Source organism: Ziziphus jujuba, chromosome 9 (assembly GCF_031755915.1).
Source record: "Ziziphus jujuba cultivar Dongzao chromosome 9, ASM3175591v1".
Lineage (NCBI taxonomy): Eukaryota > Viridiplantae > Streptophyta > Magnoliopsida > Rosales > Rhamnaceae > Ziziphus > Ziziphus jujuba.
Genome location: NC_083387.1, coordinates 25,122,318 through 25,194,406, shown reverse-complemented (window position 1 = coordinate 25,194,406; position 72,089 = coordinate 25,122,318). Strand labels below are relative to the sequence as shown.

Sequence of the window (72,089 nt, the reverse complement as noted above, 5' to 3'; positions counted from 1 at the left end):
ATGCCCTAGAGAGGGATAGGTATGACTATAATGTTCAACGAAAAAAAAAAAAAAAAAAAGAAGAAGGTGGCATGATTTTTTTGACTAGCTGTTAGCCTGTTGCAGAGAAAACGCGTGTCAGTTTGTCCCATTTATTAATAATAATGATGATAGTTATTATTATTATTATTATTATTCTTTTTGCATTTTAGGGGTTTCTTTAAGTGGGTGGCAGTTTAATGGAATTTAAGGCATTTGGTCTTATGATTGTAAGAGGTTGCAAATTTCCTTACGAGAGATACTGAATTCTGGAAGGTCATTTCATGTCATACGAAATCTTGTCATTAAACAAGATTCAAACAATAACCAAAAATTAAAAAAGAAAAAGAAAAAAAAGATTCGAACAAGCCACAGCAACTAAAGATTGCATTTTTATTCAAAAAAAATAAAAATAAAAAAAAGCAGAAGAAGATTGTATCGCAGGACAATTTGGTTCTGAGCTTGATCATTCTTTTCCTTTTTTTTTTTTTAGTTTAATTTTATCACGTGTAAAAAAATTTGTGAAAGAATAATGTAAAAACAAACGATTCAAGACTAAACCGCACTACTTTTCTATACTTTCTAGCTCACTTGGCAGAACAACATATGCGCAAACTGAATAAAGCGAAAAGTTCAGGGCGATTGGTCTTATTCACTAGTACAGAACTAGGGAATAGATTTTGACCATTCGTTGTGTTGCATGGTTTCCCCCACTAGTCCAGTGCTCGTGTATGGATTTTGACCATTGGTTGTTTTGCATGGTTTCCCAAGCACGTTTGTGTCTCTAAGCTGAGAGCTTGTCTCTGAGGATATTTTATTTATCAAAATCCTATATTGTTGCTTCTTTTAGATAACAGTTTTAGATGGCCATTGTTATTATGTTTTTCAAACCACATCCCAAGTTTCAGTCAAATCTCATGTTTAGTATCTTCATTTGTAATAATATCCATTAAACTAAACGTAAGCTTCAAGTCCACTAAGTTTAACTCAATATAAACATGCAAAACATATATTATATTAGTCATCTAATCTAATCGAATCCAATGTTATGATCAAAGATCTATAACCAAATACATAATCCCATTATGGTATCAAATTTTTATTTTATTAAAATAAAACTTCCATTTGCCATTCATGTGAGATTCAGACATGACCTGCATAACGAGCAGTTAGGAACGGCACTAAAAAAGTACTTTGTTTTCTTTGTTAAACTATTTTTTTCCATTATCCAAATTACATTAGCACTCAAAAACATCAGAATAATTACCTGCTTAAAACACATAATAAATATATTGATTTCAATTTGTTCTTCAGTGTTGCACAAAGTGAAGGTGCTCAAGTACAAGCAACTTGAATCAATGCTAAAAAGAGTGCAGGATTAATTACGGACCCCTATCCTATAAGCTACAACTAATAGTTGGAAAAATGTAATTCAAATCATCTAATTTTTCCACCAATATCATTTTTTTTTCTAATTGCATTTATGGAGCATGGACTTTCACCTCTTTAACACTCCGGAAAAACTGCACGTATAGGCCACGTTTAACATCCTAGCCAAAGTTGTGGGTATTCTCAGTATCTAGAAGCAAAAATGTCAACTTTATCAGCCACTAAAGAAAAAAGCAGGGATTGCCGTATACCAAACACAGATTAGGGAGCAACACAAAATACAAGCTAGAAAACTTTTCAGCGCAAAGAATTCAAAGCTTCCCCCATGAGAAAACCAGAAAGATATCACAAATGAATGGAGCTATTGTCCTCTGCAATATACCTTTCACTCAGGCTCCTGTACATGTGCCACCTTAGGCAATGCCTTCCCAGCCTGTGTCAAAATCTTGTATATTGTTTCGTACATTCAGTAATTTTAGCAAAATATGCATAGAAGCATATTAGTTAGAGAATGTTTCACAACTTTAGACACAAATGAGACATGAAATTTTACTTAGAATATGACAATGACAGGAGCTATAAATGAATGAACCCCATCTTACTTCAAAAATGTAATGCAGAAGTGCTATTACACAAAAACAATACATATACAGTCAAAAGAGTTGAATATTGTCAGGACCCGTCCAGAATTCCTCCCCGGAACCCTAGACAAGCCCTGATCCCAGGGAAATACCACCGAACCTTCCAACGGAAAATCCGGCAGCACCTCCCCTAAGGGTAGGACTAACAAAAAATTTTCTTGCACTGAAAACACACTTCTATAAACGTCCCCTTATTCCTCCCACAATACTACAAATTAATTCCACAAATTTCAGCACTTCAAATAATAACAGTAACTCAGTGCATAAATCACAACTACACGTCCAATACAGTATACAGAGCATTATATAGATAATGTGGAATTTATACAATGACAGATAAGAAGAAATACAAGATAGAGAGGAAAAAGGGAAGAAATACTTTTTGGACTTCGGCAACGAACTAAGACGTCGGGCTCGCCCCGGACAATCAACGTCTCCAACCTGGACCTAGGGGAATGGAATTTAAGAGTGTGAGATGCTAATCATCTCAGTGAGTGACCCTATCTACTGAACACCTTTAATATTAATAATATAAAAATAAAGGAATTTAATTAAGCAATACCGAACAATTAAATAAATAAATAAATAAACAATTGAGGTAACAATTTCTCTCAAAACCCTCACTATTCACTCCGTTGGAAATGTTCCCCTTTTAAAACATTTTCACAAAACCCGATATTCGTACCTCCTGAAAACCAAGGGACCAAATAATTTAATAAACAACAAATAAATAAGTAAATACCCCAAATATAAATAAACTGCAATAAATTATAATAAATAATTTGTACTCTTTGGGGTTTGAAATTTCATTTGAAAATTACACCTGACGCACCACACCATATACCAGTGATGCTCTCCGATACCCAGCGTTCCGAGCACCGACTGGCGGGGAGATTAAAGAGAGAAACTTGCAAACAGCACTTCGGCGTCCCGATAGTACCGCTGCTGAAACCATCATCCCGGCCAAGGGAGGGGCGGCTGTGGCCAATATCAAACTTGCCTGCCCAGTCCAATGGCAACCACGGGAGAAATAATACTTGCGCGCTACCACGTGTCCATACACCAGAACACCAATACTGTATGAGTGCGTCTAAAACAATTATTATTAACCAACCGTACCGTTTTCCAAAATTACCGTGGGAAATATATCAAAATTTCACACTTACCATCCCACATATTTTTATTTAACAAACCGGTACGAAAACATCGATAACAAATAAACCACAATTTTCTAGAAGTACGAGGTTCAACAATAAAAATACCGCGGGCATAATTTATAAAATTTAACCAAATATTTTCGTAAAATATTTAATCCAATTATGCCCGAAAATAACACTTAAAACCACGTACGATTATTAACGAAATATACTTTGCTCATGCATAATAAATAAATTAAACCACAATAAAACCATAACCAAATTGTACCACATGAGCATAATTTAAATACCAATTAAACATAATTAATCGCTCAAAAATGATATAAAAATCCAAACACAATTAATTACTGAAAATACTTGCTCATGTGTAACAAATACCATTTAATCACAATAAAATAATAATCGGGAATTTCTTAATGACCCCAAAATTTCATTTAGCACCAATGGGTAAATATATATAAAATAATATTTTTCCCGATTATATTTAAAATACGCTATATGAGCACAAATTACAGATATCAAATAAATATAATAAATTGCCCAAAATATTTTTAAAGGTTGGTCACTCACCTGGAGCACGCAATTAAACCATGATCCACCATGGGATCAATTTCATGACTCACCGGTGCTCCTAGAACAAAATTCACAGACAGTCAATTAAATTAATATTTTAATCGGGTAAATAATACCCGGTACTCGGGGGGTCAAACACAAACGTTATCCAAAGTAGGCTAATAATATACCAAATCGAAGCTTGAGCGACGAGGATTATATATCCGGTCTCCATTGACCCCAATTCCGCCTGAGGTGGCCGGAAAGCTTCGGCCAGTTTTGATCTCCTCGCATCTCGCAAACCACTTTGAATATTTGAGATTGGAGGCCATATTTGGACTCAGAGGGGTCGAAAATGGTGGGATAGAGGTATGGGTCGGGCTGGGTTGGTCGAAAACGGCAAGAATCGCCGAAAAAACGTAACCGGCCGCCGCCGGATTCACCGGCCAGATTTGGGCGCGTCCGGCGGCTACTGGCCGGGAAATTTGAGGGCTGAGATCGCGAGGAGATGGGCTACACCGGTGGCCGGTGCGTGTGGCATTCCGGCTCTGAAATTCGACCAAACAGTCGGTCAAACAGGGAGAGGGAGAGAGTAAAAGGAGAGAGAGAGAGAGAGAAAATAACTGCTGGTGTTTTGATGGCTTGGGGAAGAAGAAGGGAAGAAAAAAAAAAGAAAAGAAAAGAAAAAGAAGGTGTTTTCCCACGTGGGGAAAAAGAAAAGAAAAAGAAAAAGAAAAAGAAAAAGAAAAAGGAAAATAAAAAGAAATAAATTCAAATTAATTAAATAATCAAATAATAATATTATTATTTAAAATAATAATAAAAATAATTTGATATTACACATGGTTGACATGTGGCTTCTCAACATGGTGACACATGGTCACCTTCATTAAGTCACACGTGGCACATCGTTACGCGTTTTAAAAAAATAATATTAAAATAATACGGTATTTGAAAAACTCTACAGGTCCATAACTTTCAAACCACATGTCCAAATCGGACATGCCACTAGTCTACGGACTCATATCGACGAACACTTCACAACCATGCATAAGTCAAAGCTCAACTTTGCATGAATAAAAAGTCAACTCCGGCACCCCTTGGACAGTTTGGACCTCAACTTGTTTTGCTCATAACTTTCAAACCGTAGCTCCGTTTTCAATGTGCTACTAGTCTACGAACTCGTGCCAACGTGTACTTTGTAACAGTACCTCAGTCAACCTAGAATTCCAACTGGATCAAAAAGTCAACTTTTGACCCATTCGGTCAACGGTCAACAGTCAACCTCGGTCAACGTGCAAAAATTCCGACATGGTTCGGGACGGGGTGTTACAAATACTCTATACTAAATTAAGGACGCTTATAGAATATATATTGCTTTCTCCCCTAATGCTGTAAATACTTGCATCTAGGGTTTAAGGAATGACTTAACGTCAAAGAGAAAACTACACTTAAATAATCCTTGGTCCAACATTGCATTATTATCAATTTATAAATGTTGTGTTGTTTCATATTACAAACATGGATGAATGAAAAACCATCATTTTACAACATTTAGTCTTGCTGCAACTTTTGAGCTTTCTAAAGATTTCTCTGTGGTGCACCCTATGCTAGAATCAATAGGACGGTATTGATTTTTACGTTCTTTAGAATATCATGGTATAAAATATGGTCTTGTGACAATTGCCTTTGAGAAGGGGGAAAAATACAGGGTTTAATGAAAGAAGGCGTTCTAACAATTAAACATTAATATTGTTTTGACTCTACCTACCTGTTTCTGAAAAAAACCCAAATTTCAAAATCACTATAGATCAACAAAATCCTAACCAATAAAGTTTGAACAGTGGAGCTTATTGTAAGATGTATCTTTTTTCTTTTTTGGGCACACTATTTTAAGATGTATATTTGACAAGCAAAGACAATAGAAACTTCAGAAAAACAAAGGTAAGAGAATAAAGCAATAAAGACTTTGAGTGAAAAAATAGTCTCACAACTGCAGACATGTCACATGTGAGACCACAATAACAATATATCAGACAAATCTAGATATTATTCACCAAAAAAGATAAAATTTAGATATTCCAATTCATGACCAAAAGGGGGAAAAAAAATGAATCCATTTGTCCTCGCTGAATTTGCATGACTGTTAAAAGGCATGCATATCTCTAGAAACCTAACTATTTTTAACCCCAATACATCAATCCTCTAAGTTTCTAGTTTTGATTCATTTAATTCACAACATTAAATAAAAGAATTTCTGTTCATACCTGAAAGAAACTGCATTAAGTGAATTATCACAGTAATAATTATACAATTTGCTGATGCCAATTAATGCAGTTAATAGTTCCTCAAGTGAGACCAAGATCTAAATAATGACAATAATATCTTGACGATGAGAACAAGTATAAACAATTTAGGCAAAACTATATAAATGATGACATGACTATTTGCATTAATTCTGTGATTGCATACAGAAAAGAAAGCAGTAAAGAAGCAAAGTATCAAAAGCAATATTGAAAATAAACAATAACGTGAAACAGAACAGTCAAGGATACAGAAGGAGGATACTGGTGTAAATAAACTTGCTGAAGCATGATGACTTCGTACTGCAAAGTAGTGGCAATAAACAAGTCACAAACAAAAGCTCACTCCCAAATTTGTAAATGAAACCATGATAAAAAAAATTAAGAAAAATGCAAAATAACTTACTCCATAAGGTAAAACTACTCTGATTGCTCATGATAATCAGGAAACTGCCCCGCTGAAGTATGGTTACTTGGTAGCCCTTGGTAATTTTTGACATACAATTTATCTGGCTTGCTATAGTTGCTGTTAGTTGAGACATCATCTTCACTTATGCCATGATATTTTGAAGGAACATATCTATCCTCGAATGTAGTTTGCGACCCATGATTCTCATAGGTGTCTCTATCCTTAACTTTTAAGCTGTGGTGAGAATTCCCCACAGATGAAGTTGATCTATGACGCTTGGACATGCTAGAAGATTGCCGTTTAATATCATGATGCTTGGTTCCAATCACCTCCAAATCATTTCCCCCCCTTTGATGATGAGTCTGCCCATGTGACTGGCCATGACTCTTGCATTTTTCAGGGCTCCTAGAATAATACTCTTTATCACTTTTATGCCTACTGACACTTCTCTGATCTTCTTGAAATCCATGGTTATCCTGAAAACCACTACTTGGTTCTTCATAATCACCTGTAGATTGGATACTATAATTAGATTGCAATTGTTTTTTGAAATGATTTGAGCCACTTCCTGCTGCAGATGAGCCATAATTGATTTTTGTTGGCTTGTCAACATCCACGGTGACATCAGAAGCATAACGTGATTCTCATGGAAAGGCTCCTCCTTCAGTTTCCTTCTCAAAGCACCCAATTCCTCCTGCTTGCTTGATTTCATCCATATAATCCTCTATAAGATCCCTAATAACCTTTCAAAATATAAAGATAAACAGAAGGAGAAAATAGAAGGGGAAAGAACAAGTCTTCTGTGCTTAAAACATACGGTAAGATGAACATCTTTTCGATGAAATGTAGCAGACAAAAGTTAAACCTCAAGCAACCAGATAATGAACTAAAGCCAGAATGCAAGTGGGAATAAAACCATCTCCAATTAATAGCCATACCTGGGTTCAGAACGACTAATATGTAGATAATAGTTTGGTAACATGTATGTTACATAACATGCTAATCTGAATACCTAAACTTGCAGAACAGAGGTTGAGGATGATATGCACTATAAATTTAATATGAAAAACAGATGCTTACCTCTAGAGTTGTCCGCTTCCCCTTTTTACCACGATATGACACTCTTCACTGCTTGTAATCCCTTTCTTCTGCCAATAACTCCTCTCTAGTCTTAGTCTTGCTTGTATCCTTGTGTAGACACCCAAAAAATTGATCTTATAAGATTATGAGCTGAAACATTCTACATTGCCAAAAAAACCAATTTTGAGAAGTAAAACACAAGATAACTGCAGAACCAGCTGTTTAATGCTTCATGTGTTGTATGGCTAGTGATAAAACATCATTCACTCGGAGAGACATGAAATTACCAATTTAAGACAAAAACTAAAATTAAATTGATAAAACTTCTCCGACTTTCTTTCAAAAAAGAAAAGTGAAAAAAAACATTGCCTCTCTCACTTCTTTCTACTCTCTTTCTTTATGTCTATAGTCCAGTTGCTCTTTTTTTGTTTTCTCTATACATGTGACTGGAACCACCTTGGCACACTCTCATAATGTTTTATCAATTTATACAAAACAAAAGCTCTAGAAAAGAGAGAGAAATCAACACTAAGCTAAAAATATATAAAGTTTCCTAAAACATACTAACATGATCTACTAGATTTTTCAATAGAAACCAAAAAGTACAACCTGGATATTACCTAGTTAAGAGGCATAAATTCCAGCTACAAATATGGTTAGAAGATGATTTCTAGAAATTGAAACAAATTATTATTATTATTATTTTTGTGTATGGTACATGAATTGAGATTTACCTATATCTACCAAGTCCCTGCTGATTAATGTTAAACAGTATTAGTAATGTTATCAGTCATTACCTGGCTATATGACTGCCGTCGAGGAAGTCCATCATGGTCGATTATAGGTCTATACTGAGGATTATTTTTCCGCTTTTCATTTGCTCTGTTTGACACATAATCATGCTCGGCTATCCTATAACAGAAAACTATAAGTAAGCATTTATATGCACCTTAGAAAGTGAAATATGTCAAGGAAATGAAACTGAGACAAGATTATATAAAGGGGTAAAAAATATACATGAAATTCAGTAGGAAGATTTGAAATACACAGGGCGGGTTGCCGCAAATCAAATAGCACAAGGAACAAGATATCACAAACTACAAACGAAAGGTATTAGTAGGTCTACCATGTAACCACATACTCAAACAGATATCCAAAATAAATTATCATTTAAAGAAAGCACATAATACTAGAAACATAATCAGTCAGCTAGTTAGGAAATCAAATAGTTCGATTATTAATTAAACTAGAAAAAGCTAAGGCCCCAGAAGCCCCCTGTTGAAAAGTAAAGGGAATTTTCATTTGCGTGATGTCAAGCTTAACATGAAGGAAAATTGAAGTGCATGCCCCATTTGCTCCATATGGTTTCAAATTGAAGCTAGCTGAATGTAGGCTTGACTGTCAAGTAAAAAGTACTCTGTTGATATGAAGTCGATCAACAATCTGAATGTGGCCACCGGAAAAGATGCGGTAGAAACACAAAAAATAAACATCATATTGCAAATTGCGAAGGTTATTTTGATTTACCACTTTCTTTTCCCATTTATAGGCCGTAAATTTTAATTAAATTTTCAGCACATTATGCTTGAAAGTCCAAGGATTCTTTGAGGTTTTTTCAAAAATAACTTAAAAGTTTGCAGAAGGTTAAAAAAAAAAAAAACAGAAAAAAAGTGAGTACAGTCAATACCGTTGAGATAAAGCAAGCGGTTGAGAAATGTGTGGTCCCTCCATCTTTTCTTCAAGCAAGGATCTTTCATGGAGTGCTGCAATCGCTGTTGCCACCTGGGACACAAAAACAACCCTGCCCATCACACTTTCATTTGCTATCCTATTCTGTTCCCCATTTGAGCTTTCTTCAAGCGGTTCTCTAGGTTTGGCATCCAATCCCTTTTGAACCTCTTTTAAACCATGATCCTCTGTCTCCTTCTGCTCCTATGGGAAAATCAACAAACCAGATGCGGCATCCAACATACACCACTTGAGAATGTTAATGGAAAATAACTTCCCATTCATCTCTCCATACAGAATAGAAAGCTGAGATGCCAACCACATCAAAGCTTGAACCAAGATGGGACAGTTGAAACTTTTACTATCTGAAGCCACCTCTGTCGCATGCTTGTTCACCAAAGTCAAAGCTCTCCATACAGAATAGAATGCTGAGATGCCAACTACATCAAAGCTTGAACAAGGATGGGACAGTTGAAACTTTTACTATTTGAAACCATCTCTGTCACATGCTTGTTCACCAAAGTCAAAGCTTTCATCCTAATTGCCTTCAAGCACAATCTAAAAAGCAAAACTATATGATCCCTCGTAGCCACATCGATCACAACTCCATATCAAGGAGAATTCGAAATCACCCATCTTGCGAATTTACATTCTGTAAGACTATCCAACCCCAATACGCCATATAGAGTACGTTAAGAGTAAACACAAGGATTTACAATGATTTCTACAGCAACCGGAAAAACTATTATTTAACCTTAAATCTTTTTATATACACATGGGTCATCAGAATTTTTTTCAAAATAGAACATTTGTATGATCCGATTAAATCTGAATACTTATTTATGTCCATAAATTTATCTATACAATTTGTATATCATGTGTTTTTGGCTTTTGCTATAAACAATTTTGATTTCTACATATAGATATCCTCTTCCAGCTCACCATTTTAAAAAATTATCTTAATATTCATTTGCTAAATCTTATAATCGAGAGCTATTGATACAGCTAAAAGAATCTGAACAGAATTAAGTATGGCTATTGATAAAAAAGTATCATAATCTATATCTTCTTTCTAGGTATAATATTTTGCCACCAATCTAACTTTGAAGGTTTCTACCTTCTCATCAGATCCTCTCTTTCTCTTGTAGATCCACTTGTATCTAATGGGTTTTATACCTCTAAGTCAGAATCCATAGATTTTGTCTCACGGTCCATAGCTTTTTTTCATTCTTGTACATCAATATCTTTCAGTGCTCTCTTGTAAATGGTTGGGTCATTATCTGGATTATTCATAATGACCTAATAGACCTCACCTAACAAGGCATAACTTGCAAGTTTATATATCACTCTTCCATTACGAGTGTGCAGCACTGTCTGTTATGCATATATAGAAGAATTCAGGTTATGTGGTTGCAGTGGTGGATCACCAAACTCTTCATTATCCTCTTTTCGTTTTTAAGTTTGGTCTGAAATTGATTCTTTTGCTTATTCACCTTCGCGTATTTCTTATACATGTTCCCCTCTTTGAACATGTATCACCTTACTCTTAGGTTTAAAATTCATCATATAATCAACTTCTAAAAAAGTAGCGTGAGTACTCACAATCACTTTCTTTTTCTTTGGATTATAAAAAATTCCATATCTCGTTCCCTTAGGATAGCCTATAAACATACATGCTTCTATACAAAATTTCATTTTTTAAGATTTATGTTTTAAAACTGAGGACGACTTAGGCAAAGATTAATAACTAAACATCAACTTTATTTTTATATTTTTGGAAAAATATTTTAAGATATAAAAACCGAATAGGGGCATTCCGATAATTAAACTCGGGACCTCTCACATTCTAAAAGAAGAATCATACCACTACACCAAATGCCTTGTTTGTATTTAATTGAATAGAAAAATTATAATATCAATTTTTAGTTAGAAGTGTTAGGCGGTACTTTTTGAAAAAATGTCGCCTTTTATCTTACAATTAGTGACGCTTTGGAAAAGCATCCCCTATTCTAGTATTTAGTGATGCTCTTTTGAAAAATGGTCACTTTTTTATATATTTAGTGGCGCTTTTATTAAAAAAGTGTCGTCTTTTGTTTTTTTTTTTTTTTATTTGAAAGTTATTTTAGTTTTGTCAAATTAGAATTGTTTAATATCTAGATTCATACAAAATAATTAATATACAACAAAATTAAAATAAATATTTACATAACAAATTGATATTTCAAATAAATTAAATATTAACTTATATAATAATTTTATTATTTTAAAATTAATAAGTTTATAGATAGGTAATATATAGTAAATAAAAATATGATAAATTTAATTATTTTGAAAATTTTAATAGATAGTTAATAAAAATATTAGTTAAATATATTAATTAGCAATATGAAGCAAAATAATTAATCTATTCATTTAATTTATTTGTATTTAAATTTTAAATTAATAAAAATTTGGCAAGGTTAATTATTTTATAATTTAAAAGCATTAGGCAAGGTTTTTAATATTCAAAGAATCACCTATTATTTTAATATTTATAATTTTAATTAATTTTATATTTTATTTATAAGTATATAAATATTAAATATATTAATTAACAATATGAAGTAAAATAATTAATATATTCATTTAATTTATTTGTGATTCAATTTAAAATTAATTATATTTTAAATTATTAAAAGTTTGAAAAAATTAATTTTTTATAATTTAAAAGGATTAAACGATGCTTTTAATATAAAAAGAATTGCCTATTATTTTAATTTTTAGTATTTTAATTAATTTTATATTTTATCCAAATGTTTGTAAATGTTAATAGATGGTTAATAAAAATATGATAAATTTAATTATTTTGAAAATGTTTGAAGCGATGCTTTTCATGGTAAAAATGTCACCTATTTGTTTAGATTTTTAAAAATTTTTTTACTCATTAAATGTACCATTTAGAATATGAATCAAATATACTAAAATATTATAAATAAGTATTAATATACACAAAAATAAATAAAATATTAAGCAAATTAATTTTTCTTTCAAATTTTAAAATCATTGTATTTGCTTTCAATTTTTTCAGCCTTCATCATTTGATATTTTAAAATCATCATTAATATTAAAAAAAAAATTAAGTGTGTTTTTCAATCCCCATCTTTTCACCAAGTACAAGCCCTAAAATATCTAAGCTTTGTCGTACTATAAGAAGAGTTGAATAGTCGAATTAGCTGGGTTTTGTGGGTTTCTTCTGTCTTTTTCCTCTGTCACCATCGGTGAATACAAACTCACTCATTTTTCTTCCATTTTGAACAGCGACCGTGCTGGGTTCATTGGTGGGTTTGCTTTTTGGTCATTTTTGGTCTTTTTTTTTTTTTTCTCTTGCTGAGTTGCTGTCAATGCTGGATTTCTTGGCAAGTTTTTTGCTTGGTTGCTGGGTTGTTGTGTAGTGTAGGTTGCAAGTGGAAAAAACTTGGGTCGTGGGTTTTTCTTCAAATTTAATCGGTAGGTTTTTTTCAAATTTAATCGGTGGGTTTTCTTAATCTTGCTTGGGTTGATATTTTATTTGCAATTTTGCTTGGGATTGGGGTTTTTATTACAATTTTGCTTTGGATTGGGATTTTGTTCTTGATTTTGCATCAGGTTAGGGTTTTCATTTTGATTTTGGTCACTTGTTGTGCTGTGAAGTCCCACATCCGTTGGAAAAGGGAACGAAACACTCCTTATAAGTGGGTGTGGATATCTTTCCCTTAAGAGGCCTTCCCCAAAGGAGCCTAGAGAGGCATTCCTGTGAGGAAACAAAACCGTGAGAGGTAGGATTGGGCTCACCACCTAGCTTCCAAAGCAGACAATATCTCGGTTGGGCTTGGGAGGCCGGGGCCAATGGGACTAGTAGTTGAAGGGGTGGGACCCCTAACCACTGAGAGGCCTTTAAAACCTTGAGGGCTGGGTTGTAAGAGAATTCTCTAGGCCCAAAGAAGACAATATCTCATGCAGGTGGTCTGGGCTGTTACAGTTGGTATCAGAGCCAGTATCCGAATCAGTGTGCCAGCGAGGACGCTGGGCCCCAAGGTTGGTGGATTGTGAAGTCCCACATCGGTTGGAAAAAGGGAACGAAACACTCCTTATAAGTGAGTGTGGATACCTTTTCCTTGAGAGGCCTTTCCTAAAGGAGCCTAGAGAGGCCTTCCTGTGAGGAAATAAAATAGTATCTCAACTTGTAAGAGGATTCCCCAGGCCCAAAGAGGACAATATCTCATGCAGGTGGTCTGGGCTGTTAGATGTGCAGTGGATTGGGTTAGCATAATGATTGAAGTTTGCTCCATTGGGTGATCAACTTGGCCTCAAGTTGTGTTTGGGTTCGACTATGGGATTTTTTTGGATTTTGCATTGTTGGAAAAGGTACGCTTCATTTTATTTTTTGTTGATAATATGAAATTGAATTATTATATTAGTTAAATTTCATATTTAAAGTGAGCATTATTAGTTGTTAATTTACATGCTTGTTATTTTACACATGTATATCTTATCTAATATTACATTTAAATTAATATTTGCAAATTTAGACTTCTAAGCAGCCTGTGTGTCAGGACCCGTCCAAAATTCCTCACCGGAACCCTAGACAAGCCCTGATCCCAGGGAAACCCTACCGAACCCTCCAATGGAAAATCAGGCAGAACCTCCCCTAAGGGTTGGACTTACCACAAATTTCCTGCACTGAAAACACACTTCTATATACATCCCCTTATTCCTCCCACATTACTACAATTTAATTCCACAAATTTCCAGCACTTCAAATGAATAACAGTAAATCAGTGCATAATTAACAACTAAATATCCAATACAGTATACAGAGCATTATACAAATAAATGTGGAATTAATACAATGTCAGATAAAGAAGCAATACAAGATAAAAAGGAAAAAGGAAAAGAATGCTTCTAGGACTTTCGGCATTGAACTGAGACGTCGGGCTCGCCCCGGACGATCAACGTCTCCCAACCTGGACCTAGGGGAACGGAATTTAAAAATATGAGATGCTAATCATCTCAATGAGTGACCCTATCTACTGTACACTTTTAATATTAATAATATAACAATAAAAGGAATTTAATTAATCAATACCAAACAATTAAAGAAATAAATAAATAATAAACATTTGAAAGTAATATTTTCTCTCAAAACCCTCACTATTCACTCCGTTGGAAATGTTCCCCTTTTAAAACATTTTCGCAAAACCCGATTATTCTTATGCCCAAAATCAAGGAATCGTTAATTTAGTAAATAATAATTAAATAATCCAAGTATAAATAAAATGTAATAAAATATAATAAATAATTTTAGAACACTTTAGGGTTTGAAATTTCTATCTGAAAATTTGTACTTGACGCACCACACTATATACCAGTGATGCCCTCCGATACCCAATGTCCCAAGCACCGACTGGCGGAGGGGTTAAAGTGAGAAACTTGCATACGGTCGCTTCGGCGTCCCGACAACGCTGCTGCTGAAACTGTAACACCCCGTCCCGAACCATGTCGGAATTTTCGCACGTTGACCGAGGTTGACTGTTGACCGTTGACCGAAGGGGTCAAAAGTTGACTTTTTGATCCGATTGGAATTCTAGGTTGACTGAGATACCATTACGAAGTACACTTTGGCACAAGTTCGTAGACTAGTAGCACGTTCAAAATGGAGCTACGGTTTGAAAGTTATGAGCAAAACAAGTTGAGGTCCAAACTGTCCAAGGGGTGCCGGAGTTGACTTTTTATTCATGCAAAGTTGAGCGTTGACTCATGCATGGTTGTGAAGTGCTCGTCGATACTAGTCCGTAGACTAGCGGCACGTCCGATTTGGACATGTGGTTTGAGAGTTATGGACCTATAGAGTTTTTCAAATACTGTATTATTTTAATACTATTTTTAAACGCGTAACGATGTGCCACGTGTGACTTAATGAAGGTGACCATGTGTCACCATGTTGAGAAGCCAGATGTCAACCATGTGTAATATCATATTATTTTATTATTATTTTAAATAATAATATTATCATTAATATTATTTAATTATTTTTAATTTATTCTTTTTATTTTCCTTTTTCTTTTTCTTTTCTTTTCCCCCACGTGGGAAAAAAGGGGGCCCAGCCCCGTTCCTGTTCTTCTTCCTCTTCTTCTTCTTCTTTCTTTTCTTCTTCCTTTCCTTTCCTCTCTCTCTCTCTCTCTCTCTCTCCCCCGCTCGCTCTGCTTTCAATTTTGCATCTGATCTAGAACTTGGTAGAGATACATAGCGGTAAATTATAAAGGATGGGCGTGGAGAATTATCATGTAATTGAGCTTGTAGGTGAAGGTTCCTTCGGGAAAGTATACAAGGGAAGGCGAAAGTTCACGGGCCAGACTGTTGCAATGAAATTCATCATGAAGCATGGGAAAACTGACAAGGATATACATAATCTGAGACAAGAAATTGAGATTTTGAGAAAGCTGAAGCATGAAAATATCATTGAAATGCTTGATTCCTTTGAAAGCCCATCGGTTCCCCCAAACCCATTTTTCAAATTTTCTCCCACCGGCCGTCTCTCTCTCTCTCCCGTGTTTAACTTTTCCGGCCACCCATAAGCTACACGCGCCGGCCACCGTCCAAGCCCACATGCCAGCGAGCTCACCAGCCAAATTTGGTGACCGGCCGGCCGGCGACGCGCCCAGATCGGGCCGGCGAAGTCGCGGCGGCGGGTTGAAATTTTTCCGGCGATTTCGCCGTATTCCGGCCAGCCCAGTCCGAATTGCCACCCCTCTCCCCCTATTTTGGGTCCTCTGAGTCCAAATATGGCCTCCAATCTCAAAAATTCGAAGCGGTTTGCGAGATACGAGGAATTGAAAACCGACCGAAACTTTCCGGCCAAATTCCGGCCACCTCCGGCGGAATTGGGGTCGATGGAGACCGGATTTGTAATCCTCGTCGCTCAAGCTTCTATTCGGTATATTATTCAACTATTTTGGATAACGTTTGTGTTTGACCCCCCGGGTACCGGGTATTATTTACCCGATTAAAATATTAATTTATTTGACTGTGTGTGGATTTTGTTCTAGGAGCACGGGTGAGTCATGGAATTGATCCCGAGGTGGATCTTAGGTTAATTGCGTGTTCCAGGTGAGTGACCCACCTTTAATAAATATTTTGGGATAATTTATTATATTTATGTCGTGTTAATTTGATATCTGCAGTTATGCTCATGTAGTGTACTTTAAATATAATCAGGAAAAATATTATTTTATATATATTTACCCATTGGTGCTAAATGGAATTTTTGGGTCATTAAGAAATTCCCGATTCTTATTTTATGGTGATTAAATGGTATTTATTACACATGAGCAAGTATTTTCAGTAATTCATTGTGTTTGGATTTCATATTATTTTTCGGGCATAATTGGGTTAAATATTTTATGAAAATATTTGTTTAAGTTGGTGGTTTAATTTTATAAATTATGCCCGCGGTATTTCAATTGTTGAATCTCGTATTACGAGAAAAGGTATGGTTTTTATTTGTTATCGATGTTTTCGTACCGGTTTGTTAAATAAAAATATGTGGGATGGTAAGTGTGAGAATTTAATATATTTCCCACGGTAATTTTGGAAAACGGTACGGTTGGTTAATAATAATTATTTTAGACGCACTCATACAGTATTAGTGTTCTGGTGTATGGACACGTGGTAGCGCGCAAGTATTATGTGGTTTAGCGCGCAGGTATTATTTCTCCCGTAGTTGCCATTGGACCGTGGGCAGGCAAGTTTGTTATTGGCCACAGCCGCCCCCCTCCTTGGCCAGGATGATGGTTTCAGCAACGGTACTGTCGGGACGCCGAAGTGCCATTTGCAAGTTTCTCTCTTTAATCTCCCCGCCAGTCGGTGCTCAGGACGCTGGGTATCGGAGGGCATCACTGGTATATGGTGTGGTGCGTCAAGTACAAATTTTTTCGGATAGAAATTTCAAACCCCAAAGAGTACAAAATTATTTATTATAATTTATTGCAGTTTATTTATATTTGGGGTATTTATTTATTTATTTGTTGTTTATTAAATTAATTGGTCCCTTGGTTTTCGGGAAGTACGAATATCGGGTTTTGTGAAATTGTTTTAAAAGGGGAACATTTCCAACGGAGTGAATAGTGAGGGTTTTGAGAGAAAGTATTACTTCAAATGTTTATTTATTTATTTATTTATTTGTTCGGTATTGATTTATTAAATCCCTTTATTTGGTATACTATTAATATTAAAGGTGTACAGTAGATAGGGTCACTCACTGAGATGATTAGCATCTCACACTCTTAAATTCCGTTCCCCTAGGTCCAGGTTGGAGACGTTGATTGTCCGGGGCGAGCCCGACGTCTCAGTTCATTGCCGAAAGTTCAAGAAGTATTTATTCCCTTTTTCCTCTTCATCTTGTATTGTTTCCGTATCTGTCATTGTATAAATTCCACATTTATTTGTATAATGCTCTGTATACTGTATTGGACATGTAGTTGTTCGTTATGCACTGAGTTGCTGTTATATTTTGAAGTGCTGTAAATTTGTGGAATCAAATTGTAGTAATGTGGGAGGAATAAGGGGATGAATTTTTGAAGTGTGTTTTCAGTGCAGGTAATTTTTGGTAAGTCCTACCCTTAGGGGAGGTGCTACCGGATTTTCCGTTGGAAAGTTCGGTGGTATTTTCCTAGAATCAGGGTTTGTCTAGGGTTCCGGGGAAGGAATTCTGGACGGGTCCTGACAGAAACCGTCATCCCAGCCACGGAGGGGGGCGGCTGATGGGCATTATATAAAACTTGTCTGCCCTCGGTCCAATGGCAACTCACGAGAGACATTATAACTTGCGCGTTAATCCACATATACAGTACAGAACACCAGTACTGTATAAGTGCGTCTAAAAACAATAACCAAATTTTTCAAAAATTTACCGTGGGAATTATACCATTTTTCGAACTCATCCTCCCATATTTTTCTTTAACATTTCCGGTACAAATCCACTGATAACAATATACAATTAATTTTTCTTGTATCACAAAGTCCATTAAATAATGTTCCACTGGCATAATTATAAAATTTGAAACCACCAATTTAAACCAATATTTTCCTTAAAATATTTAAGATCAAATCATGCCCAAAAATAATGTTAAAATCCAAATATAATTAATTAAATGAAACCACCTTGCTCATGCGTGATAAATACAATTAAATCACAATTTCTTTTAATTCCCAAATATATTCTTTTGGCACCAAAACATATATTAAAAACATTATAAATTAGCAATACAATTTATATGAAAATTCTCTTAATATCAAATACATAAAACATATTTATCAAATATTTAATTATGAAATATTCCAACAAAGAAATTTGATAATAATTAACAAAATCTCAAATTCCTTAAAACTAAAATATTTTTTTAATGCACAAATATTTAATTTCATTCAATTTTGGCACCAAAATTCCAAATATATATTTACTAAATATTCAACACATTAAACATATTTTTCAAACAATCAATTTACACCAAATATATATCTTAACATCCCAAAATAATTTTTAAGGTGAGTCACTCACCTGGAGCACGCAATTAAATCGAGATCCTCCATGGGATCAATTCCACGACGCATCCGCGCTCCTAAAACAACAATATTATACAACTCAAATAAATTAATATTTTATTCGAGTAAATAATACCCGGTACCCAGGGGGGTTAAACACAAACGTTAACCAAAATTGATGAGTAATATATTGAATCGAAACTTGAGTGACGAGGATTACGAATCCGGTCTTACTTCCCGGAGATCGGACCCAAGGTGGCCGGAATTTCACCAGAAAGCTTTCAGGATTCAACTCTTCGATTCTCTCAAACTGTCGCGAATTGGAGGAAAAGGACCCCGGAACTGAGTTCAGGGGGTCGGAATTAGTGGGGAGGGACCGACGGTGCAACTGGGTACTCACCGGAATAGTGATTTCTTCGGCGAGCCGTCGCGGTCACAGGTAACCGTCGCCGCCGAAGGTGCGTGCGGTGGCTGGTGGCCAAGATTTTTGTTTCTTTTGTAGATTGAACGGAGAGGGTCTCAACGGGATCGGTGGTGACAAGAATGGAGGCCGGAATGAGGAGATCTCGGCGGTTGAAGAAATCGGCGTCGCCGCTGGAAAAAGCCTTGATCCGGGTTTCGTCGCCGGTCGGTTGGCCGTGAAATTTTGGGGGTTGGCCAGGAATGGAGAGGCGCTCCTGCCTGGCCGGTGCGTGTGGCAAGATTCGGCCGGAAAAGTTTGCAACTCCAGCGGCCGGTGGTTTTCTCTCTCTCTCTCTCTCTCTCTCCTCTCTCTCTTTCTCTCTCCTCCCCCCCGTTTTGCCAAAATAAAAGCCAACATGGGTGACACTGTTCACCCATGCAGATCTCTCAGATGTCGACACGTGGTGTCACTGTTCACTTAAGCCAGATATATTAAAATATTACGGTATTCGAAAAACTTCACATGTCCATAACTTTTTAACCAGATGTCCAATTTAAGCGTGCCGCTAGTTTATGAACTCGTATCGATGAGCACTTTACAACTATACAAAAGTCAAAGCAAAATTCTGCAACCATAAAAAGTCAACTCCCGGTACCTTTTTGGACAATTTGAATCTCGACTTGTTTTGCCCATAACTTTCAAACCGTAGCTCCATTTTCGACGTGCTACTAGTCTATAAACTCATGCCAATGTGTACTTCGTAACGGTACCTCAGTCAACCTAGAATTCCATCCGAGTCAAAAAGTCAACTTTTAACCCCTTCGATCAACGGTCAACGGTCAAAGTCAACGGTCAACGGTCAACCTCGGTCAAAGTTGGAAAATTTCCGTTGTACTTTGGGAAGGAATGTTACACTGTAAATATCGAATGTGATTATTATATCATGATGATAATGAGGGATATCATTAGGAGAAATGTACTATGGCAAAACTTACGAACAATAGTAATTTTAACATTTTCATATACTTAGTTACTTTATAATAATTAAAATTTATTTATTTTGTATATGTGTTAATAATTTTTTAACATAATTTTTTCATATTCAGTACGAGGGTATAACTTGCTCACAAGATGATGTCAACCAGTTTAGAGCTGAATGGGCATCAATTATGATTTCAAATCTTTTTATCTCAATGAATATGGTAGTTTAGTTGCTTTTGTTTGTATATAATATATAAAATAGTTAATCAAATTGTAAAAATATTGCATGAGTTAATATTTAATTTATCCGAATTAATATTATTTTGTTATACAAATATTTATTTTAATTTTGTTATCTTTTAATTATTTTGCATGAAGCTTAGCTATTAAACAATTCAAATTTGACAAATTAAAGCACCATTCAAAAAAAAAAAAAAAAAAGGAAGAGAAAAGTCGATGCTTTTTTAAAAAAGCATCAGCTATTGCATTAATTTTTAGTGACAATTTTGTGAAAAGCTTTGCTAAAAATTGAAGCAATAGCCGACTTTTTTTTAAGAAAAACCGTCGGCTATTACTATACATTTAGCGATGCATTTTCAAAAATTTGTTGTTATTACTATATATATAGTGATGCTTTTTCATAAAATCGTCGATTTTTTGAATATATTTAGCGACGTTTTTATTAATAAAAAGTGTCAATTTTTCTTGAGTATTAGGTGATACTTTTTAAAGCGTCGGCTTTTGTATGGTAATTTAACCAACACCATATCAGATGACACTTTATGAAATGTTGATTTTTATTTTGCACGATGCATTAATTGCATCTCCTATTATTGCGATTCTTGTAGTGGTAGATGAAAAGAAAAGTAACAAAATTCCACGTATATCCAAATTTAGGAAGAAAACTTAAAGTTGGTGCCTAGTCTACTCTAATATACATTGCAAATGTAACTCGACTTTGAAAGTCAAGATCAGAGGGCACCATCCCATCTCACTCCAATTATAATGAACAAAACACTTCACTTTCTCTGGTGCTCTAATAATACACATCTTGTATTATTATTTTAAATGTAGCACAATATTATTTTATATATATGGTCTAAAGTTGGTGATTGTTTATCTGATCTCCATTCATTGGGGCAGATTCTCTATAACTTCTATGGTTTGCTTAGGAGACATTGCCAAGAACTTTCCCAGCTTCTCACTGGTCTTGATGATCACCAAGAACAAGATCCTATAGAAAGCTATCATTCCTAGCAAAATACAAAGATCAACCCACTTGGAGTGACCCATATCAACTTGCCATTTATTCCTCAAAATTTCTTCTCCCCTTATTGTAGGTCGCTCTCCAACTTCATTGTTAGGGAAAGTTAAACCTTCAAACTCATTTTTGAACATTCCTTGGTATGCAAACCTATGGAATGCAATGTAATGCAATGGGTATCTCCAAAATTCCTTTGGGAGATCTCCTGGCAACCGGAAAAATCCGCCCCCTAAAATCATAAGACCTTGAACTCCAGCACCGGCTATGATCCCCATAAGATAATTGGGCACAAGGCTTGCAATAGTCATCATTAGGCTTTCAACCAACATCATGCAAGCAAATAGCACAGAGACAAAGTAGAAAAAGTGTTCATTTCCTTCTTGAAGTCCAGGGAGATAGTAAGCTGGTGATCCAGGAATCACTGAAATGATTAGCAAGTATGGTACGGCAGAAAGTGTGTTTCCCATCATAAATGCAGCTGCTCCATAGTGCCCATTTAATCTTTCTCGTTCAAATACCTAATGATAAAGAAGTTAAGATTTCATAACAAGATATGTGCCATACAAATAATTAGTCTCTTATCATGTTGATTTCTAAAAACTAAAAACTTTTACGGCCCTGGAATTTGCACATGCATATGTATGAATATTTCTATTAACACAACATGTGGAGTACATTTGTGGATGGAAAACATGATTGAAGGAGAAAATCAAATCAAACATGACAAGATGTGCTATATTTAGCCAGTCTCATATTAGATCGATTTTATCTTTTTTAGAAATAAGAACTTCTATGGCCCTTTGGATTTTCTTTTCCCTTTTTTTATTTTATTTTATTTTATTTTTTTGACGAAATGGCTTCTTGGATTTCAATATACATATACTATGAACTTGAAAACCAAATCTTATACCTTCATATCTTCGACAAAGGAAGGGAAGCCACCAATGGCCATGAAAGTTAGGAACGAAGCAATAGACATGAGTAGTGAACCTCTTGCCTGAAATATCATAAAGAGTTTATGAACTTTGTATATTATAATCTGGAAAAATTTTGCTAATCATATAATTAATTTGCAACAATCTCTTTCTCTCTCCCTCCCTCTCTCACCTGAATCGATTCATTAGTAAAGCCAAGATCAAAGTAGAGGGTTCCCAATCCTAAACACAAGGCTACATAGATTGCAAGGCACAACCAATAGTAGCCAAGATCACGAAACATGTTTATGAAAGATCTCCTTGTAAGAACAACAGACCGTGTAAGAAAGCTAGCGTGGTTTCTCTCCTTCTCCACAGCTCCATAATCCTGATCATTTTTACATGCAAATATATGGGTAATAATGTTAGCAATTAAATTTTCTGTTTGAACCTTGAGCTAGTGGTTGAATCTGTGTGTTGGATACTTGCTTAATTGATTACCTTTTTAGATATTTCAGATATTTCTCTTCGAACTTGCTGGTAACTTTCAGATGCTTTATAAGATTTTATCAAGGTATTGATTACTTCTTCTGTGGATATTGCCCCACCTGATCCTTGTTCAATATCCTGCAAAAATTGACAAGGCATGTACTTTTTAGTTTTTCTGTAAAGCCTATAGAACTTGGTCAAAAAAAAAAAAAAAAAAACACTTGAAAACAATTGTGCAAATTAAATTCATATTTAAGACTTAAGCAATCTTCATTTTCAAAGGAAAACATGTACATATCCTACTTCACAACAGGCTAGTTATACATGAGAAAATAGGAATTAATACCTTTTCAAAATCCTTGTTTATGGTTTTGAGGAAGTGATCTGATGGATTCTGAAGAGTAGGGCAAGGAAACCCACATAAAGTGAAAAACTACAAAAAACAATAAAACACAAAATGGGGGGAAAAAAATATAAAAAGGGTTAGTCAATTATTCTAGTGTACAATTAGATAAATAAAATATAAGCTCAATATATAAAACCCTTATATGCATTACCTCATTTGCTCTAGCAGCAGGACCAAAATACACTGTTTTACCAGAAGACAAAAGACAAAGGCTGCTGAAGAGTTGAAAGACTTCACTGCTTGGTTGATGTATAGAAGCAATTATAGTTCTTCTACTTCCATCTCTTTGATCCAAGCTTGCAATTCCACTCATAACGTGGTAAGAAGCTGCACTGTCAAGCCCACTTGTTGGTTCATCAAGGAAGAGAAGCTTTGGATGTGTTAGGATTTCAATGCAAATGCTCACTCTCCTCTTTTGCCCACCACTAAGTCCTTTACATCCCCAACCTCCAATCCTTGTGTTCATGGCGTCTTGAAGACCCATTTCTCTTATTGTCATTTCTGCTCTCTCTTTCTTCTCGGATTTGGACATTGAATCCGGCAATTGGAGTTGTGCTGAGTAGTACACGGCTTCGCTAACCGTTAGAGTTGTAATTAGAGTATCATCTTGTGTTACATATGCCTAAGTAATTCATAAAATTATTTAAATTAGTATCCAAAGAGTTATAAATTAGTGTCAAATCTAATAATTAATCACTGTCGATATTGTACATACCGATGTACCATAAGCCAGTGTTTTTTTGCGTCCATTTATTAAAATATCCCCACTTTGCCTTGTCTTTGAGATTAATCTCCCTGCAAAAACGTAATCAAATTAGAGTTTTGTTCAATTAATTAAAAGTATTAATTAGTTAATGACCATGAAATTAATTTTTTCCTTAATACAGTAATATTATAAATTTCCTCAGCTATATGGATAAAAGAAGGCTTTCACAATTCTTTGTCTTGGAAAAAATTAAAATGTCACATAAAAAAATGAAATGAAATAAAGTAAGTGGCACTAGGAGGGTCTCCTAGGCTACTATTTATGGCCTCCACTTACATGTTATGTCAATGTAGTGATAATCTAATGACTTTTTATCTTTAATATAGATAAAAAAATAAAAAAATGCTAAAACTATTAATTAATAGTCTATTTTTCAGTTACCTTGAATGTATTAGTTTTCTTAATTGTACCTAACTAATTATCACTCAAAAAATTTTACCTAAATAATTTATAATTTTAAAAAAAAAACCTGTGTAATCTGTCTGATAAACTAATCTAAATTGGTTGATACTTGCACTTGGAATTCGTTTGAAAATTAATTAGAAAATTTCCATCAATGACACTCAGGAGTAGTAGCTAAAGTACAAAGATTAAAAAAAAAAATTCAGGAATAGTAGCTAAAAGCACAAAAAATAATAATAAATAAGGAATAGTTGGTGGCAGACGTACAAACTATAAACTTGTGGCAGACAATTAGTTCGCAAGGAATAAACCCCAGGTAGAAAAATTCTTCAGGACACATGATTTTGCGGTGGAAGTTGTCAGTGCATTAATCAGAGGGTTATATATTTTGGAAACATTAGATTTGTTCGCTAGTAACTATTACTAGTGGAGTACATGATGCTTATATGTTAGTGTGTAATTAGTTTGATATGATATTACTATCCCATATAGGTTTTAAAAAATCAAAAACAGTGTAAATTTAACAAATTAATAATTGATATACTTATGAAAAATAGTTTAATGATTATACCCACATGTTGCTTCATGTGTATATGGAGTTAATTTGGATTTAAATCACTCAATCATGAAAAGGTAAAAAATAAAATAAAATAAAATAAACAATTGACATATAAACATGCATCCCATTAATGGAGAAAAACTTATATATGAATTTTATATAGATAATATGATATAATCAACTATTTAATAATTATTTTGTAGACTCTATGTAGTAAACTATGCTGTTACACGTGGTAATGTATAAGGATAAATGATTTTTTATTTTTTTTGGTTTTTAGTAATAGCCGCCAGTGAATTGTCATTATCCAAAAAAGTTGGAAGAATTGTCAAGTAATCGACATCATAGACCTGAGTCCGTGATACGTCTTTTTTTTTTTTTAATTATTATTTTAATTTTTAAATAAATACCAAAGTTAAGCATTTCCTTTTTAATTATTATTATTATTGTTGTTGTTATTCTCGTTGTAATTGTTATTAAAAAAAAAAAAAAACAATATCAACCATAAACTTACATATGCATAGACGTAATGATTTAAAAATTAACTTGTTTGCAAATGCTACTAAAAAAAAATTGTAACAAAATTTTAGTTCACTTGGTAAAATACCTATATGGAACATAATGATTTAAAAATTCACTTGTTTGCAAATGCTACTAAAAAAAATTGGAACAAAATTTTAGTTCACTCGGTAAAATACCTATATGGAACAATATGAGATTATCACAGGAAAGCATAATCGCTACCTCTTTATCAAAGGGAAAAAAAAAAGAAAAAGAAAAAAAGAAAAATAAAACAGACAGCACTAAACTAAAAACTATATATAAATTAATATAGCTAACAAAATGAAAAAGAAAAAAAAAAAAAAAAACCTTGTAATTAATGAAGTGCACTAGTTAAAATGTTACCATTGATAATTATCACCATCTTATATAGTAATTTTTAAATTTATTTTTTATTTTAAAATTTTAAAAATAATTTTTTAAATGATAACCATTTAAATTGTACGTCTAATTGATTATTATTTATGAATGATGACAAATAGTATATTTTAAAAATATAAATAAATAATAATTTATTACCTAAATATATTTATTATGATATTGCTTATAACTCTAAATATATACGAAAATGTTTTTGTAATATATATATATATATATGGAAATATATTTATTATCATTTCTATGTTGAGAAACAAAGATAACATATGGACATTTTATTGGTTGCAGTTAGGAGATTATAATATAATCTCCTACTTAATTAGCTACTTAATAGAACAAAAAATAAATTAGGGGAAAAGAAACACACAAGAACGTCCAAGAAAAGAATAAATCAACAAAATAGGAGATGATATATCATTGTTTTAAGAAATTATGTAAAGGGTGCAAATGATATTAAAAAGGAAAAAAATCCCAAAATCATTGATCAAAAACTTGATTAACATGGAAGGGGGAATTTTGTTGAATTATTTATTAAATTTGAAGATTATTGAGTAAGACATACAAAAACAAAGACGTTTAAAAGTATTTGCAGAGAAATAGAGATGGTGTGTCAGTATACGCAGTTTTCTTTTTATACTTTCAATCCTCACTTCCAGATTGAAAATATAGAATAAAAAAAGAAAGAAAAGAAAAAGCAAAATATAAAATAAATACTTGATGGAAACAATAAATTCACCTGCTAAAGCATCAAGAAGTGTGGATTTGCCACAGCCGGAAGGACCCATTATAGCCATGAGCTCTCCTGGTTTGGCATGGCCAGTAAGACCTTGGAGGATTGCTTTGCTGCTATTCCTTCCTTTTGAAACTGTCACCCAAAGGTCCTCCCATGTCAAATAAACTCCTTCTTCCACTACCTTATCATGATTATTATTGTTGTTGTTGTTGTTGTTGTAGTTCACTCTTTCCATCTCCAATGCTGCTCTAATCTCTCAATTATCAGCCATGTTTGTACTCCGAAAAAATATGAAAGAAAAACTAACAGAAGCAAGTACCTTCTTGTCTTTTTATTTAAGCAGTATTAAAGACATCCGATTACTCAATATATTTATATAAAACAAAGATAGAACACGTTTCATATGTGGAGTACGTATGTGTGAAAGAGGTAATAGGTTACTTCCAATCAAAATTTGACAAGAATTTTCTTCTTTTTTTTTTTTCTTTTTTGAGGGAACATGGTCATACGCAGGCATGCAATTGATTGTCAAGCTTCAAGAGCAAACGTTTTTCTCACGGTAACTAAGGTTTTGGAAACTGTTAGGACCAACTTCTATACGGACAGGTATACTGTTCATTAATCGCACGGCCTTCACATATTGTAGTAGGAAAATCTATTGATTAAATTATATCCGTACACATGTCGTTAAGTAGTTTTTTTTATTTTCTAGTTTATGGTTAATTAATCACCCTATCTTTGAAATTTATGCAGACTGAGCAGAGGAAGGGAGGGAGTGTAACATCCCACATCGGTTGGAAAGGGAAACGAAGCATGCCATATAAGTGGGTGTAGATACCTTTCCCTTGCGAGGCCTTTTATGGACCCACCGTTGTAATGGGGTCGCAAAGCAAAACCGTGTGGGCCCGACCCAAAGCGGACAATATCGCATGCGGGTGGTCTGGGCTGTTACAGTGGTATTAGAGCCGGACCCGGATCGATGTGCCAGCGAGGACGCTGGGCCCTAAGGAGGGGAGGATTGTAACATCACACATCGGTTGGAAAGGGGAACGAAGCATGCCATATAAGTGAGTGTGGGTACTTTTCCCTTACGAGTCCTTTTGTGGACCCACCATTGTAATGGGGTCGCAAAGCAAAACCGTGCGGGCCCGGCCCAAAGCGGATAATATCGCATGTGGGTGGTCTGGGCTGTTACAGGGAGTTTGTAAGATCTCACATCGGTTGAAAAGGAGAATGAAATATGCCTTATAAGGGGATGTGGATACCTTTCCCTTGAGATACATTTTAAACCCGTGCGGACGGGACCCCAAGCGGACAATATCTCATGCAGGTGGTGTAACACCCCGTCCCGAACCATGTCGGAATTTTTGCACGTTGATCGACGAAGGGGTCAAAGTCGACTTTTTGTTCCGGTTGGAATTCTAGGTTGACTGAGGTACCGTTACGAAGTACACGCTGGCACGAGTTCGTAAACTGGTAGCACGTTGAAAACGGAGCTACGGTTTGAAAGTTATGAGCAAAACAAGTTGAGGTCCAAACTGTCCAAGGGGTGCCAGAGTTGACTTTTTATTCATGCAAGGTTGAGCTTTGACTCATGCATGGTTTTGAAGTGCTCGTCAATACGAGTCCGTAGACTAGTGGCACATCCGATTTGGACATGTGGTTTGAAAGTTATGGACCTGTAGAGTTTTTCAAATACTGTATTATTTTAATATTATTTTTTAAAACGCGTAACGATGTGCCACGTATGACTTAATGAAGGTGACCATGTGTCACCATGTTGAGAAGCCACATGTCAACCATGTGTAAAAATCAAATTATTTTTTTATTATTTTAAATAATAATATTATTATTAATATTATTTAATTAATTTTAAATCATTTCTTTTTATTTTCCTTTTTCTTTTTCTTTTCTTTTTTCTTTTTTTTTTCTTTCCCCCACGTGGGAAAAAAGGGGACCCAACCCCGTCCTGTTCTTCTTCTTCCTCTTCTTCTTTCTTTCTTTCTTTCTTTCTTTCTTTCTCTCCCGACCGTCCCTCTCTCTCACCGTGTTTTCTTTTTCCGGCCACCAAAACCACTCACGCGCTGGCCAGTGACGAGCGGAGGGAGGAGGCGAGCTCAGCCGCCAATTTTCACGGTCACCGGCCGCCGGACGCGCCCCGATCGGGCCGAAGAAGCCGCCGGCCGGAAAAATTTCTCTCTCCTCTTTTCTTGTGTTTTCCGGCCAGCCCAGTCCGAATTAAACCTCCTCTCCCCCTATTTTGGGTCCTTGAGTTCAAAAATGGCCTCCAATCTCAAAAATTGAAGCGGTTTGCGAAATACGAGGAATTGAAAACCGGCCGAAACTTTCCGGCCACCTCCGGCGGAATTGGGGTCGATGGAGACCGAATTTGTAATCCTCGTCGCTCAAGCTTCTATTCTGTATATTATTCGCCTATTTTGGATAATGTTTGTGTTTTGACCCCCCGGGTACTGGGTATTATTTATCCGATTAAAATATTAATTTATTTGACTGTGTGTGAATTTTGTTCTAGGAGCACCGGTGAGTCGTGAAATTGATCCCATGGTGGATCATGGTTTAATTGCGTGCTCCTGGTGAGTGACCCACCTTTGAAATGTTTTTGGGATAATTAATTGTATTTATGTGGTATTAAATTGATATCTGTAAATTGTGCTCATGTGGCGTATTTTAAATACAATCGGGAAAAATATTATTTTATATATATATTTACCCATTGGTGCTGAATGAAATTTTGGGGTCATTAGAAATTCCCGATTATTATTTTATTGTGATTAAATGGTATTTATTACACATGAGCAAGTAGTTTTAGTAATTGATTGTGTCTGGATTTTATATCATTTTTGGGCAATTAATTATGTTTAATTGGTATTTAAATTGGTATTTAAATTATACTCATATGGTATGATTTAATTATGGTTTTATTGTGGTTTAATTTATTTATTATGCATGAGCAAAATATGTTTCGGTATTAATTGTACGTGGTTTTAAGTAATATTTTTCGGGCATAATTGGGTTAAATATTTTGCGAAAATATTTGTTTAAATTTTATAAATTATGCCCGCAGTATTTTTATGGTTGCATCTCGTACTTCGAGAAAATTGTGGTTTGTTAGTTATCAATGTTTCGTACCGGTTTATTAAATAAAAATATGTGGGATGGTAAGTGTGAGAATTTAATGTATTTCCCACGGTAATTTTGGAAAACGGTACGGTTGGTTAATAATGTTTATTTTTAGACGCACTCATACAGTATTGGTGTTCTAGTGTATGGACACGTGGTAGCGCGCAGGTATTATGTGGTTTAGCGCGCGGTTATTATTTCTCCCGTTGTTGCCATTGGACCGTGGGCAGGCAAGTTTGTTATTGGCCACAGCCGCCCCTCTCCTTGGCCGGGAGATGGTTTCAGCAGCGGTACTGTCGGGACGCCGAAGTGCCGTTTGCAGGTTTCTCTCTTTAACCCCCCGCCAGTCGGTGCTCGGGACGCTGGGTATCGGAGGGCATCACCGGTATATGGTGTGGTGCGTCAGGTGTAAATTGCAAATAATGTTTTAAACCCCAAAGGTGTTCAAAAATTATTTACTATAATTTATTATAGTTTATTTATATTTGGGGTATTTATTTATTATTTATTGTTTATCAAATGGTTTAATCCCTTGGTTTTCGGGGAGTACGTACATCAGGTTTTGTGAAAATATTTTAAAAAGGGGAACATTTCCAACGGAGTGAATAGTGAGGGTTTTGAGAGAAATTATTATTTCAATTGTTTATTTATTTATTTATGTAATTGTTCGGTATGGATTGATTAAATTCCTTTATTTTTATATTATTAATATTAAAGGTGTTCGGTAGTTAGGGTCACTCACTGAGATGATTAGCATCTCACACTCTTAAATTCCGTTCCCCTAGGTCGAGGTTGGAGACGTTGATTGTCCGGGCGAGCCTAACGTCTCAGTTCGTTGCCGAAGGTTCAAGAAGTTTTTCTTACCTTTTTCCTCTCGAACTTATATTGCTTCTTTATCTGTCATTTTATAAATTCCACATTTATTGTATAATGCTCTGTATACTGTATTGGACGTGTGGTTGTTATTTATGCACTGGACTGTTGTTGTTTTTGAGAAGTGCTGAAATTTGTGGAACAACTTGTAGTTTGTGGGAGGAATAAGGGGATGAATTTTAGAAGTGTGTTTTCAGTGCAGGTAATTTGTGGTAAGTCCATCCCTTAGGGGAGGCTCTGCCGGATTTTCCATTGGAGGGTCCGGTAGGGTTTCCCTGGGATCAGGGCTTGTCTAGGGTTCCGGGGAGAAATTCTGGACGGGTCCTGACAGGTGGCCTGAGCTGTTACAGTTCGTGTCAGAGCCAGACCCGAATCGATATGTTAGCTAGGACGCTGGGTCCCAAGGGGGGTGGATTGTGAGATCCCACCAAGGACGCTGGGCCCCAAAAGAGATGGATTGTGAGATCCTACGTCGATTGGAAAGAGGAACGAAGCATGATGCACATTTTAAATCCGGACGGGGCCCAAAACGTACAATATGTCATACGGATGGCCTGGACTGTTACAGTTCGTATCAGAGTCAGTACTCGGATCGGTGGGGCCCAGCATCTGGGAGTGGATTGTGAGATTTCATATCGGTTGGAAAGGGGAACGAAACAGGCCTTATAAGGGGATGTGGATGCATGATGCATTTTAAATCCGGGCGGGATCCAAAACGTACAATATCTCATGCGGGGGTGTGGATGCATGATGCATTTTAAATCCGGACGGGGCCCAAAATGATAATATCTCATGCGGATGGCCTGAACTATTACAATTGGTATCAGAGCCAGTACTCAGATCGGTGGTGCCCAGCATCCGGAAGTAGATTGTGAGATTCCATATTGGTTGGAAAGGGGAACAAAGCAGGCCTTATAAAGGGGTGTGGATATATTTCCCTTAACACGCATTTTAAACCCATGCGGACGGGACCCAAAGCAGACAATATCTCATGCGGATGACTTGGCTACTACAGAGTTGATCACCACATTTTAATGATTTTTACTTTTATCCATTTTTCTTTTTAAAAAAAGCTTATTAAAATGTAGTTCATAGTCAAGTTCCTATTTTAAAACATGTATTGCATATATTTATCTTCTCAGTGTAGTATGATTATATTGTTCAAAGAAAAAACAAATAAAAAGGTAGCATTATTTTTTTGACTAGTAGCTGAAAAAAAGGTCTTAGTTGTCCCCTTTATATTAATAATGACAGTTATTTTTAAATTTTTTTTTGAATTTTAGGCGTTTCTAGAAATAGGTGGTAGTTTAAGGGAATTTATGCATTTGGTCTTCTAATGTTTTATAATTGTAAGAGGTTGCCAATTTCCTTACGAGAAATTTAAATTCTAGAAGGTCATTTCATGTCATACGCATTCTTTTCGTTGGACAGGATTCAAACAGTAATCATTAAAGGGAAAAAAAAGATTCGAACAAGCCACAGCAGCTAAAGATTGCATTTTTATTTAAAAAAAAAAGAAAAAGAAAAGATTGCTCCACGACAATTTAGTTGTGAGCATGATATTTTTCCTTTATTCTATTTTTGTCACATATCAAAATAGTTTGTTAAAAAACAATATAAAAATAAATTATATAAAGATCACCTAATTCTAACAATATAAAAATAAATGACTTAAAAACCACCTAATTTTATCTCCCATTAGAAAATGATCTAACAAGAAACCTCTCTTAAATATTACACAAAAAAAAAAAAAAAAAATCTCTTAAAGAAGGGGTATCAAGAGAAAAGAATACACATATAGTCTCCTAAAAATAAAGATAAATAAACCACACTTCTCTTCTATACTTTCTAGCTCACTTGGCTGAACAACATATGCGCAAACTGCATAAAGCGAAAAGTTGGACGTTTGGTCCAGTTCACTAGTCCAGAATCAGATAATAGATTTTGACCATTCGTTGTTTTGCATGGTTTCCTCCACTAGTCCAGTGCTCCTGTATAGATTTTGACCATTGGTTGTTTTGCATGGTTTCCCATGTACGTTTGTGAAAATTTTCTCCTCCCTGACCATGAAAATGAGGTGCTGAGAGGTTATCTCAAGGATATTTTCTCAAGGATATCTTCTTTATCAAAATCCTATATTGTTGCTTCTTTTAGATAACAGTTTTAGGTGGCCATTGTTATTATGTTTTTCACACCAGATCCCAACTTTCAATTGAATCTCATGTTTAATATCTCATTACACTACTTGTATATTTCGTAATAAATATTCATTAAACTAAATGTAAACTTCTAGTCCACTAAGTTTAGCTCAGTATAAACATGCAAAACATATATTATATTAGGCAATATAATCTAATCGAATTCAATTTCATGAACAAAGATCTCTAACCAAATACACAATCCCATTTTGTTAAAATAAAACTTCCATTTGCCATTCATGTAAGACTCAGACATGACCTGGATAATGAGTAATGAGGACCAACACTAAAAAAGTACTTTGTTTTCTTTGTCCTAACTATTTGTTCCCATTATCCACATTACATTAGCACTCAAAAACATCATAACAATTACCTACTTAGAACTCATAATAAATATATTGATTTCAATTTGTTCTTCAGTGTTGCACAAAGTGTAGGTGCTCAAGCGAGCAGCAACTTTAAGCAAAGCTAATAAGAGTGCATGATTAATTACGGACCTCTATCCTATAAGATACAACTAATACTTGGAAACAAGTAATTCAAATCGTCTAATTTTTCCACCACTCTCATTTTTTTCTAATTGCATACTGTATAAATTTCGCATTTATGGAGCATGGACTTTGACCTCTTGAACACTCCGTAAAAGCTGCGCGTACAGGCCAGGTTTAACATCCAAGCCAAAGTTGTGGGTATTCTCGGTATCAGCCACTAAAGAAGCAAAAATGTCAATTTTGTCAGCCACTAAAGAAGAAAAAACCAGGGATTGCAGTAAGGGCCGGCTTAAGGCGTAGGCCACTAAGTCCAATGCCTAGGGCCATGTTTATGGGGCCCAAAAAAAACAAAAATAAAAATAAAAATCCATATATATAATTTATTGAATAGAATATAATTATTATTTATTTTGGAAATATAAAATTTTTTGCTTAAAAATGAATTTTAAATTATCTGTAATTGATTATTTGTTTTTTTCAATGGATTCTAATTGATTATTTATTGCGATAATTATCTTTAATATTTTTATTTTTGAAAAATAATACCAATTAAGTCCAATTTAACATTTTATATTTCATAATTGATTAGATTTTAATGATACAAAAAGAAAAAAAAAATATTAAATACTCTTCTTGTTTATACACTTTGTCTCATTTGTTTATGCATTTTTTCTCATGTAGCTCACTTATTAATATCTTTTCTCATTTACTCATCTTTTATATTTGTCTAATTTTGATATCCAACCTATATAATTTTTCAATTTTGATCCAAATAGTTTTAAAATAAAAGGTAAGCTTGTAAGTTAATATTTATTTTAATAAATTTATATTGTTCATTCTCATAATAGTTTTAATTTTTCTTTTTTTTTTTCTTTGAACTCATGATTTTAGTTATTTACTAATTGTTCTTGCTATTCATGAAAACATTAGACTTTGTATTTCTATAGTTTCTGGTTTCATTTTCATTTTTTTCTTTATATCTTAATTTGCATAACTTGATTAAATTTATTTTAATAACTAAAAGTTTAAAAGAAAAAAATAAAATCATAAATAAAAAATAGCACTTGAGTTATTAAACTCTATAAAAAAAATTAAATTCTTTTCACTTTGCATGGATTTATTATTTTGTACTAGTTTAGCTTTAGTGGAAAAGAGTTTTTCAAAATTAAAATTAATAAAATCTTATTTATGTTCAATTATGTCTTAAACAATTTAACAATTTTATCAATTGAAAAAAAAAATTATTATCAAATCTTGAATATGAAAATTGGATTAGTAACTTTACATTAAAAAAAACCAAAAAAAAAATTTATATAAAAAAATCTATTTTATTAAAAATAATATTTAATTAAAGCCTCAAATATTTTGCCTAGTGCCTCAAAAATTGTTGAGACGGCCCTGATAATAACAAACACAGATTAGAGAGCAACACAAAATACAAGCTAGGAAACTTTTCAGAGCAAAGAAATCAAAGCTTCCCCCAAAAGAAAACCAGAAAGATATCACAAGTGAATGGAACTATTGTCCTCTGCAATGCAACTCATGTACCTTTCACACAGGCTCCTGTACATGTGCCATCTTAGGCAATGCCTCACCAGCCTTTGTCAAAATCTTGTATATTGTTTCGTATATTCAGTTGTTTTAGCAAAATATGGATAAAAGCATATCAGTTAAAATGTTTCACAACTATAGACACAAATGAGACATGAAATTTTACTTAGAATATGACAATGAGAGGAGATATAAATGCATGAACGCCATTTTTACTTCAAAAATGCAATACAGAAGTGCTGTCACAAAAAACAATACATATACAGTCGAAAGACATATACAGAATATGACAATACTTGCACCTTGGGTTTAAGGAATGACTTAACGTCAAAGAGAAAACTACACTTAAATAATCCTTTGTCCAACACTGCACTATTATCAATTCATAAGTATTGTGTTGTTTCATATTACAGACATGCATGAATGAAAAACCATCATTTTACACATTTAGTCTTGCTGCAACTTTATAAATATTGTGCTCATCTGAAGATTCATCTCTTTTACTCCCTTTTTTTGCTTCTTTCTCTTCATCCTATCCCCATCACAACTATCCGACTCATCATTCGTTTTCTTACGACTCCTCCTCTTCGTCGACCTTCCTCTCTTCTTCCCCTTTGCAGAATCAGAATCCAAGTCATCATCATCGTCATCATCTCTTGAGACCTTATTCTTTAGTGACCTCCCCTTTCTAACCCTTTTCCCATTTCTTTCAGCAATGATCCTCTCAATCCCAGAGTCCTATACTGAATCTGAACTCTCTTCCTCCTCCTCCTCCTCCGAGCTCTCAGCTACTCTTTTCCCATTACTTGCCAGACTTCCCCTTCAACTTATCCAACTCAGACAAATTATCAGCCTGAATAGCTTCAGGGTCTTTCTTCCTAATATCTTCCTTAACACTCAAAAAGTTTCTGCATTGAAAACTGAGGTGCCCAACACGGCCACACCTCTTGCAAGCACCACGAGCCTCATCGGCATTGGAACCGGTTATTCGGGCAAGAGCAAGAAGACCCTGGAAGCTAGCATAAGCGTTCTCATCCTCTGGTTCAGAACCAGAATTTGAGGATTTGAGGTGTGAATAGCCCTTGTCATCGTCCTTGTTGAGTGCAGAGGGATCGTACCCAATTGCACTCTGCCATATGCCATGGGTTCGCAAGGCAGCACTACTGTGCACCCTGTTGTTCGCTGGCATGCGAACCCTTTCTGCCGGAGCTGGCATCCTGATATTCCGATATCCAATCCAAAATTATTCCCAATTTCTTTAAAAAAAATAAAAAAAAGTTAAAACAACTCATATTCTGATTCAACTACGAAGCAATACAATTTTCGATTTCCAAAAGCCAATTCAGAATGAAAGCCTAGGGTACAACTCGATGAAATTCAAAAAATTATTCTAACCCCAACGATAAAATTATTCAGAATACAAATTATTTTAAATCCAATTCAGAATGAAAGCCTAGGGTACAACTCGATGAAATTCAAAAAAAAAAAAAAAAAAAAGAAAGAATTTATTCGGTATTTGTAGTTTGTGTTGCTTTTCCTGGTTGCCACTACATAGTCAGTTACCGTTTCATATCTAATGAGGAATATGAGCGAATTTAACTCACACTTTTCATTTATTTTTATTTTTATTTTCTATTTTTACAGATATTTATTAAATAAACTGCACTAATTGTTCATATAAAAAAAAAGAAAAAAAAAAGAAAAACTAAACTAATTATTTTCTTTTTTAAATAACTTTTTTTTTTTTTTTTGCTTAGACAATAATAGTAACTTGTCTATCAATTTCAAACTTTTTGAATATCAAATTTAGTTTGATAATATTTTATTATCAAGTTGAAAATAAAAAAGCACTTTCATTTTATTTTGAATTTTTTCTGTTAAAAAATAAAATAAAATAATAATGAGGGATCCTACTAAAATTTGGACAATAAAATAATGAAAAAAATTACAAATATATACGTACCGTCATTCGGTAACATCTATGATTTTGGTTTTTATTTTTCGTTTGAGAGATTAATAGGCGGATTGTAATATTTAACAACAGAAAAAAAAAATGTTTATCAGAATGAGTTTAATTTTATAAACAATTTAAAATGATTTTCAGTTTAGTATTTTTTTTTTTATTTTTTTTTTGTTCTTTAATATATTTTTTGGTTAATTAGACGAGAAATAACTAGTATTTAAAGCATCAACCAATAATATGCAATTGAATTAAAACTTGCAGGGAAAGTAGCAATGCTAATTCTCATCCGTAGGTAAGGTTTTGTGTTTGAGTAAATTTAATCATTAATACATAAACTGTACCAAAGCAACGCTTTTTATTTATATATATTTTTTTTAAAAAAAATACTTTATTTTTATACTTGTACTTCTTTTATGGGCCGGACTCATGAATGGCTTCACTTTTTCGTAGCCTTCATGCAAGCCTAATTATAAACAGCAGTTTGTTTGAGCATATATGAACAGAACTCATCAACAAGTGTAATGAAACAATTCAAGTTTGATGGAAAATAACTGAGGTTCACATTAATTAATATTATCAGAACCAAATGCAGATAAAAAGAAAAGTAACAAAATTCCATAGATATCCAAATTTTGGAAGAAAACATAAAGCTGGTGCCTAGTCTATAATATACATTGTAAGTCTAACTCAACTCTGAAAGTCAAGATCAGAGGGCACCATCCTGTCTCACTCCAATTATAATCAACAACATACTTCACTTTCTCTGATGCTCTAATAATACACATCTTCCATTATTATTTTAAATATACTACAATACTATTTTATATATATGATCTAGTATTGGTGATTGTTTATCTGATCTCCATGCATTGGTGTAGCAATGGGATTCTCTATAACTTGTGTGGCTTGCTTAGGAGACATTGCCATGAACTTTCCTAGATTAACAGTCTTGAGCTTCTCACTCGTCTTAATGATTACCAAGAACAAGACCCTATAGAAAGCTATCATTCCTAGCAAAATACCAAGATCAACCCACTTGGAGAGACCCATATCAACTTGCCATTTATTCCTCAAAATTTCTTCGCCCCTTATTGTAGGACGTCCTCCAACTTCATTGCCAGGGAAAGTTAAACCTTCAAACTCATTTTTGAACATTCCTTGGTAGGCATACCTATGGAATGCAATGTAGTGCAATGGGTATCTCCAAAATTGTTTTGGGAGATCTCCTGGCAACCGGAAAAATCCGCCCCCTAACATCATAAGACCTTGAACTCCTGCACCGGCTATAATCCCCATAAGATAATTGGGCACAAGGCTTGCTATAATCATCATTAGGCTCTCAACCAACATCATGCAAGCAAAGAGCACAGAGACAAAGTAGAAAATGTGTTCACTTCCTTCTTGAAGTCCAGGGAGATAGTAAGCTAGTGATCCAGGAATCACTGAAATGATTAGCAAGTATGGCACAGCAGAAAATGTGTTTCCCATCATAAATGCAGCTGCTCCATAGTGCCCATTTAATCTTTCTCGTTCAAATACCTGATGATAGAGAAGTTGAGAGTTTATTACAAGATATGTGCCATATAAATAATTAGACTCTTTGTCATCTTGATTTTTAAAAACTAAGAGCTTCTTTACGGTCCTTGAATATGCACATGCACATGTATGAATATTTCTATTAACACAACATGTGGAGTACATTTGTGGATGGAAAACATGCTTGAAGGAGAAAATCAAATCAAACATGACAAGATGTGCTACATATAGTCAGTCTCATACCATATTGATTTTATTTATTTTTAGAAATAAGAACTTATATGGCCCCTTAGATCCCCCCCCCCCTTTTTTTTTTTTTTTTTTTTGGGGGGGGGTTTGGACGAAATGGCTTCTTGGACTTCAATAGACACTAATTATGAAGTTGAAAACCAAATCTTATACCTTCATATCTTCGATAAAGGAAGGGAAGCCACCAATGGCCATGAAAGTTAGGAACGAAGCGATAAACATGAGTAGTGAACCTCTTGCCTGAAATATCACAAAAAGAGTATAAACATGAGTAGTGAACCTCTTGCCTGAAATATCACAAAAAGAGTATAAACATGAGTAGTGAACCTCTTGCTGATCATATAATTAATTTGCAACAAGCTCTCTCTCTCTCTCTCCCTCTCTAACCTGAATCGATTCATTACTAAAGCCAAGATCGAAGTAGAGGGTTCCCAATCCTAAAGACAAGCCTACATAGATTACAAGGCGCAACCAGTAGTAGCCAAGATCACGAAACATGTTTATGAAAGATCTCCTTGTAAGAACAACAGACTGTGTAAGAAAGCTAGCATGGTTTCTCTCCTTCTCCACAGCTCCATAATCCTGATCATTTTTACGTGCAAATATATGGGTGATAATGTTAGTAATTGAATTTTCTGTTTGAACCTTGAGCTAGTTGTTTAATCTGTGTGTTGGATACTTGCTTAATTGATTACCTTCTTAGATATTTCAGCTATTTCTCTTCGAACTTGCTGGTAAGTTTCAGATGCCTCATAAGATTTTACCAGGGTATTGATTACTTCTTCTGTGGATATTGCCCCACCTGATCCTTGTTCAATATCCTGCAAAATTAATAATGAATGTACTTTTTAGTTTTTCTATAAAGCCTACAGAAAAACTGTAAGACAATTGTGCAAATTAAATTCAAAATTTAAGACTTAAGTAATCTTCATTTCCAAAGGAAGACATATACATATCCTACTTCACAACAGGCCAGATATACATGAGAAAATGGGAATTAATACCTTTTCAAAATCCTTGTTTATGGTTTTGAGGAAGTGATCTGATGGATTCTGAAGAGTAGGGCAAGGAAACCCACATGAAGTGAAAAACTACAAAAAAACAATAAAACACAAAATGGGGGAAAAAAAAAATATAAAAAGCGTTAGTCAATTATTCTAGTGTACGACTAGATAAATAAAATAAGCTCAATATATAAAAACCTTATATGCAGTACCTCATTTGCTCTAGCAGCGGGACCAAAATACACTGTTTTACCGGAAGACAAAAGACAAAGGCTGCTGAAGAGTTGAAAGACTTCACTGCTTGGTTGATGTATAGAAGCAATTATAGTTCTTCTACTTCCATCTTTTTTATCCAAGCTTGCAATTCCACTCATAACATAGTAAGAAGCTGCACTGTCAAGCCCACTTGTTGGTTCATCAAGGAAGAGAAGCTTTGGATGTTTTAAGATTTCAATGCAAATGCTCACTCTCCTCTTTTGCCCACCACTAAGTCCTTTACATCCCCAACCTCCAATCCTTGTGTTCATGGCGTTTTGAAGACCCATTTCTCTTATTGTCATTTCTGCTTTCTCTTTCTTCTCAGATTTGGACATTGAAACTGGCAATTGGAGTTGTGCTGAGTAGGACACGGCTTCACTAACCGTTAGAGTTGTAATTAAAGTATCATCTTGTTCTACATATGCCTAAGTAATTCATAAAATTATTTAAATTAGTATCCAAAATGTTATAAATCAGTGTCAAATCCAAATAATTATGATAATTAATAATTAATCATTGTGGATATTGTACATACCGATGTACCATAAGCTAGTGTTTCTTTGCGTCCATTTATTAAAATATCCCCACTTTGCCTTGTATTTGAGCTTAATCTTCCTGCAAAAATGTAATCAAATTAGAATTTTGTTCAATTAATTAAAAATATTAATTCGTTGATGACCAGGAAAGTAATTTTCTTTTTTTGATACAGTATTATTATACAATTCTTTAGTTTTGGACCTTTGAGAATAATGAAAAAATTAAAATGTCACATAAAAAAATGGAATAAAATTAGTGGCACTAGGAGGGTGTCCAAGGCAACTATTTATGCCCCCTACTTACTAGTACATGTTATATCGATGTGGTGATAATACAATGACTTTTTGTCTTTAACATATATAAAAAATACTAAAACTATTAATTAATAATCTATTTTTCGGTTATATTGAATGTATTAGTTTCCTTAATTGTACTTAATTAATTACCACTCAAAAAAATTCACCTAAATATTTTATAATTTAAAAAAAAAGACCCTAAAAAATTCACAAAATTATAGCATCCCTTTTCATCTGTGTAATCTGGATTGACTGTCTTTCAAAACGAAATCTAGATTGATCGATAGTTAATGTATGTGTATTTGGAATTTGTTTGAAAATTAATTAGAAAATTTCCATCAATGACAATCAGGAATAGTAGCTATACCCAAAAAAAAGAAGGATAAAAAAATCAGGAATACTAGCTAAAGTTCAAAAAATAATAATAATAAAAAATCGGGAATAGTTTCTAGCAGACGTACAAACTAGAAACTTGTGGCTGACAATCAGGAATAGTTGGTAGAAAAAAATCTTCAAGGTATATAATTGCGTGGTGGACGTTGTAAATGCATTAATCAGAGGGTGATATATTTTGGAAACATTCGATTTTTCACTAGTAGCTATTATTAGTAGGGTACATGCTTATATGTTAACATGTAATTGGTTTATGCTATTACTATCCCATATAGGTTTTAAAAAGTCAAAAACAGTTTAAATTCAACCAATTAATAATTGATATACTTATGAAGAACAGTTTAATGATTATATCCACATGTTGCTTCATGTGCAAAGTTAATTTGGGTTTAAATCACTTAATCATCAAAAAATTAAAAAAATAAAACAAAAAATTGACACATAAACATACATCCTATTAATGAAGTAAAACTTATATATAAACCTTATATATATAATATGGTATAATCGAATTTATTATCAAATATGTAATAATAATTTTATAGAGTTTGCATGATTTACTCTGGTGTTACACAAGGTAATATATGCTGTTCCAGTTACTTTATATAGTGATAGAATGATTTTTTTATTTTTTTGGTTTTTAGTAATAGCCGCCCGTGAATTGTCATTATCCAAAAAAGATGGAAAAATTGTCAAGTAATCAACATCATAGACCTTTTTTTTTGTTTTTTGTTTTTTAATGCCAAATTAAAATGACTTTTACGGAACCAAACAACTTTTACGAAAAATTTGCTTTTTCGTCCCTAAGCTTATAATAATAATAATAATAATAATAATAATAATAATTAATAATAATAATTATTATTATTATTATTATTATTATTAGAATTTAAAAAAAAAATCAACCACAAACATGCATGCATAGACATAATGATTTAAAAATTAACTTGTTTGCAAATGCTATTAAAAAAAATTATAACAAAATTTTAACAGTAATGCAACATTTATAGCAAGTTCACTCCGTAAAATACCTTATATAACGATCTGAGATTATCACAAAAAGGCAAAATCGCTACCTCTTTATCAGGAACCAAAAAAAAAAAAAAAAGGAAAAAAAAAAGAAAAGAAAAAAAAGAAAAACTGAAAACAGAACTAAATTAACCATTTTATGTAGACATAACAACATCTTGTAGTACTGTCTATTTCGATTTAGTTAATACAGTTTCTAAAGGAATAACAGTAATACCCTTATTTGATTAAACCACATATAAATTAGTAAGGCTAACAAAAATGAAAAAAAAAAATTACCTTATGATTAATGAAGTGCACTTAGTTAAAATGTCATCGAGATCATCGGTAATGACCATCATCTTATATGGTAAATTTTAATTAAAATATTTAATTTTATTTTTATTTTAAAATTTTAAAATGATTTTTTTTTAAAAGTAACTACTATTTAAATTGGCATTTAAATTGTAGATCTCACTAATCATCATTCGTTAATAATAATAAATAATATTTTTTTAAAATATCAATAAATAATGTCTTACTACATAAATATATTTATTATATTATAACTTATAACTTTAATTGCATATAAAAATATTTTTGCAATATATATATATATATATATTGATATATTTATATGAAAATATATTTATCATCATTTCTTTACGTTGAGGAAATAAAGATAATATATAGACATTTTATTGGTTTCAATTATGAGATTGTAATATACTCTCCTACTTAATTAGCTACTCAATAGAACCAAAAAAAAAAAAAAAAAAAAAAAGAATGTCCTTGAAAAGAATAAATCAACAAAACAGGAGATGATATATCATTGTTTTAAGAAATTATGTAAACAAAAAAAAAAAATCCAGTAATCATTTTCCAAACACTTGATTGACATGGAAGGGGGAATTTTGTTGAATTAATTATTAAATTTGAAGAGTATTGAGTAAAAAATAAAAAAAATAAAAAAATAGAGAGTACTGAGTAAGACATACAAAAAACAAAGATGTTTAAAAGTATTTGCACAGAAACGGAGATGGTGTGTAAGTGTATGTAGTTTTCTCTTTTCTACTTTCAATCCTCACTTCCAGATTGAAAAGATAGAATAAAAAAATAAAAAAAATAAAAAAAAATGAAAAAGAAAATGAAAAAGCAAAATATAAAATAAATACTTGATGGAAATAAAAAAATTCACCTGCTAAAGCATCAAGAAGTGTGGATTTGCCACAACCGGAAGGACCCATTATAGCCATGAGCTCTCCTGGTTTGGCATGGCCAGTAAGACCTTCAAGGATTGCTTTGCTGCTATTCCTTCCTTTTGAAACTGTCACCCAAAGGTCCTCCCACGTCAAACAAACTCCATCCTCCATTACCTTATCATGATCATTATTATTATTATTATTATTATTGTTGTTGTTGTTGTAATTCACTCTTTCCATCTCCAATGCTACCGTAATCTCTAAATTATTAGCCATGATTGGACCCCAAGAAAATATGAAAGAAAAAATAACAGAAGAGTAGTACTCCTTGGTCTTTTTATTTTACTTTGCCGTTTGAAGCAGTGCTAAAGACATCCGATTACCTCAATGTATTTATAGATGAAACAAGGATAGAAGACGTTTCATATGTACAGTATGTGTGGAAGAAATAGGTTACTTCCAATCAAAATTTGACAAGAAATTTTACTTTTTATTTTTTATTTTTTTAAGGGAACATGGTCATGCGCATGTATACAGTTTGTTGTCAAGCTTCAAGGACAAACTTTTTTCTCGCGGGAATCAAGGCTTTGGAAACCGTTAAGACCAACTTCTGTACGGACAGGTCTACAGTTCATGAATCAGACGGTGTTTTACATGTTTTAGTAAGGAAATCTATTGACTAAATCAGTGGTAAATTTATTGGTTTTTTGATAAATATATCGGATTCAGATTTCAGATCCCCTACTCCCCAAAAAAAAATAATAATAAAAAAAAAAAAAATCTATGTGCGTTTGTGTGAGAGGTTGGTAGATAACTAGGGACCAACTATTTTAACTACTGCTTCAGTTCCTCTTCATTATAATGAATACAAATTACATATACATTTATTGTCTTAAATATAGTTAACGTTTCTTTTATCATTAAAAAGAAAAGAAAAAAAAAAAAGGACTTTCTATTTGTTCGCATTAAAAATGTTTGTAATATGTATGCTTTTTTTTCCAAAGATTTATCAATGAACAACGTTGTGGGTATTCTCAGTATCTAGAAGCAAAAATGTCAATTTATCAGCCAATAAAGGAAAAACAGGGATTGCAGTATACCAAACACAGATTAGAGAGCAACACAAAATACAAGCTAGGAAACTTTTCAGAGCAAAGAAATCGAAGCTTCCCCCATGAGAAAACCAGAAAGATATCACAAGTGAATGGAGCTATTGTCCTCTGCAATGCACCTCTTATACCTTTCACACAGGCTCCTGTACATTTGCTATCTTAGGCAATGCCTCACCAGCCTTTGTCAAAATCTTGTATATTGTTTCATATATTCTGTTATTTTAGCAAAATATGGATAAAAGCATATCAGTTAGAATGTTTCACAGCTATAGACACAAATGAGACATGAAATTTTACTTAGAATATGACAATGACATCAGCTATAAATGTGCATGAAACACCATCTTACTTCAAAAATATTGTAGAAGTGCCGTCACACAAAAACAATACATATACAGTCAAAAGTCCTGTAATACTCCGTACTAATAATTAAGAATGCTTATAGAACATATATAGCTTTCTCTCCTAATGTTGTAAATACTTGCATCTAGGATTAAGGAATGACTTAACGTCAAAAGAGAAAACTACACTTAAATAATCCTTGATCCAACATTGCACTGTTATCAGTAAACATGTGTTGTGTCGTATTACAGACATGCATGAATGAAAAACCATCATTTTACATAGTCTTGCTGCAACTTTTTGAGCTTTCTAAAGATTTCTCTGTGGTGCACCCTATGCCAATATAACAGGACGGCATTGATTTTTACATTCTTTAGAAAAGTGGTCAAATCCTGGTAAATAGATAGGTCAACCTGGTAAAGAATATGGTCTTGTGACCATTGGCCAAAGAAGGAGGAAAAATACAGGGTTTAATGAAAGAAGGCATTCTAACAATTAAACATTAATATTGTTTTGACTCTACCTACCTGTTTCTGAAAAAAAACCCAAATTTCAAAATCACTATGGATTAAGCAAATCCTAACCAATAAAGTTTGAACAACGAAGCTTATTATAAGATGTACCTTTTATTTTTATTTTTTTTACTTTTTTGGGCAAACTATTTTAAGATGTATACTTGACAAGCAAAGACAAGAGAAACTTCAGGAAAACAAAGGTAAGAGGATAAAGGAATAAAGACTTAGAGTGAAAAACTAGTCTCACAACTGCAGACATGTCACATGTGAGACCACAATAACAGTATATCAGATACATTTAGATATTATTCACCAAAAAAGATGAATTTAGATAATAAAATTTAGATATTTCAATTCATGACCAAAAGAAAAAAATAAAATAAAAAAAATGAATCCATTTGTCCCCGCTGAATTTGCATGACTGTTAAAGGCATGCATCTCTCCAGGAAACCTAACTATTTTTAACCCCAATACATGAATCCTCTTAAGTTTCTAGTTTTGAATCATTTAATTCACAACATTGAATAAAAGAATTTCTGTTCATACCTGAAAGAAACTCCACTAAGTGAATCATCACAGTAATAATTATACAATTTGCTGATGCCAATTAATGCAGTTAACAGTTCCTCAACTGATACCGAGATCTAAATGATGACAACAAATATCTTGACGATGAGAACAGGTATAAACATTTTAGGCAAAAGTATATAAATGATGACATGACTATTTGCATTAATTCTACAATCGCATACAGAAAGAAAACAGTAAAGAAGCAAAGTATGAATAGCAATATTGAAAATGAACTGTAACATGAAACAGAACAGTCAAGGATACAAAAGGAGGATACTGGTGTAAATAAAATTGCTGAAGCATGATGACTTCGTACTGCAAAGTAGTGGCAATAAACAAGTCACAAACAAAAGCTCACTTTCAAATTTGTAATTGAAACCATAATAAAAAAAATAAATAAAGAAAGAAAAATGCAAAATAACTTACTCCATAAGGTAAAACTACTCTGATTGCTCATGATAATCAGGAAACTGCTCCGCTGAAGTATGGTTACTTGGTAGCTCTTGGTAATTTTTGACATACAATTTATCTGGTTTGCTATAGTTGCTGTTAGTTGAGACATCATCTTCACTTATGCCATGATATTTTGAAGGAATATATCTATCCTCGAACGTAGTTTGCGACCCATGATTCTTATAGGTGTCTCTATCCTTAACTTTTGAGCTGTGGTGAGAATTCCCCACAGATGAAGTTGATCTATGACGCTTGGACATGCTAGAAGATTGCCGCTTAATATCATAATGCTTGGTTCCAATCACCTCCAAATCATTTCCCTCCTCTTGATGACGAGTCTGCCCATGTGACTGGCCATGACTCCTGCGTTTTTCAGGGCTCCTAGAATAATACTCTCGATCACGTCTATGCCTACTGACACTTCTCTGATCTACTTGAAATCCGTGGTTATCATGAAAACCTCTACTTGGTTCTTCATAATCACCTATAGATTGGACGCTATAATTAGATTGCAATTGTTTTTTGAAATGATTTGGGCCACTTCCTGCTGTAGATGAGCCATAATTGATTTTTGTTGGCTTGTCAACATCCGTGGTGACATCAGAAGCATAACGTGATTCTGATGGAAAGGCTCCTCCATCAGTTTCCTTCTCAAAGCACCCAATTCCTCCAGCTTGCTTGATTTCATCCGTATAATCCTCTATAAGATCCCTCATAACCTTTCAAAAGTATAAAGATAAACATAAGGAGAAAATAAAAGGGGAAAGAACAAGTCTTCTGTGCTTAAAACATATGATAAGATGAACATCCTTTAGATGAAATGTGGCAGACAAAAGTTAAACCTCAAGCAACCAGATAATGAACTAAAGCCAGAATGCAAGTGGGAATAAAACCATCTCCAATTAATAGCCATACCTGGGTTCAGAATGACTAATATGTAGATAATAGTTAGGTAACATGTATGTTACATAACATACTATATTCAGAACAGGAAAATTGATAGTGATGTTTAATAACATAAGATGATCAATACAGCTGGTACAAACATATATAACACTCGACATACAGATATATTAAGCACAGATCGACTTACTTTTTCAGATAAAAGCTTAGTTAAGTTGATCGTGGATATAGACAAACATCAAACACAAAAAAAATGCCATATCTCATGTTATGAACCGAATAAAATATCTAGCTATTTTGTATATAACCACTATGAATTAGCTCATTTTAACTCTTTTAAACATTGCAAAGCCATAGCTATAACCCCACCAGAAACACGAAATAAATTCTCTCTGTTATCTCATCACTTTGTATCCTTTACTACTACAAGAATACCATAGAGTAGGGTTTTGGCCATATAAAGCAGATGTTAAGTGAAAATGAAACCAATGATCTGAATACCTAAACTTGCAGAACAGAGGTTGAGGAAGCTATGCACTATATATTTAATATGAAAAACAGATGCTTACCTCTAGAGTTGTCCGCTTCCCCTTTTTACCACGATATGACATTCTTCGCCGCTTGTAATCCCTTTCTTCTGCCAATAACTCCTCTCTAGTCTTAGACTTGCTTGTATCCTGGTGTAGACACCCAAAAAATTGAACTTATAAGATTATGAGCTGAAACATTCTACATTGCAAAAAAACAATTTTGAGAAGTAAAACACAATAACTGCAGAACCAGCTGTTTAGTGCTTCATGTGTTGTATGGCTAGTGATAAAACATCATTCACCCGGAGAGACATGACATTACCAATTTAAGACAAAAACTAAAACTAAGTGTTTGTCCAATTAAGGATGTCCAACAACTTCTCAGACTTTCTTTCAAAAAGAAAATTAAAAAAAAAAAAAAAAAAAACATTGCCTCTCTCACTTCTTTCTACTTTCTTTCTTTATGTCTATAGTCCAGTTGCTCTTTTTTTGTTTTCTCTATAAACATGACCGGAACCACCTTGGCACACTCTTATAATGTTTTATCAATTTATATAAAACAAAAGCTCTAGAAAAGAGAGAGAAATCAATACTAAGCTAAAAATATATCAAGTTTCCTAAAACATACTAACATGATCTAAAAGATTTTTCAGTAGAAACCAAAAAGTACAACCTGGATATTACCTAGTTAAGAGGCATAAATTCCAGCTACAAATATGGTTAGAAGATGATATCTAGAAATTGAAACAAATTATTATTATTATTTTTTAGGGTATGGTACATGAATTGAGATTTACCTATATGTACCAAGTCCCTGCTGATTAATGTTAAACAATATTAGTAATGTTATCAGTCATTACCTGGCTATATGACAGCCGTCGAGGAAGTCCATCATGGTCGATTATAGGTCTATACTGAGGACGATTTTTCCGCTCTTCATTTGCTCTGTTTGACACATAATCATGCTCGGCTATCCTATAACAGAAAACTATAAGTAAGCATTTATATGCACCTTAGAAAGTGAAATATGTCATAGAAATGAAACTGAAACAAGATTATACATAGGGGTGAAAAATATACATAACATTCAGTAGGAAGATTTGAAATACACAGGGCAGTTTGCCGCAAATCAAACAGCACAAGGAACAAGATATCACAAACTACAAACAAAAGTATTAGTAGGTCTACCATGTAACCACATACTCAAACAGATATCCAAAATAAATTATCATTTAAAGACAGCACATAATACTAGAAACATAATCATTCAGCTAGTTAGGAAATCAAACAGTTTGATTATTAAGTAAACTAGAAAAAGCTAAGGCCTCAGAAGCCTCCTGTTGAAAAGTAAAGGGAATTTGCATTTGTATGATGTCAAGCTTAACATGAAGGAAAATTGCAGCGCATGCCCCATTTGCTTCATATGGTTTCAAATTAAGGCTAGCTGAATGTAGGCTTGACTGTCAAATAAAAAGTATTCTGTTGATATGAAGTCGATCAACAATCTGAATGTGGAGTAGAGACCACCGCAAACGATGTAGTATAAACACAAAAAATAAACATCATAGCAAATTGCGAAGAGTATTTTGATTTACCACTTTCTTTTTCCATTTATAAGCCATAAATTTCAATTAAATTTGAAGCACATTATGTCTTGAAAGTGCAAGGATACTTTAAGGTTTTTCAAAAACTAACTTAAAAGTTTGCAGAAGGTTAAAAAATAAAAATAAAAATAAAAAAACAAAGTGAGAACAGTCAATACCGTTGATATAAAGCAAGCGGTTGAGAAATGTGTGGTCCCTTAATCTTTTCTTCAAGCAAGGATCTTTCATGCAGTGCTGCAATGGCTGTTGCCACCTGGGACACAAAAACAACCCTGCCCATCACACTTTCATTTGCTATACTATTCTGTTCGCCATTTGAGCTTTCTTCAAGCGGCTCTCTAGGTTTGGCATCCAATCCCTGTAGAACCTCTTTTAAACCATGATCCTCTGTCTCCTTCCGCTCCAATGGGAAAATCAACAAACCAGATGCAGCATCCAATATACACCACTTGAGAATGTTAATGGAAAATAACTTCCCATTCATTTCTCCATACAGAATAGAAAGCTGAGATGCCAACCACATCAAAGCTTGAACCAGGATGGGACAGTTAAAACTTTTACTATCTGAAACCATCTCTGTCACATGCTTGTTCACCAAAGTCAAAGCTTCCATCCTAATTGCCTTCAAGCACAGTCTAGAAAGCAAAACTATATGATCCCTTATAGCCACATCGATCACAACCCCATATCGAGGAGAATTCGAAATTACCCTTCTTGCCAAATTACATTCTGTAAGACTATCCAACCCCAATATGGCATAGAGAGTACGGTAAGAGTAAACACAAGGATACTCACCCCAAGATTCAACCTCACCTTTTATATCCCATAACTCTGAAGGAAGAATCTTCAAACGCTCATTGTCGAAGCTCCTCATCTTTCTGTCCTCATTGTCCACAAAATTCGCACATTGGACAGACAATATAGCAGGAAGTGCGAAAGCCCTGCTAGCACCATCCATAGCAGACATATTAACAGCACCAGGGCAGTCACGGTAGAAGAAATTGGATCCAAAATAAGCATAATAATCATCCAAAGAGAAGCAGAGCTCCTCAGCATCAGACCCACGAAGCGTTCGAAGGAAAGCGGTTTCAGCTCGAGATTGGTCAGCGGATTTGTGGGTTTTTTCCACATAACTGAGATGTGAGAAATTGTCATCACTACGAGGGTAAGGAGAGGAAGGGCACCGGTGGGAGTGAGCGAAGAGGGATTCAGGGTGCATGAGATGGTGGGGGTCGAAAGGGCAGGCAACGAAGCCATTGGAATTGCTGGAATTCGAGGTTTGGAGAGGGAATAGAGAGGAGAGGGAGTGAAGGGTCTGCTGAGAGGATTGAATGAGGGAATTGAGGGATGAGAGTGTGGCAGACAGATCAGGTGGAGGAAGAGGATTGGGGTTTTGGGGATGAGGATTCTGAGATTGAGAATTGAAGAAGTTGGGTGCTGACTTTTGGTTTTGAAGGAGGAAATCAAAGGGTCTGTTGGAAAACTGAGCAGGTGGGTTGCTCATGGCAAAAACTTGCTACAAAGATTCTCAAGCATACTCCCATCTTCTACCAAGCATAGGTATATAAGCTACAAACCCCCATGGTTTTAAGGGTCTTATATTTTGAACTTGAATGGCCTATTTTATTTATTTTTATTTGATATTTGATATTTTTATAAATTATATATTTTTAAAAAAATCAAATAAATTATTTCATATTTTATAAATTTTAAAAATTATTACGTTTAAGTATTATTTGCTATAAGTCACATATTCAATTTCCAAGAATGATAACGTCAATAATACTAGAGTGACTAAGGTTCCGCATATAAAATATATATTTTTGATAAAAATTATTCTATAAAATGGTTATAGCTTATATGGTCAGAAAAATTGAGATCTTCTGTTCGTTTTTAGTTGTTTTCATTGCCTTTCAATTAGTAATAAAATTATATTTAGTTTTGAAACATAATCATTTTGTCATTTAATTTATTTTATTTTATTAATGTTTGTAAACGAAGTGAAATCATACAAATGGTGGACAAAAATAAGATAAAAAATAAAATAAAATAGGGCTGAAGAATTCGAACCCTACATTGTAAATGTAAAACATGAGTTTATAATTAAGTAGTATTCAAAATAAATTTTATAAGTTCATTGAATAAGAGTATTGAATTTGTTTTCTCAAAAAAAAAAAAAAAAAAAAAAAGGAGTATTGAGTTTGTAAATCCTTTTTTGTATTTCTCCGTTCCTTTTAGTGGAAACTAGTTTCTTTTTTTATCTCTGGTCTAGGTAAGTGCAAACAACTAAAAGGAGAAGACATTTTTCTCTATAATACATATATACATATACATATATATACAAAACATATATAAATTAACCTAGAAATATATGCATATATATAAATATATAGACAAAATACATACTTTAATGGTGGTAAATATGTAAATAATAAGATATACATACTTGTATATATTTAAAACAATGAAAATGCAGTAAAATAATAATAAAGAGATTTGGGTGATTAAAGATTTGGGTTTAAGAATTTGGCCAGACAAGAGAATTTTTAAGCTATTAAAATTGCATGAAGATGAACTTAGCTCAACCAAGTGGGCTTAAGCATGAACATATGAGAGTTAAATCCTTTACATGGGAGTACATGGACTTGATTGATAGTATTGGAAAATACCACTTGATAGCTAAATTTAGTTTATTTTCTCATTGTAGCTTAAGAACTCCCTAAGTTAGTCTCCTTTTGATAAAATAAGTTAAATTAAACAGGTTGGTGCCAATCAAACCATTCCTCAACCAAAAATCCCATAAATAGCTTGTAACTAACTCTTATATAAAAATGAATTTGTGTAAATAAAGCTTGCATTTTCGACTCAATGAACCTATTGAGTTCCTCATTCAAAATTGGATATCAACTCTATTATTAAAAGATTTATTCTTCCATATTAAATTTTTAGTATTAAAAAATAACATAAAATTAAATATTCTTGTTTAATAATTGTTACAAATCAACAGCAATTCCATCGGTGGCTCAAAAAATAGCAAAACTTTAATTGGTATGGGATCTAAATCTAGAAGGTGTTCCAACAGGTCATTGACTATATTTAAATTAAACTGTTTTAAAAACTTTAAACCTTCACATATAAATACCATTTAGCGCAATTTACTTTCTTTCAAACTTTAATATCAAAGCAAATCGGACAAATATCAATTATAAATAATTAGATTCAAACATCACGATTAACTCCAAAAGAATTAATCTGAAATTCCAAATATCTCTCTCTCTCTCTCTCTCTCTCTCTCACACACACACACACACTCTTTAATATCAAAGCGAATCGGACAAATTTCAATTATAAATAATTAAATTCAACATTATGATTAACTCCAAAAAAATTAATCTGAAATTCCTAATATCTCTCTCCTCACACACACACACACACATCTAGTAACTCTCTCTCTCTCTCTCTCTCTCTCTCTCTCTCTCTCTCACACACACACACCATGATTAACTCCAAAAGAATTAATCTGAAATTCCAAATCTCTCTCTCTCTCTCTCTCTCTCTCTCACACACACACACACACCTGGCAAAATCTCATACGACACACACACACACATCTGGCAAAATCTCATACGATACAAGCCTACATAATAATTTACGAGTTTGGATTGACGATATTGAATCGAGTCCATATCAGTGTCATCTAATAAAATTCAATAAATTAATAGATTTTAACGGATGAAACACGATAAAATCATAAGACCCATTAAAGATAGGTATTTTAGTAATTACATAAGTTTTATAATATTAAAATTACTTAATTTATTATTAAACATGTATTAATTGTTTTTTTTGTTTAATTTTTAAAAAATCTAAAAATAAACAAGAATTTTTGTAATTTTTAAAAAAATTTATTATTTTCTTATTTCAAAGCTAAATAAAATTTAAATTTTCAAATTTGTATTTATCATTACTGGGTTAAGGAGTTGAGTGATAGGTTACATAATAATTTATCGAATGGATTCAGATTCATTTATTTTCACATGAAAGCTTAACAGGTGGTATTTGTGTTAACTTAATTTCACATGAACACAATATAAACACGATTTAACAAGACACGTTGCTAGGCCTACACACATACACACACACACACACACACATACATTAATATTTTTTTTTTCTTTGCTGAATGCAATCAGTTAATTTCTTTGCGTCTTCACACACACACACACACACACATATATATATATATATATATACATTAATTTTTTTTTTTCTTTGCTGAATGTATTCAGTTAATTTCTTTAGGTCTTCCTTTGGAGTGCTTTTCAATAATCAATAGTAAGTTGAGAGACAATTGCTCGCATTTCCATCAAAAGTTCAAAGATCTCAATTGAAAGAAAACTTTAGAAAAGTCAAAGAACTTTTGTATACCCTTCTTTCTTAACAGCAAAAATGGATACCCATTTATATTATATAATGGCTTGCCTACTGGACTCACCCCACAAGAATTGAGTGGTAGGGACTGGATATAAGACTTTTAGGTTTTTTTTTTTTTTTTTTAAAACGTAGTTTATTTTTTTTGGTATTAAAAAAAAAAAAAAAGGGGTAGTTTAGCCACTTTGGCATGCCCTAAGGAACAAGAAATGGAATAGTTTGGCAGATCCAAAAAAATTTTCCAAGCGGCACTGTCAATGGTAGATACAAAAAATTTTCCAAGCCACCATATTATATCTAATAACATCTCTTGATTATTTCTTAACTTATGGTAAGGAATTCTTCCACAACCAAAAAAAAAAAAAAAAAAAAAAAATACAAACCAACTTATGATAAGGAAAATTATATATATATATATATATGTATAAATGTTGTAATAAAAAAAATTATATTTATATATGTTTTGACAAGATGGTAAGGAAAAACATAAACATATATAAAACTCGAAAAAAAAAATTGTTAACTTGTGGTCTAACTAATTAGAGTAACTGCTAAATTAGTGTTAATTTGTTTATTTTTCTTTAAATTAATTTTGGAAAAAAATTGATTTTCAATGGTTTGGATACATAATAAATTGATTGTAAATCTACAAAAATAAAGTAAACACATTCCATGATAAATAAAATATGAAACTTAGTTTTTATTTTTATTTTTTTATTAACATTTAAACATCTATAAAGTAATTGAAAGCTAAAGAAAAATAACAAAAGGATTGCAGCCTATGTAACTGAAACAAAAATTAAATAAAAAATAACTTAGAAATGCTCGTAATTTACACATATTAATTAAATATGTATTAGTGTTAAAATATATTAAGAAATATTAATTACATGTAAAAGAGGTGATAAAAAAAAAATATATATATATATATATAGAAATGAAAAAGAAATGATTAAAAGAATAATAAAATAAAGGATTATAAAAAATATTACAGATAAATGCAAAATAAATGATTAATAGAAAAAAAAAATGTAAGAAGACAAAAATGTGGGCTGTGGCCAGTGGGAATGATAGACTGAGAGGGCAGGGGCTCAATGTAATTTAAAAGGGGATAAAAAAGTAAATAGATAAAAAAAAATACTAAATATTTAAAAAAGAAAAAAAATTTGAAGAGGAACGTGGGCTATATGTGGGTCCACCCAGTTTGATAATGCAGAGAAATATCTAGCTAGGATTCACATTCCAATGGAGAGGGAAACAAGAAGAATATCAATTTGTCAAAGTACACATGGTAATATATATATATTGCAATTTTTTGAAACTCCCAAGGATTTTGCAATTGATATTTCCGAAGAGGTAAGCAGATTTGGTTGGGCAGGCAACAAATTCTTAATTACCAGAGGTCAATAACAAAGTTTTAATCACCAAACGCCAAAAAATATGGAGGTATAGGCTTGAAATAATTGGATTTTTCTTTGGCTTTATTAGCTAAACAAGCTTAATTAGAGAAATATCAATATTGTCACACGTTTTAGATATATATATATATATATATATATATATGATTTTGATCCTCCATGTTCAAATGTTGTTACTCAAAAAAAAAAAAAAAAAAAATTGTTCAAATGTTGAAAAATGATATGACAATCACTGTTGGAATGTTCCAAAGAATTAAAACTATTAGCACAGTCCACTACTTCAAAAATGCATCAACATTTTTAAACCAGTTTCTAAATTTAAGGTGAAGAATATGGGATATTTTGACTCCTTTTATAAATCGTTTTTGTTAGAATTATTGATATTATTGCACCTTAGTTGTATCGGTTTCTATACTTTGCACCTTAAATAATTTTTTTATTTATAATATTTTCCATCTAAATTGTCCCGGATTTTATGCCTTCTACTCTAAGTAATTTTTTCTAACATTATGCGCCTCAACCTAATCAAAACTTTACATCATTGGTCATTTATTCATTTTCTATGCAAATAGTTTAAGGAATCAACACCGGCATTTGGTGTCTTTTGCTAGAAAAATAGGGGGGTCAACTCACCCTTGCAATTTGCAATAGAAATTAGGACTTGGTTTTAAGTCAGATGAAGAGAGAGAGAGAGAGATTTTCATCACTATCTATTCCACTGGTTACTGGCCGGAACTTTTTATTATTGCCATTGTTTCCAATCCATAAGCAAGAGCCTGGTTACGCGGATCCCCTACTATGCTTTTTTGGGTTCTTGTTTAGTTTATGCTATTCTTTTAATTTTAGTCATTAATTTCCTTCAAAATCATTCAATTCAATAACTAAAATGTATAACATATCATTTAAAGTCATATGATTTGCACATAATTATTAAAACTATTCAATCATATGCAACGCATGTGCTCTTTTTCTTTAGACTAAGTTCCTCAATCTACTAAAATAATAGAGTTTATAAGAAAATATAAAGAAGTTGTTGAGATCAAGATTTGAATTTAAATTAAAAATTTGACAAAAGTAAAAATAAAATTGGAATTTTTGATCTAAGAAAAATGATTTTATTAGACAAAATTTAATAATAATTTTTTATGCCCAAACCATAAAAAAAAAGACTTAAAGAAAAGACAAAAAATCAAAATGAAAAATTGAAATTTTTAGTCTAATAAAAATAATTTTATCAAACTAAAATGTAATAATAATTTTTTATGCCCAGACCATAACAAAAAGTAGAGCAAAATTAAAAAAAGAAGAAGATAAAAATAAAAATAAAATTGGAATTTTCAGACTAGTACAATATATTTTTATTAGCCCAAAAATTAAATAAAATAATTTTATTGCACACAAAAATTAATAATAATTTTTTATCCCAAACCCATAAAAAAAATTAGACAAAAAATAAAAATTAGATCCAAAATTAGAAAAAAATAAAAATAAAAATGATTTTTTGGTGCTATTTTGGTCTAATTTTTATTTTTATGGTTTTTTATTAAAAAATTCCAATTCTATTTTTATTTTTATTTGTTAATCTAATTTTAGGTTCAAAAATTTTTAATTTTCACTGTAGATATTTATTTTTATTTTTATTTTGGCTAATTTTATTTTTTTTATTTTGGAGTAATTTTTTTATGGATTGGGCATAAAAAATTATTATTAATTTTTGGTCTAACAAAATTATTTATTTAATTTTTTTGTCTAATAAAAATATTTTTATTAGGTCAAAATTTTCAATTTTATTTATATTTATTTTTTACTTTTTTTGTTCTAATTTTAATTTTTTTACTTTTGTTTCTTATGATTTGATCATACAAAAATTATTATTAATTTTTTTGACTAATAAAATTTTTATTAAATTTTTGATCTAATAATAAATATTTTTATTAGAGCAAAAATTCCAGTTTTATTTTTATTTTTATTTTTGTCTAATTTTATTTTTAAAAATAATTAATTATTTCTTGGGCAATTTAATTTAAATGAAATAGGAATGGATATAATTCAAATAAAAAAATTATAAATATAAAATAAAAATAACAAATTTATTTTTTTAAAAATTTATTTTTTTATTTTTTTTAATAAAATGAATTATGATATTAGCATAAGCTAGTACCACATCTACATGTGAAGTATGCTAATTTCATTTTAAGAGCATAGTTAACCCGTGGACCAATTGAATATTGAAATTTAAAAGTTTAATTCGCACAATTTTAAATTTCAAAATTCAAATCATGTCATTTTAAAATTTCAAAATATCAAAATTCAATTAACTTAAATAATATATACTTGTTGTTGTATGGAGATTTTTAAAACCCTAAAATAAATTAATTGAATATAGAATTCAGAGTCAACTTAGTGGCATCTCTACCATGTTCTTGGGAAAAAATACAAAGTTCGAATTTTTTTCCATTGTAATATAATAATAATAATAGTAATAATAATAAGTAAATAAATAAGAAAAGGTATAGAATGCAAAAAATATTTATCTTAATTATAAAAGTTGAATTGGCTAGCTCAATTAGATAATATATTCCTCTGTGAAAAGCTCATTGGAAATTTACACACATTTCATATATATGCTATATATGTATAACTGTCAAAAGCATATCCAAGCAATATACATATACATGTATGTATGTATGTATGTATGTACGTATGTATGTATAATTGTCAAAAGCATATCCAAACATAGGTATGAAATTTCTTTGACAACCTAAATAAGGTTCTTTGGCTCCTTCTACACTAATCATATTTGCTGTTTCAAGTTATTTTTGATTAATTTTTTATTGGAACAATAAATTAGAATTATGATATCAGCATAACATAATATTACATGTCAGCATGTAAAGCATGCTAATGTCATATAAAAGTATTGTTAATACTGTTAACCAATTGGATCAATTTACATAAAATTTGAAATTTAAAAATTTAATTTGTACAATTTTAAATTTTAAAGTTTGAATAGCATTATTTTGAAATTTTAGAATATCAAAATGCAATTAACTCAAATAATATATATTTATTGTATTACCAAAAATCTTTAAATGGATTAATTGGGTATAGAATTCAAAGTTAGCTTAGCGGCATATCCACTATGCTTTTGGGAAAAAATATACAAAATTCGAATTGTTTCGGTCTCTAATAATAATAATAATAAATAAATAAATAAAGATATAGAATGCATAAAAAATTTATATTATACAAGTTAATAATATATTCCTCTCTGAAAAGTTCAGTGGAAATTTGCACACATTATATATATATATATATATAATTGTCAAAAGACAGAGGTATGAAAATTCTTTTACAACCTAAAATTTGAGGTTCTTCGGTTTCTTCTACACTAATTATATTTGCCGTTCCAAATATACTATAAATCTAGTATACGCTTGTCTCACTCCCTCAAGTGAAATGGCGAAGAGATCGAAGTGTTTGGTTGCCAAAATATGAAAACCGGTAAAAGACAAAGGCTTGGTATGATCGTTAATTAATTTAAAAAATACACAGAACAATTAATGTATGATATTATATAATATAGTTGACATGGATTATTACATAGTTCTAATATATATATATATATATACATATGAGCCGCAATTCAAAGCAATCCAACAAAAAGCTTTCCATTTAGAAATTAATGAAGCTGCAAAATATAGAGAGATGGAAACAGTGATCCGGATTGATAATTCAGTGAGAGTGGTGGAAAATGGAGCTTATTTGACATGGAAGGATCTTTGGGTGACAGTTCCACACGAAAAGAATACCACCAAACCCATTCTTAAAGGTCTAACAGGTTTTGCCATGCCTGGGAAGCTCTTGGCGATCATGGGTCCTTCAGGCTGCGGCAAATCCACCCTCCTTGATGCTTTAGGAGGTCAGTAAAATTAGAATAATAATAATAATAAAATAATAATAAAGGGACATATTTGGTTTAGAATAGGAGTCCATTTACGCTTTAATGGTCCATTAGGGTATCCAATTAATGAATTTATTATGGCCTAGCAAATTAGACTATGATATAAATTGTTATGATTCATTGGGCTTTTTCAAAAGTAAGAGTCAAATTAGGATAAACTTCATTCAAATCTTTTCATTTTTGTTAGAATTATGCTTTTAAAAAATTATTATTTTAATCTTCATTTATTCATACATTAGTTTTTACATGTTAATTTTTGAAGTTAAAGGCAATATAAAAATTAAAACTTAATATTTTAAATAATTAAATAATATTATAAAAATGCAAATTACGGTTTTTTTAACTGTTAAAATAAACTAATAAAAACTTAAAAATGAATTTGAAATGAGATTTTCCTAATCGAACAAAATTAGAAGGTTTAAATAAAATAAAATGTTTTCCAATCAAATTGCTTTTGGAGCCCATACAAATAGTGTGTATGAATGATAAAGGACTCAGATTTGTGATGTTATTTCTTTGAGGAGATACTATATGTATGTACATATGCCTAATTATACAATTATCATTTTGTGCTTATAGGGAGATTACGTTCAAAGATGAGACAAAGTGGGAAGATTCTAATAAATGGACGCAAGGAGACTTTGGCTTATGGTACATCGGTATGTATGATATTAACAAGATTCCTTATTATTTGTTGTCTGACTACACCACTGGTTTGAACGCACTTGGGTTTTGTGAGTTTAGACACCCCTTTTGTATTTGCTTAGACACCCTCTTAAATTTCAATTTTTATTTCAGTGTCACACTTTTTATACAAAATTTGTACCTAGCTTGTTGAAATTTATGCACGTAAATTGTCATGCACCTTTCTACAAATTAATTGAGATTTGCTTATTTACATATATTAAGGAGGGGAGTATATTCAATTTAGAATTCGAAGGATTTTAAAATTTTTTAAAAATTTAGAGGTATTCAATTTAGATTTTAAAACAGTCTATATAAATCTAATGATATTTAATTCAGATTTTGATGGAATTTATAAAAATCCATTAAAATCCAAGTGTATTCAATTAGAAATTTATAGAATTCTTTTAAAATCTGATAGTATTAAAAGAGTCATTGATTTTAAAAAACTTTAAAAAATAATAGATTTTAATGGACATTACGAATAAATTTATCAATATGAAATCCAACTTTAAATCTAAAGATTTCGTTGGATTCTTATAAAAACTTTATGAACTCTGTAGAATTTCATTACAATCCATTGAATCTTTTAATGTCTATAACTCATTTTAAATCCATCAAATTGTAAATTGAATATATCCTTCTAAATTTAAAACCCAAAAAAGAAAAAAGAACCCAAAAAAAAAAAAAAAAAAAAAAAGGTAAGCAAATGGGTGGCACTGAGTACTTATACCTAACTTATATTGTTTTTTACCAACTTATCAGGCATATGTAACACAAGAAGAAAATCTAATGAGAACTTTAACGGTAATTGAAGCCGTCTACTACTCAGCTCAACTCCAACTACCGGATTCAATGTCGAAATTGGAGAAGAAGGAGAGAGCAGAAATGACAATAAGAGAAATGGGTTTGCAAGACGCCATGAACACTAGGATTGGAGGTTTGAGAGATAAAGGGCTTAGCAATGGGGAAAAGAGGAGAGTTAGCATTTGCATTGAAATCTTAACACGTCCAAAGCTTCTCTTCCTTGATGAACCGACTAGTGGGCTTGACAGTGCAGCTTCTTACTATGTGATGAGAAGAATTGCTTGTCTGGATCAAAAGGAAGGAAAAAGAATGACTATAATTTCATCCATCCATCAACCTAGTACTGAAGTCTTTCAACTTTTCCACGATCTTTGTCTTCTTTCTTATGGTAAAACTATATATTTTGGACCGGCTTCTTTAGCAAATAAGGTATGTCTATTAGATGAGTGGTAGTTTCCAATATTGTTCCTAATTAAAGTTTTACCCCATGATGATGAATTACGGGTTACCTTTGGCACTTTACCTCCTACCTAAAAAGTTTTTTGTATTATTCTTTGAATTATTAATTTTTTTTTAATTATAATTGTTTTTCTTGTTATACATTAAACACTACACAAATAAAATAAGACTAAATAAACTAGTTTATACAAAGAGTTATATGAATTATGTATTTCTAATTTCATCAAATTTAATTATTTGCCAAAACGCAAGATTGTACAGAACTGATAAGAAAATAATAGTTCAGAGAGGACATCGTGGGAATTTTTGTAATTTGCAACAAAGTGTCAAATCTCAAATGTGTTCAGTGTAGTTTAGAACGGTGAAATGTAATCGCCCAAAAAGTATTTTTATCTAATTTCTATTCACTTTTTTCCCCCTATTTCTTGCCATTGAATATGTATGCAGTTTTTTAGTTCAAGTGGTTTTCCATGCCCGACTCTCCAAAATCCTTCTGACCACTTCCTGAAAACCATAAACAAGGATTTTGAACAGGTAAATCGAGCGCCTTTATACACACACACACACACACACACACACACACACACACACACACACACACAAATTAAATATTCCATCTGGGATCCTCAATTTTTAGATCATTAACAAATTTTTTGTTAACTTCTTGTTGTATAGTATATTGACAAGGAAGGTTTAGCTGGAGCAATTTCCACAGAAGAAGCAATTAATTCCCTTATAAAGTCCTATAAAGCATCTGGAATTTACAACAAAGTACGGAGACAAGTAGCTAAAATTTGTAAACAGGTAGGAAAATACATTTTTATAAACTTATTCACATCATTAATTAACCGAATCTGGAAAAATTAAGTATATACATGGATGACTGAAATCATACAATGAAAGCCAGGATTGTGGAGCACTGGAGAAGAAGAAAAACCATGCAACTTTCGTTACCCAATCAATTGTTTTGACAAAAAGATCTTTCGTAAATATGTATCGTGATCCAGGCTACTACTGGTTGCGCCTGGCTATCTACCTCATTTTGGCTTTTGGGCTTGGCACTATCTATTACAATATTAGCTTTGCTTTTGAATCGATTCAGGTGTGTATATGAGAATGATAAATAGGGAAGAATTTTGAATTGTGGGTACTTTTCTTATTTACCAACGGTTTAGATAACATTTGATAGAAGGTACATTTTTTTTTAATTTTTTATTTGATATTGAAGTGAGTGCATAATATAAGTGAACCGAAAAATAAGATAATGCTATGTCAATTGGAATATATAATTAAAAAAAAAAAAGGTAATTAAACAAGTTGGTACACCAAATATTACTGGAAATGATCAATAAAAATTGAATATAATGGCTCTTTTTTTTTTTTTTTTTGATAGAAATTGAATATAATGGCTCTGTCTCTTACAATTTCAGGAAAGGCGATCTCTGCTCACCTTTATTGCTTCTTTCCTAACTTTCATGTCTATTGGTGGATTCCCTTCTTTTGTGGAAGAAATGAAGGTACGTATATAATGACTATTTTATTTAGTCAAGATAATTTGTTACAAACTAGCTAGGCTTCTTGTTTAATTTGATAAATATGTTTTACTTATGAAACAAAACACATATTCAATTTATTTATAAAATTGAAAAATTATTATGTTTTGTATAAAATTTGAAATGGTTTTTTTAATCCTTACCAAAGCATATGTATACATATGTCCTATAATTATGAAAAATTAGAAAATGAATTAAAATAAGAGAAAAATAGGGAAAATAAAGTAAAACAAAAGAGAAAAACAAAAATTAATAGTGTTGACCCAACTAAAAATTAAAAAGAAAAAGAAAAAAGAAGTTAATAGTTTTAACTATTCATAGATTTGGTTAATTTTCCCTCTATATTTGAGATAAGCAAAGAAAGTGAACTACTATATTTGTCTTACTAAAAAGTAATTAAATTATATACATGCAAGTGGAAAAAAAAAAAAAAGAATTATCATACGTTTTTATTAACTTGCTTAAAATTTAAAACATCTTTTTAATTAGCACTCTTATTGGTACTTTTATCATATCTTATTAATTTTTATTGGGGTCAAAAAATCTTATTGATAAAATTTAGGTGTTTGAGAGAGAAAGATTAAATGGTCACTATGGAGCTGCTGCATTTGTGATGGGCAACACAGTCTCCGCCTTTCCCTATTTGATAATTATTTCAGTGCTTCCTGGAGCTGTATGTTATTATCTTCCAGGACTTAGAGAAGGCTACCAATACTTCTTATACTTTGCCATTGTGATATTTGCTTGCATGATGTTGGTTGAGAGCCTAATGATGATTATTGCAAGTCTTGTGCCCAATTTTCTTATGGGAATAATAATAGGAGCTGGAGTTCAAGGTCTTATGATTCTAAGTAGTGGGTTTTTCCAATTGCCGAATGATCTTCCCAATATTTTTTGGAAATACCCTTTATTCTATATTGCTTTCCACAAGTATGCCTACCAAGGAATGTTCAAAAATGAGTTTGACGGTGTATTAGTCCCCGGCTATGAAGTTGGAGCCCCACCCACCATAAGTGGAGATGAAATTTTATTGGATTTATGGCAAGTAGAAAAGGGTTATTCCAAGTGGGTTGATCTTGCTATTTTGTTTGGAATGGTAGTTTTATATCGAATTTTGTTCTTGCTGATCATTAAGTTCAACGAGAAAGGCAAGGCTATAACAAAATATTTATGTCGATATTTGAAAGTACGAAAATAGAAATTTGCAACACCTTTGAGTTTGTATAAGGTCCCTTTAGAAAATTACTATTAACTACCTCTGGAAGAGTCCAAATTGAGCTCTCTTTTTTCTTTTTTTTGTGAGAAACTAGCTCTGGATTTATGGCTTTGTCTAAATTAATTAGTTTCTTTAATTAGGAACATAAAATATATTGAAACCTTTTTATTCTCATATATTATATATATGTGTGTATATATATATATATATATGCTACATCATGTCCTTGTTAACAATACAACTTACTTTTGAATGTAGATTGATAAAGCAGTGGATCAGAATCAACCATTTCTAGTTTAGTCCATTGGGCTATTCTAAACTTAGCCCAATATGATTAGGCTAAGGTTGAAACACCCCAATCTATTTCAGTCCAATCTAACATTTCATATGGGCTCAGCACCTTGACACATATTACATCGATCAAAGTGCTAGACTTAACTTTCACTACTAAATTAATTTTGGTAATGCATAACTTTCACTGCTAAATTATTTTTTGGTAATGCATAGCGTTTAAGACATCAAGTCACTTAGTTATTATCTCCATGCAATGGTGTAGCAATGGGATTTTCCATAACCTGTATGGTCTGCTTAGAAGGAACTGGCATGAAAGTTATTCTACCAGTCTTGATCTTCTCCTTGATCTTGATGATTATCAAGAACAGAATTCGATATAAAAGTACCATCCCAAGCAAAATAGCAAGATCAACCCACTTTGAGTAACCCTTTTCAACTTGCCATTTATCTTTCAAAATTTCTTCACCACTTATGGTAGTTTTTCCTGATCCAACTTGATCATTATGTATTACCAAACCTTCAAACTCGTTTTTGAACATTCCTTGGTAGGCATACTTGTGGAAAGCCATGTAAAACAGAGGATATCTCCAAAAGAAATCAGGAAGATCATTTGGCAATCTGAAAAATCCACCGCCCAAAATCATAAGTGCTTGAACTCCAGCTCCTGTTATTATTCCCATGAGAAAATTTGGCACAAGACTTGCTATAATCATCATTAGGCTCTCAACTAACATCATGCAAGCAAATAGCACACAGACGAAGTATAAGAAATGTTCATATCCCTTTTGAAGTCCAGGAAGGTAATAAGATAATGCTCCAGGAATTATTGAAATGATAAGCAAATATGGCAAGGCTGAAAATGTGTTTCCCATCACAAATGCAGTAACTCCATAATGACCATTCAATCTTTCTCTCTCAAATACCTGAATTTTAAGACAATGAAAGAATTCTTATTATTATTATTATTATTATTTTTATCATTTTTCAATTGGTAATAGAATGAGGAAACTTTATTGAAGAGTTAAATTCTATACCTTCATGTCTTCCACAAAGGAAGGGAATCCACCAATAGTCATAAAAGTTAGGAATGAAGCTATAAAAGTGAGAAGCGAACCTCTTGCCTAAAATTAGAAACAATATGCACAAGTATTAATTAGTTAGGATTTATAAATATGTTTATTATAATTAAGATCTCAAATCTATATTGAGGAATATTTCTCAAACTTATACCTGAATTGATTCATAAGTAAAACCAATATTGCAATAGATAGTTCCCAACCCTATGGCCAAGGTGATGTAGATAACTAGACGCAGCCAATAGTAACCCGGATCGCGATACATGTTTACGAAAGATCTCTTTGTCAAAACAATTGACTGTGTTAGGAAGCTTGCACGGTTTTTCTTCTTCTCCAGTGCTTCGCAGTCCTGAATTAATGCAAAGCCAAGTTTAGTCACCAATTCTTGTTTCAAGCTCAATGAATCTGAATATATATATATATATACATATCTATTTGTTGATAAAGAGAGATTTAAAAATATGCTTACCTGTTTACATGTTTCGGCTACTTGTTGTCGTACTTGCTGGTAAGTTTCAGACGCCTTATAAGATTTTAGAAGGGAATTGATGGTTTCTTCCCTGTATATTGCTCCAACTAAACTTTCCTCATCAATATCCTGCAACAAGAAACAAAATTTTGATGAGTGTCACCGCTGTTTTGAGCATGATCATGATGAACTTATACTATGCTTGTAATTAATATTAATATAAATATAATAATGACCAAGCTCATGTCAGCTTAAATATTAATTTTTAGGAAGAATGGTAATTCATCATTGTATCAAAGCTAATAGTAATGATACTAAGTACACATGATAAAATTACCTGATCGAAGTCCTTGTTTATGGTTTTGAGGAAGTGATCGGAAGGATTTTGGAGAGTTGGGCAAGGAAAACCACTTGAAGTGAAAAACTGCATATACAGACCAATTAAAAGGAAAATATATTAGCTAGTGATCTTAGTTATTCTTTTACCTGTACATATATATATATATATATAGAAAATTAATTCTAAACATTAATTATAACGCTTGTATAAATATATATACCTCATTTGCTAAAGAAGCCGGTCCAAAATATATTGTTTTACCAGAAGAAAGAAGGCAAAGATTGTTGAAAAGTTGGAAGACTTCACTGCTTGGTTGATGGATGGATGCTATTATAGTCATTCTTTTATCAAGACATGCAATTCTACTCATAACATAGTAAGAAGCTGCGCTATCAAGTCCACTTGTTGGTTCATCAAGGAAGAGAAGCTTTGGACGTGTTAGGATTTCAATACAAATGCTAACTCTTCTCTTTTGCCCACCACTAAGGCCTTTATCTCCCCAACCTCCAATTCTTGTGTTCATGGCGTCTTGAAGACCCATTTCTCTTATTGTCATTGCTGCTCTTTCTTTCTTCTCCAATTTCGACATGGAATCTGGCAATTGGAGCTGTGCTGAATAGTAGACGGCTTCGCTTACCGTTAAAGTTGTCATTAAAGTATCATCTTGTGTTACATATGCCTAATTATAAGTTCATAAAATTAAGTTAAGTCCAAATTACAATTTAATTAGTAGAATATAAGGTTTGTAAATATCATACCGATGTACCATATGCCAGAGTTTCTTTACGTCCATTTATTAGAATGTCCCCACTTTGCTTCATTTTTGAACTTAATCTTCCTGCAAACATGAAATTATCATTTTATTAATGCACTTTAATCTTTCTAAATCAATATATATATATATATATATATCTTATAAATTTTTTCTCCTACCCAGAAAATGTTGGATAAAATCTATCCAGGATTCATCCTATTACAAGTAATAGGATTTATTGAGTATTTCTTGATGATTGAAAGGATACGTGCATGTATAAAAGTGAGTCTTAGGTTAGAAAAAGTCTAAAAATTTTAATTTTGTAAGGACTTAAATTTCATGGCTTTTGAATTCACTCATCAATTGAGCTGAGTCCCATCTTTTTAAAAGCAAACCCATAAAAATTATGAAAAACTCAGTACCTGTAATATTGTAATATTATTAGGTCTTGAATCTCGCCACATATAATCAACTTTGTATTATATCAAGTTGATGAAATTTCTTTTTCTAGTTTTTTTCAGATTGCTTCAATGGTTTATAAGAGTTATATAAATTTGTTGGACTACTAAAAACCTTATATATAGACAAAGTAAATCATATGTATATGGATCAACAAATTTAGTACTATAGTTTTTAACTTTTAACTTTTGAAACAATTTAAAATTCGATAAAATAATACTTTAACGGTAAAAATCCTTGATTGAACATATATATTTATTGGTAAATATAGAATATATACACATACATGTATATATATTGGCTACATATACATGCATATCTATATATTTGTTTGAAGATATACTGACCTCCCAAAGCATCAAGAAGAGTGGACTTGCCACAGCCAGAAGGACCCATGATTGCTAAAAGTTGGCCAGGACTAGCAAAACCTGTAAGACCTTGGAGAATGGGTTTGGTGCTATTCTTTCCATGGGGAACTGTTACCCACAGATTTTCCCATGTCAAGTAAGCTCCATTTTCCAATACCATATCAATGCTCGCTGCATGATCACGTTCTTTGATTTCTAAAGTAGGGACAGATGCCATGCTGAAGTATATTAATTATGTGTAACAGGGCTTGGAAAAAGGAAGGCCTTTGTTTTTTGAAATGAAGGAAAGGCCTTGTTGGTTTGCTTTGCAATGCCAAAGAAAGACCCCCCATATTTATAACCATAGTTAGACCATGTGCTTCAGGCGAAATTTATTTCTTTATGTTAAAATTATGTTAATTATTTGCTATACTAAGTTTATGTACTATAGTTGCTCTTCCCCAAAAAAAAAATAAAAAATGCAAAGTATATATTCTATAGTTTTCCCATTCTGTACTCGATCCATTCAAAGATTTGTAAGATCCTCATAGTACAGTAATACTATACATATACCATCATATTTTTTTTTTTTTATAAAACATATACATTATTTTAATGCATCAATCAATGCTTAATTATTTCCGGATTTATATACATTTATACAACCTAAAGAAAAATGGTATTCTTAAAACATTTTTTTTTTATTAATTCACTGTATATCCTACTTTGTAATTTCTCAATGAGTACAACTATATGTCACTAGTAATGATTTTCACCACTCTATATAGTAGCGGATCTAATATCTATGTGGTTTTTATATATACAGGAAATCTACTGTCCGTAAACTATTTTTATTTGTATATATATATATATATGTGTGTGTGATCCACTACCATATAAGATGATGACAGTTACTACTGATGATAAATATCATTTCTCTTTTTTGATAAAATAAAAAATAAAAAATAAAAAATTAATTTCTACTCAAAATATTTTTAAGTCTCTTGTAGAAATTCAAACATAGCATATTTTTATTAATATAAAAGTGAGTGTATTTTTTTTTTTCAAAAAGGCAAACAAGTGTATATAATTAATATGTTGCAAAACATTGAATAAATTAAAATATGGATCATGCATCTTGCATTCAAGGGTATTATTATTTTAATTTTTTAATTTTAAATGTGAAGAATATTTCTCACCATACATATACTTATTTTACAAAAGATAAACATTATTATTAAATACTTGTTGTTATTAAATGCAGCTGATATTTTTCCATGCATTGACCAATTAGTGGGTAAGCTTTTAGGCTTTGTTTGGTGGAGACGAAGAGTTGAGATGAAGGAGAGAGGCGAGAGGAGAAAAGATGGAAAGTCTATTACTTTGTTTTGATATAAGAGAAACAGGAAGATGTTAAATATAATCCAAAACAAAATAAGTGAAACTACACTCAAACTCCTTCCAATATTTCAGTTATGATTATTTATTACTGTATTATCAATTGTTAAAGTACTAAATTGTTTTTACTTAAATTTATTTTTTACAAAATCATTTTTATTTATATATATTTAGGGGAGTACCACATGCTCTACTAATCAAAATTTTCGTAAGACTATCATTTTTATTAGAATATTTAAAATTTGATTAACTATTGAGAATAAATTAAACAAATAATTTATATGTAAAGCATATATAATCTTTATGTAATTAGTGTGAAGCATGAAATTATTAGATATGATAAAATGGATGAAGGGCGTGGATTTAAAGCCAACTAGAAACAACTATGGAAATAAACAAATATTAATAAAATGATATTGAGTGTGTGGGTGTGACATCTAAAATTGGCCAGCTCAAGCATTAAAATTTGACAGGTACGCAAATTTATTCAGATCCAGTTTTCCTCGTATACGGAACTAATTTAAAATATTCCACATTTTTTTGCCTTTTTGAATGGGATTATAATATTCCATGCAAATGTGTTGTGATTTGAAATTTTTCGTTATAGTATTAATTTTCCATTGTATATTATACACAACTTAAAGCTTATTTTTAACATGACGAAGAAATTGAAAGTTGTGCTTCGACGAATCTATTTTTTATTTTTTGCAAATGAATCGTTTTATTACTTAAATAATAAATAGTTGTGATCTACATTTTTCATAAATTTCTGAATGAATATAATAATTGTATTCTACATATTTATTATTTAATAAACTTTTTGAAAAATTAAATTAAATACCATATTTAACTTTTTTTAAAAGAAAAATACCACATATAACTTCTTAAATATTTTAAGCTAAGAAAAAAGCTTTTAAAATATTAATAATAATTATTAACATTTTTTTGGAATAGTTTGTAATTAATTAACAGAATTTGTACTACAATATGCATGTGATGGAATTAATTATTTTTATTTAAATAGTACGTATTGGAGTATAATCTTGCAGCATGGCACTCAAAACTATTTTTCTAAATACCATGAATAACATTACTACGATTTTATATACGTATTCAAATTGTTTAATGACGTCTTTCAAAAAAGAAAAAAATATTGTTTGATTACGTCCTTTTTTTTTATGAAAAATCATTGGGTAATTTAATCCATAGCTTTTTTTTTTTTTTGGCTGGTAAATAATCCATAACTTAGTCACAAAATAATAATAATAATAATAATTACAATAATAATAATAATAATAATAGTAATAATAATAATAATCCATCCATTACCCTACACGTAAAAAGTAACATTGCTCATTACCCAAAAAAAAAAAGAAAAAAAAAAAGGTAAACATTGCCAGGTTGCTTTTGCGGGGGCCGACTGATGATGAATTTTTATGGTTATAAAATACTTAGGAAATAACGAATTTAAACTAAATATTATATTTAATTTAAAAGAGAACATAACAAAATCGTGATGAATACACGCATACAATATGCTCTGATTTTGTTTTGTATCCTTGTGATTTGCATGAATTCTCTAAATTAGGAGATTAATGTGTGAGTCGTGGGAGACAAAATTGTTTTGTAGTTTTGTTTGGTCAATATGGTGTTTTGTATGTATATATATTTATAGACAATTTTTTGTCAAATATGCTAATAGATTTTTTATTACTTAATAATTTTTGAATTTTTTTAAAAGCTAGAGATTTAAATATGCATTTAAAATTTATAAATTCTTATATATATATATATATATATATTTTTTTTTTTTTGGCCCAATCCCCTCAAGTGACTCGAACCGAACCCGATCAACTGAGGCCATCTTAATCCAATTGAGTATTTTAAATAGATAAATTTGATGAAATTAACTCTTTTACCTATGTTTATAGACAATTTTATAATGTTTTACTTTTGTATAGCGTGTATGATTAATTACTTTGGCCAAATTTTATTTTAAAAAAATTGCATATAATTAAACAAAAAGTGATATAAAAACATAACGCAGAGGCACAGTGAGGAAATCTATCATTTAAGGACAAAATAAAAAATATATCACAGAACTCAGATTACAAAATGCAGCTTGCATTAATACCCAATACAAGGTTTTTTATCCTATTGCAAAACTTCTAAAAACTCAATAAACGTGCACTACCGTTGTAAAGAAAAAGTAAAGCGCCAAAATTAGTCATAATATATAGAGGGGCACAAATGTGAAGGAATTTGATCTGAGTCTGCCAATTGAGCAACAACAATTATGCAGAAAATCAGTAATAATTTATCTTTATGGCTTAAGCAGCAAACTGAGGGTTTGACTGGGCATGTTACTTTAATCCCTTTTTTTAAAATAATAATAATAATAATAATAACTGTTTTCAAAGATTAATAAGGGGTTTTTGACTCAAGAAAAGTTTCAAAAAATAAGTTGTTTTATGATTCCAAAAACATAAAAATAGCAAAAAGTTGCTTTCAGCAGAATTGTTTTCAATTGCTTTGAACAATTTGTTATTAGAGTATCTCCCATGCTTGGACTATTAATTTTCTTTTGGTCATATTAAAAATATAAAAACTTACTGCTAGAAGCATATCGCATTTTTTTATAACCAAAAAAAAAGAAAAAAAAATTAAAAATTAGTCCTAAAATGCAGTTTAAATTCATAAAACTTAAAAATGTTCTTCATTATAAATTTTTTAGAACGATTTCAAAGAGTGAAAACATAAAACATGCCCATAATATTTATTTTACTATAAACTAAACTTTATTTCATTCATTTTATAGTGTGTATTCAATTTGAATTTGAATTGACTTTTCTAGATTTTTTTAAGTTATTAACTTTTGCAGAGCTTTATAATTTTTTTTATGAACTTTTATAATTTATCGGATTTTATAGTTTTAACTGAACTTTTATAGAAGTTACAAAATTAAAAAGACTTTTCTGGACTTGTGTAAACCTTCATCTA

At 32.0% G+C, this 72,089-nt stretch overlaps 5 protein-coding genes and 2 pseudogenes across 9 annotated transcripts; 1 reads left to right on the top strand and 6 right to left on the bottom strand.

Annotated features, from left to right (window-relative positions):
* Positions 1-5,841: 5,841 nt before the first annotated feature.
* Positions 5,842-10,061, bottom strand: LOC132799376 (U11/U12 small nuclear ribonucleoprotein 48 kDa protein-like; annotated as a pseudogene).
* An 11,013-nt stretch (positions 10,062-21,074) lies between these two features.
* On the bottom strand, positions 21,075-27,026 carry LOC132799312 (ABC transporter G family member 1-like). Its single transcript, XM_060811635.1, has 8 exons — positions 26,695-27,026; positions 24,008-24,087; positions 23,444-23,914; positions 23,233-23,319; positions 22,899-23,024; positions 22,591-22,785; positions 22,394-22,480; positions 21,075-22,001 (listed from the first exon to the last, which is right to left on the bottom strand). The coding sequence occupies exons 1-8, from the start codon at positions 26,924-26,926 to the stop codon at positions 21,351-21,353; spliced, it is 1,929 nt and encodes a 642-aa protein (XP_060667618.1). The 5' UTR covers positions 26,927-27,026; the 3' UTR covers positions 21,075-21,350.
* An 8,366-nt stretch (positions 27,027-35,392) lies between these two features.
* LOC107427669 (CAX-interacting protein 4-like) lies at positions 35,393-36,162 on the bottom strand (annotated as a pseudogene).
* Positions 36,163-37,501: 1,339 nt separating this feature from the next.
* On the bottom strand, positions 37,502-43,786 carry LOC107427670 (ABC transporter G family member 1). The gene is made up of 8 exons (XM_048461725.2): positions 43,388-43,786; positions 40,491-40,570; positions 39,910-40,380; positions 39,698-39,784; positions 39,389-39,514; positions 39,081-39,275; positions 38,847-38,933; positions 37,502-38,447 (listed from the first exon to the last, which is right to left on the bottom strand). The coding sequence occupies exons 1-8, from the start codon at positions 43,665-43,667 to the stop codon at positions 37,743-37,745; spliced, it is 2,031 nt and encodes a 676-aa protein (XP_048317682.2). The 5' UTR covers positions 43,668-43,786; the 3' UTR covers positions 37,502-37,742.
* Positions 43,787-44,326: 540 nt separating this feature from the next.
* LOC112492829 (U11/U12 small nuclear ribonucleoprotein 48 kDa protein) lies at positions 44,327-51,011 on the bottom strand. 5 transcript variants are annotated; one of them, XR_007237321.2, is made up of 6 exons: positions 49,579-51,011; positions 48,677-48,791; positions 47,856-47,963; positions 46,357-47,102; positions 45,907-46,004; positions 44,327-44,716 (listed from the first exon to the last, which is right to left on the bottom strand). XR_007237321.2 is itself a non-coding variant. In XM_048461722.2 (5 exons), exons 1-4 carry the CDS (start codon positions 50,922-50,924, stop codon positions 46,371-46,373), a joined length of 2,301 nt encoding a protein of 766 aa, XP_048317679.2. In that variant the 5' UTR covers positions 50,925-51,011; the 3' UTR covers positions 44,327-46,004; positions 46,357-46,370. The 5 variants fall into 5 exon arrangements, 3 of the variants coding, with proteins under 3 accessions (XP_048317679.2, XP_048317681.2, XP_048317678.2); XR_007237316.2 differs by having other exon boundaries at positions 45,907-46,245; positions 49,579-51,010; XM_048461722.2 differs by having other exon boundaries at positions 44,327-46,004.
* A 7,966-nt stretch (positions 51,012-58,977) lies between these two features.
* On the top strand, positions 58,978-64,066 carry LOC107427666 (ABC transporter G family member 1-like). The gene is made up of 8 exons (XM_060811241.1): positions 58,978-59,191; positions 59,813-59,892; positions 60,683-61,153; positions 61,631-61,717; positions 61,859-61,987; positions 62,091-62,285; positions 62,614-62,700; positions 63,299-64,066. The coding sequence occupies exons 1-8, from the start codon at positions 58,978-58,980 to the stop codon at positions 63,932-63,934; spliced, it is 1,899 nt and encodes a 632-aa protein (XP_060667224.1). The 3' UTR covers positions 63,935-64,066.
* Positions 64,067-64,178: 112 nt separating this feature from the next.
* Positions 64,179-68,027, bottom strand: LOC107427673 (ABC transporter G family member 1). The gene is made up of 8 exons (XM_048481480.2): positions 67,692-68,027; positions 66,890-66,969; positions 66,352-66,810; positions 66,129-66,215; positions 65,792-65,920; positions 65,477-65,671; positions 65,281-65,367; positions 64,179-65,169 (listed from the first exon to the last, which is right to left on the bottom strand). The coding sequence occupies exons 1-8, from the start codon at positions 67,927-67,929 to the stop codon at positions 64,480-64,482; spliced, it is 1,965 nt and encodes a 654-aa protein (XP_048337437.2). The 5' UTR covers positions 67,930-68,027; the 3' UTR covers positions 64,179-64,479.
* Between the last annotated feature and the right edge of the window lie 4,062 nt (positions 68,028-72,089).

Excerpts from the sequence above, each read along its gene's own strand:
- LOC107427670 (XM_048461725.2), bottom strand. The coding sequence starts at position 43,667 with ATGGCTAATAATTTAGAGATTACGGTAGCATTGGAGATGGAAAGAGTG. Across the intron at positions 40,571-43,387 it reads ACTTCTTGATGCTTTAGCAG|GAAGATTAAGCTCAAATACA; the intron begins GTGAATTTTTTT and ends ACATTTTTGCAG. Across the intron at positions 39,515-39,697 it reads TAAACAAGGATTTTGAAAAG|GATATTGAACAAGGATCAGG; the intron begins GTATTAATTCCC and ends TTAATTTTGCAG.
- LOC132799312 (XM_060811635.1), bottom strand. The coding sequence starts at position 26,926 with ATGGAAAGAGTGAACTACAACAACAACAACAACAACAATAATAATCAT. Across the intron at positions 22,786-22,898 it reads TATCTGAAATATCTAAAAAG|GATTATGGAGCTGTGGAGAA; the intron begins GTAATCAATTAA and ends AAAAATGATCAG. Across the intron at positions 22,002-22,393 it reads CCTTTGTCGAAGATATGAAG|GTATTTGAACGAGAAAGATT; the intron begins GTATAAGATTTG and ends CTTTATCATTAG.
- LOC112492829 (XM_048461722.2), bottom strand. The coding sequence starts at position 50,924 with ATGAGCAACCCACCTGCTCAGTTTTCCAACAGACCCTTTGATTTCCTC. Across the intron at positions 47,964-48,676 it reads GACGGCTGTCATATAGCCAG|GATACAAGCAAGTCTAAGAC; the intron begins GTAATGACTGAT and ends TGTCTACACCAG. Across the intron at positions 47,103-47,855 it reads GGAAGCGGACAACTCTAGAG|GTTATGAGGGATCTTATAGA; the intron begins GTAAGCATCTGT and ends TACTTTTGAAAG.
- LOC107427666 (XM_060811241.1), top strand. The coding sequence starts at position 58,978 with ATGGAAACAGTGATCCGGATTGATAATTCAGTGAGAGTGGTGGAAAAT. Across the intron at positions 61,718-61,858 it reads TAAACAAGGATTTTGAACAG|TATATTGACAAGGAAGGTTT; the intron begins GTAAATCGAGCG and ends CTTGTTGTATAG. Across the intron at positions 62,286-62,613 it reads TTGCTTTTGAATCGATTCAG|GAAAGGCGATCTCTGCTCAC; the intron begins GTGTGTATATGA and ends TTACAATTTCAG.
- LOC107427673 (XM_048481480.2), bottom strand. The coding sequence starts at position 67,929 with ATGGCATCTGTCCCTACTTTAGAAATCAAAGAACGTGATCATGCAGCG. Across the intron at positions 66,216-66,351 it reads CGGCTTCTTTAGCAAATGAG|TTTTTCACTTCAAGTGGTTT; the intron begins GTATATATATTT and ends CTGTATATGCAG. Across the intron at positions 65,170-65,280 it reads CCTTTGTGGAAGACATGAAG|GTATTTGAGAGAGAAAGATT; the intron begins GTATAGAATTTA and ends CTTAAAATTCAG.